General features: G+C 40.0%; 2 protein-coding genes across 3 annotated transcripts; one reads left to right on the forward strand and one right to left on the reverse strand.

Annotated features, from left to right (window-relative positions):
* The first annotated feature begins 876 nt into the window (after positions 1–876).
* PTER (phosphotriesterase related) lies at positions 877–58,706 on the forward strand. 2 transcript variants are annotated; one of them, XM_070726581.1, is made up of 5 exons: positions 877–1,156; positions 29,391–29,852; positions 32,090–32,355; positions 38,518–38,658; positions 58,005–58,706. In XM_070726581.1, exons 2-5 carry the CDS (start codon positions 29,421–29,423, stop codon positions 58,213–58,215), a joined length of 1,050 nt encoding a protein of 349 aa, XP_070582682.1. In that variant the 5' UTR covers positions 877–1,156; positions 29,391–29,420; the 3' UTR covers positions 58,216–58,706. The 2 variants fall into 2 exon arrangements, with proteins under 2 accessions (XP_070582682.1, XP_070582681.1); XM_070726580.1 differs by having other exon boundaries at positions 988–1,156; positions 29,406–29,852.
* Positions 58,707–62,226: 3,520 nt separating this feature from the next.
* C1QL3 (complement C1q like 3) lies at positions 62,227–70,009 on the reverse strand. The gene is made up of 2 exons (XM_070767036.1): positions 69,422–70,009; positions 62,227–62,501 (listed from the first exon to the last, which is right to left on the reverse strand). Exons 1-2 carry the CDS (start codon positions 70,007–70,009, stop codon positions 62,322–62,324), a joined length of 768 nt encoding a protein of 255 aa, XP_070623137.1. The 3' UTR covers positions 62,227–62,321.
* Positions 70,010–72,089: the final 2,080 nt, after the last annotated feature.

Below are 72,089 nucleotides of genomic sequence, written 5' to 3' on the forward strand. Positions count from 1 at the left end.
GGATTGAAAAGCAATTGTTTGTACTTTCCAAATTTAAAAGTCCTGGGATTTTCCACCACCTTCTCATCCGCCATAACAAAATTCAGCCCTATCAAATTGCCATATCAAAATTACCCTTATCAAACAACCAGAGCAATTAGGCAGCAAGTATTACAGGCCACTAAAACTTCAACAGTGACATTTCTTCAGAGAGCAGGCTTTGTTAGACAATTGTGTTTCTCAACCTCAGAAACATTAACCTGTAAATGGCAACTCATAGAATTCCCGTTAATAGAAACATAGAACACAGAAGATTGACGGCAGAAAAAGACCTCATGATCCATCTATTCTGCCCTTATACTATTTCCTGTATTTTATCTTAGGATGGATATCTGTTTATCCCAGGCATGCTTAAATTCAAACCTCTTCTGCTGGAAGTCTGTTCCAAGTATCTACTGTACTACTCTTCCAGTAAAATAATATTTTCTCAGGTTGCTTCTGATCTTTCTCCCAACTAACCTGATTGCGCCTCCTTGTTCTTGTGTTCACTTTCCTATTAAAAACACTTCCCTCCTGAACCTTATTTTAACCCTTTAACATATTTAAATGTTTCACTCGTTTCCCTTCTGTCCTACAGACTATACAGATTGGTGAGGAAATTCTAGACGTTCAAATCCACACATCTTAATGTTTCTAAGGCTGGCAACATGGATTTAGAAAAAAATGATGTTGAGCCTGAAAATACACTGTAAATAGGTTAAAGTCTTTTTCATTTACTGGCCATACCCAGAGGGCAGTCCGACACACGCCGGCCTTGCTTTTCTGTCAGGCCGCTTATACTGCATTTCTGCCCCATTTTTCATCCAGCGAAACGCTAACCAAGGGCAAGCTCGACGCCGCTCCACCTGGGCCAGGCCAAGGCGGGAGGCGGAGTTGCATTGGCGCTCAGAGGCCCCCTTCCGCGGGCGCGATACTAAATCTGCGGTGGGAGGCGGAGGAGCTGTCAATCCTCTGCTCTGACGCCTTAATAAGAGTGAAACTAAGCAGGCGGCTGACTAGCGGGAGACGCGGCCTTTCCCCGAACCGAGGCAGCGAGGCCTTGGGACCGTCCCGAAAAAGAAAGAGCCCACGATTTAGGCCGCCGAGCTGCAGACCGGCCTTTCTTCTTCGCCGTTTGGTAAGGCAGTGACACCCCCGAAGTTCCCGAAAAGAAGCTTTGTGCTATTGGCGTCATGAAATGGTCGGGTCCGGGCAGGCGAGCGCTTTCGCTGCCGCGCAAGCAAGTTGTGTTTCGAAGTAATCGCTGGGTTGTGCTACAGCCGACAGACTTCCCTTTTCTGTACTTTTTCACTAGAGAATGCTTAGTCTGAATTAATGAAATTACGGAATCTGAATTTGCAAATTGTCACCGTATATTAAGCAAAGTTGTAATTTATAAATTGGATAGTCAAAACGTCTTGTGTGTATTTGAGATATCCATCAAATGTACAGTATCTTTGGAATTCCTGCTGTCACTCAAAAAGGGCAGAGAGTTAATATTCATAACTTTGTTCACTGTTTTCCAAATGAATAAGGAAAAGTAGGCTCATAGTAATAACTCACACTGAATACTTTTTGTGTGTGCTTTCCAATCAGTTTCAGCTCCTAGCAAATGCCTGAACTAGTCCCAGCAATGTTTTTGGGAAGATTTTAGACATGACTTGACATTGCTTACTGCCTTGGGCTGAAAGACAGTGACTGGCTCAAGTTCACTCAACTGGCTCTGTGCTGAAGGCAATATTGGAATATCCTGTGGTTTCCCAGGTGCTAGTCTTAGCCACTACATCATACTAGGTCTCTTTTGATTTACAAGTGGTGACATACAGATCAACTTTTGGGGGGGGGGAAAGTTGACAGACAATGTTGAGTTGCAAGACTAAGTGGCAGCAAAAAGACACAGGAAAATTAAATGTCTTGCTATTCTTGTCCATGAAAAGAACAAAAAAAAAAAAGCAGAACACTCAATTAAATATACATCCTTCCCTATATGTTCATTTTAAGAGCATAGGATATTTTGGGCTAACTATAAGGTGAAAATTATAGATGCCTTTGTGGAGTCTTTGATGTTCTCTGAGATGTTTTCTTGAAAATGTTTCATTGTCCAAACTGCACTGGGTAATATCATCAGTGATCACTATTTACTCACAAGTTCACAAAGTGCTTTTCTGAATATATTATCCTCACCAATTTTAAGGTCTTAATTACCGTAATTTTCAGAGTATAATACACACCTTAGTTTTTGGGGAGGAAAATAGGAGAAATAATCTGCTTATTCATCTGGCTAGCATCCTTGGTCTGGTCAGCTTCAGCACATTGTTTTATTCTCTGGTTAGGGTTTTAAAAACCTTATTCAGAGAGAGTAACAATGAAAGAGCTTGTAAGCTAAGAAAATCATTAGCACCTGGTTAGGGCTGGAAAGAAACATTTGGAGCAAGTTAGAGCAATGAAAAAAAACCTGCAAAGATTTAGGGCTTGGAAAACAATATTTTCAAAGAGTAACAATGAAAGAGCTTGCAAGTTGGTAAGAGCTGGAAACATTGTTAGCACCTGGTTAGGGCTGGAAAGAAACATTCGGAGCAAAAAACTACAAAGAGGGCTTGGAAAACATTCTTGACAGAGAGCAACAGTGAAAGAGCTTGCAGGCAGGTAAGAGCTGGGAACATCGTTTGTACCTGGTTCGGGCTGCAGAGAAACTTTTGGGGCAAGTTAGAGCGTAGGGCTTTGAAAATATTCTTTGCAAAGAGTAACAATGAAAGAATCTTCAAGGTAAGAGATGGGAAGATCATTAGCACCTAGTTAGGGATGGGGGGGAAAGCTTTTTTTTAAAAAGCTACATACAAAGATACACCTGAATTTTCAGCCTCTTTTAGGGAGGGAAAAAGTGTGTCTTACACTCAAAAAATACAGTAAATGTTATACTGGAAAATTTACTCCAAAAGAATATTTATTTTATACTTGAATTAATCTATTCTACGCTTAATAACAATGTTTAATGTGAACCTGGTCAGGCAGTGATGTCTGCAAGGTTGGGATCAAAAAAAGCAAGATGGCAGATACAGTATCTGCTGTCTTGCCTTTTTAACTCTCCTTTCATGTCAACATTGCTATGGACAAGAATACACTTCAGTTTCCAGTGGTTATGGGGCTAGGGACAAATGGTCCAACAAAACCCTTTTTGAATATTTATCCTTGTCGTTCCTATTTGAACTTTAAAAAAATTAATTCTGCAAAATCACTGTTTCAGTTATTATATCTTACATGTATTTATAATTGGTAACCACACTAATGTCAGTTTTCTGAATTAATACTTGTGTTGGTGTTTGGTTTATTTACTTGAATGTTTCAGTCATTGACCCGTTCTTGCAAACCACCTGTGTCTATCAGTTACTTCTTACTGTGTGGGAGATTTGTACTGAATAATATTTTTTTACAAGTGTCCAAAGGATAGGGTTAAAATAGCAAGATGGTATTTGCTGCCTCGGCCATAGTGCTCTTTTTGAAAGCTTTGGGGGAGGATGCTAAGATAACAGATAGATTTTTTATCAACTCACTGTTGGCTTGTGAGAATGAGACAGTAAGTGGCTCTCCCCACCTAATTAGATTGATACTAAGTACAGTGTTCCCTCGAACTTCGCGAATAGCCTATACCACGGTTTTTTAAAAAAAATATTAATTAAAAAATACTTCACGGGCTTTTTTCTATACCACAGTTTTTCCCGCCCGATGATGTCATACGTCATTGCCAAACTTTCGTCTGCCATTGCTGATTGGCCGAAAGCTCAGCCAATCAGCGTTATTATTGCAAAAAATAATTATTGTTAATAAATAATTATGTTTATAAATATCAGGATCACAAAGTGTCTTATTCAATGGTGAATATCAGTAATAAAGGTGAGTAAATGGTTGTTAAGGGAATGGGAAATGGTAATTTAGGGGTTTAAAGTGTTAAGGGATGGCTTGTGAGACTGTTCATAGCCAAAAATAGTGTATTTACTTCCGCATCTCTACTTCGCGGAAATTCAACTTTCACGGGTGGTCTCGGAACGTATCTCCCGCGAAAATCGAGGGAACACTGTAATTTGAAACTGTTAGATGGCTCACACTTTATGAGAATAACTGTTCTACCCCTTGGCTGCCATCTAATGGTTATCCAGATTTTGGCAGGTCAGATGTAATGGACTACAGTACAGTATTGGGTAAAAGGGCAGGCTGTTTAATATATCAATGAGAAATGAAGAATATATTAGGTTTTACAAACCCATTAAAATCTAGAGGGAATGATAAATGGTTTACACATAATTCAATAGAGTAATACATACGATATAAGCACATTGGTAAATTGCCATTTTGGCAAATTATGTTGTATTGATCTTCTGCTTCTTACATATTTTTTATGCTGCAGTGCTTCTTTTATAATTCATTCACAGCATTTTCTTTCTGCTACTACTATGTAATACGGCTGTCTTGGTTTGTGATAGAATTTGATGAGAGAGAGAGAGAAAGAAAGAAAAAGAGAGAGAAGGAGAGAGAGAGAGACACACACACAGAGAGAGGCCTAGTAGGGCTATCAGATGTAAGCTGAAATAATTGGTATTTATTAATTGATTGATTTATTAATCTAATTTATATGCCGCCCAACTCCTCAACGACTCTGTATGTATTACCACAATGCATATTATTTGCTATACAGGTTTTTTTCAGTCCAAATCTAGTACTGTTACTGAAGCCTTCACAGTTCTAATATATGAAAATGAATGCTCTTGTAAGCAAAGAGGAATTTGGGCAGGCAGCTTTCATTACAAGAGGACTTAATATTCATCATAGGAAATGTTTAGATAGGTACGGTATATTGGCAGTAGGGACTGAGCCAAGATTGTAACAGAGCAGTTGCTCCCTGCTGAGCTCCTTATGGTATTTTATTTTATTTATTTTTATAAATAGCTTATATTAGTAGTGGCACCCGCTAGAAAGAAAGCAAGGGAGGGAAGAAAACTGCTTAAATAGGCTGGTGGATCAATGTATTTGTCAGCTGGCAGAAGGAGATGGGTGCATGGTCCATCCATCTTGTCTTACTTCCTGTATAAAATCATTCATTTGAGATTTTCTATTTTATTTTTACAAAAATCCATGCAGTCAAAATGTTGAAAGTTTTATTTCTCCTCTGATCTTATATGCTTCTGGCAGAATGTTTGGAAAAGATAGCTTATGTTACACATAAAAATATATACACTGCTCAAAAAAAATAAAGGGAACACTTAAACAACAGAATATAACTTCAAGTAAATCAAACTTCTGTGAAATCAAACTGTTCAGTTAGGAAGCAACATTGATTGGCAGCCAATTTCACATGCTGTTGTGCAAATGGAATAGTTGTGCAAATGAAATATTCAATGAAAATATTCATTCAGATCTAGGATGTGTTATTTGAGTGTTCCCTTTATTTTTTTGAGCAGTATATATTTTATTTCATAAATAATCCTTGGGAATGCTATCATAAGGGACTCGTAATGGGAAAAAGAGTTTCAGATAGATGGGAGTTCCTAAGAAAAGAAATATTATAAGCACCATTTCAAACAATTTCCATGAAAAAAAAGGGGGGGGGGGAGATAACAGCATAAATAGCTACTGAGCTTTGAGAAGAATATGTCTAGGAAATTATACCAGAAGAACCCAGAAGGAATATACACAGATAGTCTAGATTTGTATAAATTAATATTGACAAGATAAATCTCAAAATGGTTAATAAATTGTGTCAATAATTACAATAAATTACAATTATTTATGTTATAAATAAGAGGAAAAGTGAGGATTACAAAATATTAACAGATAGCAAAGGAAGTACTGCTTTATATCCTTGGAACAAACTTCCAGCAGACGTGGTCGGTAAATCCACAGTAACCGAATTTAAACATGCCTGGGATAAACATATATCCATTGTAAGATAAAATACAGGAAATAGTATAAGGACAGACTAGATGGACCATGAGGTCTTTTTCTGCCGTCAGTCTTCTATGTTTCTATGTTTGTATATAGTTTCGCTATTTCTGTATTTTTTAATCTAAGCAACTTTAAGATGTATGGACTTTAAAAATAAGTCTAAAATTCTTCCGTCATACTGGGTGGACAATTCTGGGAACTGAAGTCCATACATCTTCAAGTTGTTGAGACGTTGACAGGTAATGGGGTCATGTTTCTATCTTTAGTTTTAATTGGTTTTGATTTAGATTCCTTAAGTTGGATCTACTGTGGATAAACTCTTGAGCTGTTCAACTATTGCTCTGAGCTGCACTGCCTCTACAAAAGCTTGTGTGCAGTTTGGTTGTTTTCTTGGACTTTGATTTCTTGCTGGAAAAAGTAAAAGCTGTTTCATCCAGAAGAACCTTTGGCCAATTTCATCAGTTAAGTCAATTACTGAAATAAAAATTGCTGAAACTGTAACTCGGGTTAAGTTACACTACTACAGTACATTCTTTACGGTAACTTAAAAATTGTAGCTGACCCAAAATGCAACTGCTTGCACATTAACCAACTTGAGCTGATTTATCAGAATAACACTGCAAAAGTAGGCTTTTGGGCCAATGTCAAGGTACTGGTTGTAACCTATGAGATCCTGTATGATTTGGGTCTTTATTACTTTGAAAGTTGCCTTCTCCAGGTAGAATCTTCTTACTCCCCTAAACAATATAGCTTGGAGAAAATGCTATGGATATCTTACAATACAGGCATTTAGATGAAAACTACAAAAAAAGTATAGCGTCAACTTAATATTATTAATGCTTTTAATACTGTGTGTGCTATCCTGATATGCCTAGAATTTGCTTAAGAAGGCAAAATAGAGTCAGAGACAGACAGGGTAGGTCTGCTTGTATTTTTGTTCAACTTCTTTTTTTTTTAAAAAAAGGTAGCTGTTTCAATGGAAATTTCCAAACACTACAAAGTGGCAGAATTGAAGCTTGAAATATTGTCAAGACATGTTTACTTTAAATGAAATTAAGTCTCCAGATCAGATAAACTGCTTCATATGGTACTCAAGAAACTAGCTGACAGCTGAAATCATGGATTACTATGAAGTACCAGATGACTGATGGAGCACAAAGATCCTTATCTTTTAAAAAAGGAAAAGTAGAATCCAGACAACTGCAGATCAGTCAGTGTGACATTGATCCTTGGCAGGATTCTAGAGTGGATCGCGAAGAAATTGTTTCAATGTGCTTATCAATCAGTATGGCAGCTACCAGAGCACAATATGGATTTGTTAAGAATACTTATCGTCTAGGGTTGGCAACTTTAAACATTCAAAGAGCCATTTGAACCAGTTTCCTAGAGAAAACAAAACACCAAGAGCCACAAAACCTGGCGGGTCTGGTCAACTCAACGTCACTCACTCCCACTGAGTCACATGACCTACCCAAGTTTTGTGGCTCTCTGTTTTCTTTTCTATGGGAATCAGGCAGTGAAGGGCTACCAAAATTTTTACTACCACACTGTGGGCGTGGCTAATGCTGGACGCCCTGCATTTTCTTTCAACATCTTTCAGTGCAAATTGGATGCTCTAGGGTGGCGCTCCATTTTTGCTAACCCACTGTGTTCTGCCCCATCCGGACAGTAGCCCACTCCTGCCCCTGGGTTAGGGGTTAGGAGTGCAAGCCGTGAAGGGCTTCCAGAAATTTTATTACCACACTATGAGGGTGGCTTATGCAGGGCGCCATGCATTTTCTTTCAACATCTTTCAGTGTAAATTGGGTGCTTTTGCTACTCCACTGCATTCCCCCCTCCCCGGTCCAGGCAGTAGCCCTCCCCTGGAAGCAGGTATCTCTCTCTCTCTCTCTTCCCTCTCTCTTATTCTCCCTCTCTCTTTCTCTCCCATCTCTCTCTTTCCCTCCCTCTCATCTCTCTCTCTCTTTCTTCCCCTCCCTCTCATTTCTCTTTCTCTCTCCCTTTCCCATTTCTCTTCCTCCCTCCCTCTCCCAGTGTTCTTTCTCTCTCCTGCCCTCATCTCTCTCTTTCTTCCATCTCTCTCCTTCCATCTCTCTCCCCTTTTCTCTCTCTCTGCTGAGAAATAATCACCACCACCCCGTGGGGGCTTCCTTTTGAGGGATCTTCTTCCCCCTTTCGTGTCTCCTTGGCTGGCTGTGGTTGGGCCAGAAGAGTTCCCTACTCAAGTGAGCTCCAAAGTGCAGCAAAAGCACGTGCAGGGTGGGCAGCCACTCGCTTAAGGAGGGTCTTAATAGGACACAAAAGAATGTGGCTTCTCTCCTGTGCAAATGAAGGCAGGTACAGAGCTGCCTCTCTCCTGACATAAAGATTTTGCCATTGTCTTCTTGTGACCCCTCCCTTCTTGCATGAAAGGAGTGGGAGGGGAAATTTATAGGCCGTCCAACTCTTGACAGATTCTGACCCATGTACACAATAAAACCATATACAACAATTAAAACCCCAGGCCTCTCTTGTCAGTCGACACTATTTGGCCGATGGGATCTGGAGAAGGTCAACCATATGGGCTCTCATTGGCCGCTGGGAAGTGTAAGGCAGAAGATGGTCCCATAAATAATCTGGTCATAAGCCATGTGTGACTTTATAGATGATCATCAACACCTTAAATTGCTTCCAGAGACCGATAGGAAGCCAGTGCAGCTCGCGGAGTGATGGTGTTATGTGGGTATACCTAGGCATATCCACAACAGCTGGCATGGCTGCATTCTGAACTAATTGTAGTCTCCAAATGCTTTTTAAGGGTAGCCCCATGTAGAGCACATTGCAGTAATCGAGCCGTGAGATGACAAAGGCATGAGTGACTGTTTGAATCCCTATCCAAATAGGGCTGCAAGTGGTGCTCTAGATGGACATGTGTGAAGTTCCCCCTTGCCACAGCTGAAAGATGTGGTTCAAATTTCAGCTGCAGATCTAGGACAACTCCCAAGTTGCAGACCTGCTCTGTGGGGGTTAAAATCCCCTCTCCCCCAGTTATGGATGGACAGATGGAACAAGTCCTTGGGAAGCAAACCCCACAGCCACTCAGTCTTGCCAGGGTTGAGCTTGAGTCTATTGACACTCATCCAGACCCTCACTGGCATATTACGTCCACTGCTTCGCTGAATTGACATGGGGCGAAAATGTACAGTTGAGTGTCATCAGTGTACTATTAGTAACTCACCCCATGCCGTTGGATGATCTCACCCAGCAGTTTCATATAGATGTTAAACAGGAAGGGGAGAGAACTGACCCCTGACCCACAAAGGTGAGGTCTAGGAGTTGACCTCTATCCCCCTACAAACACTGACTGCGACCGACCAGAGAGGTAAAAGGAGAAAATATGGTGCCTCTCATTCCCAACCCCTCCAGTTGACACAGAAGGATACCATGGTCGATGGTATCGAAAGCCACCGAGAAGTCAAGAAACACCAAGATAGAGGAATGTCCCCTATGTCTGGTCTACCAGAGATCATCCATCCGCGTGACCAAAGCAGTTTCAGTGCTGTAGCTGGTCCTGAAACCCGACTGATAAAGGTCGGGTTCATCCACCGCTGGAGCTGGAGCGCCACCGCCTTCTCAACAATCATTCATATGAAAGAAGGAGACAGGATGATAGTTTTTTCAAATTAGCTGGATCCAGGGACGGCTTCTTGAGAAGAGGTCGCACAATCGCCTCCTTTAGCAGTTGTGGAAAGGACCCCTCCTTCAGGGAGGCATTAATCTCCTCCTGGATCCAGCCTTGTGTCACTTCCCTGCTGGCCGAGACCAGCTAAGAGGGGCACAGGTCCAATAAACCAGGTGGAGGAGCTCACAGCTCCCATGGCGTTATCCACTTCATCAGGTGTCACAGATCAAACACGTCCCACACAATCCGAATAAGAATTACATTAAATAGATGTTAAAAATTATAGAATAATCACCCATGGTTAAAAGCCTATTTAGTGTAATGGTTAAGGCTAGAAACCAGGAGACTGTGAGTTCTAGTCTTGCCTTGGGCACAAAAGGCAATCATAGAACAAATATTCTTTCTCAACTCTAGGGAGGAAATCTTATCAAGAAAACTTGTTTAAGCAGTCTCAATGAATCAACGCTAACTCAAATAAATTAAGTAAATTATTCATCATGCAAAAGCGAGTGGTCCCTGAGTACCACAAAATTCATCCTGAGTTTCTGCAGTTCAGTAATTTTTATTAATGACTTAGATGGAGGGAACCTCAGACACTTAATATGGTAGAAATGACCCAAAATTGGATGAGATAGCTGTTATTGCACAAAAAAGAAATACAATTGAAAATGATATCACAAGGTTAAGATATAACAGATTGAAATGTAATAGACATATGCCGTATTCTTCACTTAAGAATGATAGCACTTTTTAAGTATTTGAAAGGATGTCATAAAATTATTCTGTTTTGTTGAAGAGGGCAAGACATGGAATATTGAATTTAAGTTATAGGAAGGCAGATTCTTATTAAATGTAAGAATGATTTTTGCCAACACTAACTGCAATTTGACAGGGGAATTGATTCTCAGTGAAGCTATATTCTCTCTTTCAAAGGATATCTTCAAGCAGAGACTAGATCACCATCTGTTGGAGATGCTTCATTTAGAATCATGCAGTGAAATTGAACTTTAAGCTCTGAAATTCCAGATGTGAATTTAAACAATAATTTGAGATGGATTACTTAAACATCACATTGATATGTTGCTTTTTTTCTTTTGTTAGTAAAGTGGAAAAATAATATTTTTTTTTTTAAAAAAGGACCCCAGCAAGTAGAACATGTGATTCTCGGTGTGACTCAGTTTGTCAGTTGTGGACAGCCATTAATAATCATCACTATAAGGCATGGGTGTCAAACTTGCCGCATCACATTGCCATCACGTGACATGTTGTGATGTATTTTCTCTTTGCAGAACTAGAATGGGCATGGCTTGCATATGACGTATTTGGCCCATGGGCCGCCAGTTTCACACCCCCTGCTTTAATAATAATATACATTAGCAGTATACATTTTTGGGGAACAAGAGAATATTGGTTGTACTTAATGGGTTTACAGCCTAACAAAACAGTAGGGACTAGCTTAAAAAAGCTGCAAAAGCTGCCAAGCATAGCATCTTAATTGATTTAAAATAGATGACTATCCCTCGGTCCTAGAAAAAGTGACATTTGGGGTTTGACAGCTTTGTTGTAGAATGTAAGTTTAGTTGGTGAATTATGAACAAATTCTGAGTCACTGAAAGATGAATAGTAGCATGATGAATAAAGTTGTTTACCATTATTAATGATTTGGTAAGTATATAGCCATATGTCAAAAGCAGGCTATGTTTTGAGACCAGTGCTTCCATTTAAGCCAGCATTCAGTGTCAGGTACCATGAGAGTTGGTGATGCAGATAAATTGAAAAGTTACAGCCCTGACTTCTTGATTGAACACTGTCCTTGTGGATAACATTGGAAAATAAGTGTCATGACTAGACTAGATATATACCATTCTAATTTAAATGTGTATAGAGAACCAGGCATTTAAAATCAATACCCCATGACATCAGATTAAGAATTGTTCTGATGTAACTTTATTCTGCATATCTTACCTTGGCAAAAAAAAAAATAACTTAGAAAAAGATGATATGGAATTGGAAATTGTTGTTGATGATAAGATATTTTACATAAGGGCAGACAAAAACATTTCATTTACAAAAGTAGGAATTCCAGAGCTTCTAGTGTCGATGCAATAGACTAGAAATGACCAAAATATGCTTATAAATAAATGTTGGATGCTTTGACATTTTGTAATTAAAGCATGATACTTGAAAAAAACCAACAATTTTACATTATTACTATTGAATGTGTCAGATTAAATGTCTGGTTGTCACCTTCCATTGATTTGTATGGCAGTATTAAAAATACAGAAGAAGGTGAATTGTTTGGATAAAAATGTAAATAGAAAATTTTTAAATCCTAGGAATAAATAACATACGATTTAATTTACGGTACATGCAGGATTTTGAAAAGAACAAAAAACCTCCTTGATACCTCATGCTTTACTGAATAATAATAATAATAATAATAATAATAATAATAATAATAATAATGTATTGGATTTGTATGCCGCCCCTCTCTGTAGACGAAAGAGTAGCTCCCGTCTTTAAACTTAAAGTTTAATAAAGGAAGTATTCATTTTTCTTTTTTGAAGAAATAAATACATTAGCATTAAAATGTGGGTAGTTTACTTATTTAATCAATTACTTGATTTCTATCTCCCCTTTGGCTGTTGCACATTTAGTCTGGTTGTAGTTTAAAATTCAAAAAAATTACAATAGAATATAAACATTTAAAAATCAGATTCAATTAAGGAAGCTGGTAAAATAATTTAAAATTTCAATATCTGGCAAAAGAGGTTTATCTGTCCATATTTTCTGATCTAGCAGAGAGCAGGGGATTGAACACACTACCGAGGAAGTGCTGCCCATAATTTGACAGCAACATAGGACCTCTCCTACATGCAAGAAAAATGGAACTCAAACAGTGTTGAAACCTTTAAAATAGTTTCTCCAGAAGATCTTAGTAGCTGAGCAGGGTGGTCTCTAAGAATTGATGTTCATACCTTGTGTCCTACTGTGACTAGTAAAGATTGTTCAATATAAACATCATGATCCTTATTCCTTGAACTAATTAGCAACCTGACACATTTTGCACTAATTGCAATTTTCTGGACCACCACTGAAAAATCTAACATACATTGCATTGTAGTAGTCAGGATGGGATGTAATTAAGAAATGCTCGATCTGATTCTTTTCAGAAGAGCTGCAGGTGAAGCTGTAGATGAAATTACAATGCAATAAAGCATGATGCATCTAGGACTATTTCTTTTCTTCAAAATTCTGCATGTAACTTACATCCTGTGTTGTTTATTGCTAGGATTTTCTTGATCATAGCCTCCATCTGTGAATACATGGACAACTGTAATTTCAACAATATGAATGAGTCCCTACAAAGAGAAATGAACTTATTTGCTCAGTTTAATTTTATGTTTACCAGCATATGTATGCTTCTTTCGTCATACAGTGGTACCTCTACTTATGAACTTAATTCGTTCTGTGACCAGGTTCTTAAGTAGAAAAGTTTGTAAGAAGAAGCAATTTTTCCCATAGGAATCAATGTAAAAGCAAATAATGTGTGCGATTGGGGAAACCACAAGGAGGGTGGAGGCCCTGTTTCCTCCCAGGAGATTCCTAGAAAGCCCCAAAGAGGCTTCTCCCCACCTTTTCCGGCCCTGTTTCTTCCCAGGAGATTCCTAGAGAGGCCCCATGGAGGCTTCTCCCTGCCTTTTCCGGTTACAGTTTCACCGGCTCGGGTTTGTAAGTGGAAAATGGTTTTTGAGAAGAGGCAAATAAAATCTTGAACACCTGGTACTTATCTAGAAAAGTTTGTAAGTAGAGGCGTTCGTAAGTAGAGGTACCACTGTATTTAACTTCAGTTTCATTCAGCCCATTAACAAATTGAGGTAATTTTCAGAGGTACTGATTGCTTTATGGGAGTTGATGAAAATATTATAATTGTACTGTAAAGCAGTATTGTCCATCAACAAATTATTTTTGGCTAAGTGGTAAAATATTTTCCAACTTTAGATTATAGATGACTTACTGCACTTTTGTAAAGGAATCTATGACAGATTTAACTAAAATTTTGCAGTCGAGTTTGATTTCATTCTTTTGAAAGATGCGTTCTTCCCTCTTTTTGAAATAAGAAATAAATAATTTAATAAAAATAAAATAAATTTTATTAAATAATAAAAATTGTGACTGAAGTTGTTATCTCATTAAATAACTGCTTATTGGAATAGCACCTTATTTTTTTAATTATGGTTCTTTGGAAACTTAATTACTAGCCAAGACAGCCAGTAATTACCATCATTCAATCAAAAGATTATACTATAAGTGGATCATTCTTAACTATTAAAGGACTATAGTAAATGTGTTATATTAACATTCTGTTCAGCCAGGATTGTTTAATTTTTGTCATGGCTAAGTATATAAGTATAAGGTTTGCCTATTTGCTGATGACTCTAAAGTGTGCAATAGGGTTGATATTCCTGGAGGGGTCTGTAATATGGTAAATGATTTAGCTTTACTAGGTAAATGGTCAAAGCAATGGAAACTGCAGTTTAATGTTTCCAAATGTAAAATAATGCACTTGGGGAAATGGAATCCTCAATCTGAGTATTGTATTGGCAGTTCTCTGTTAGCAAATACTTCAGAAGAAAAGGATTTAGGGGTAGTGATTTCTGACAGTCTCAAAATGGGTGAACAGTACAGTCAGGCAGTAGGGAAAGCAAGTAGGATGCTTGGCTGCATAGCTAGAGGTATAACAAGCAGGGAGAGGGAGATTATGATCCCGCTATATAGAATGCTGGTGAGACCACATTTGGAATACTGTGTTCAGTTCTGGAGACCTCACCTACAAAAAGATATTGACAAAATTGAACAGGTCCAAAGACGGGCTACAAGAATGGTGGAAGGTCTTAAGCATAAAGCCTATCAGGAAAGACTTAATGAACTCAATCTGTATAGTCTGGAAGACAGAAGGAAAAGGGGGGGACATGATCGAAACATTTAAATATGTTAAAGGGTTAAATAAGGTCCAGGAGGGAAGTGTTTTTAATAGGAAAGTGAACACAAGAACAAAGGGACACAATCTGAAGTCAGTTGGGGGAAAGATCAAAAGCAACATGAGAAAATATTATTTTACTGAAAGAGTAGTAGATCCTTGGAACAAACTTCCAGCAGACGTGGTTGGTAAATCCACAGTAACTGATTTTAAACATGCCTGGGATAAACATATATCCATCCTAAGATAAAATACAGAAAATAGTATAAGGGCAGACTAGATCAGTGTTTTTCAACCAGTGTGCCGTGGCACACTAGTGTGCCGCGAGACATGGTCAGGTGTGCCGTGAAGCTCAGAGAGAGAAAGAAAGAAAGAAAGAGAGAGAGAGAGAGAAAGCAAGCAAGAGAGAGAAAGAAAACAAGAGAGAGAGAAAGACAGAGAAAGAACGCAAGAGAGAGAGAAAGAAAACAAGAGAGAAAGAAAGACAGAGAAAGAACGCAAGAGATAGAGAAATAAAACAAGAGAGAAAGACAGAGAAAGAAAGCAAGAGAGAGAGAAAGCAAGAGAGAGAGAAAGAGAATAAGAGAGAAAGAAAGAGAGAGAGAGAGCAAGAGAGAGCAAGAAAGAAAGCAAGAAAGAGAGAGAGAGAAAGAGAGGAAGGGAATGTGGGAGAAAGAAAGACATAGAGGGAGGGTGAGAGAAATAGAGCAAAAAAGAGGAAAGAAGGAAGAGAGAAAGAAACAGGGATGGAGAGAGAGAGAAAAAAAAGAGGAAGGGAGAGAAAGAGGGAGGGAGAAATAGAGCGAAAGGAAGAGATAATTTTTTGTCCAAACTTTTTTAGGCCCCCCCCCTCAATGTGCCCCATGGTTTTGTAAATGTAAAAAATGTGTCGCGGCTCAAAAAAGGTTGAAAATCACTGAACTAGATGGACCATGAGGTCTTTTTCTGCCGTCAGACTTCTATGTTTCTATATTGTCTGGAATGATGAATTTACATGATTTTGGGCTGCCACAGAAAGCATCAGTATGCTTTTCAGTAGGTTAATGTAAAATAAACCATAGCAGCCTATTGGAACTAATGCCACCCTGCGTCCACTTTTAATTTTTGCGAAAGTACGACTTCTCTTATGCTATTGATAAGAGTACTGATACTGATAACGCATGAAGCCAAATTCCAAATGCACAGAGCAGCAGAACCATTTGGCTTCTTAATATACCTGAAAAATAGCCAAGCTATGTTTAATAAATTCATTAAAAAAAATTAATATCAAAAGAATAACAAGATATAGTAGAGCACTACATATACCTTGGCCAACAGATTTCAGTGGAAGGTGATACAATAAAGGAAATTGAATTTAAATGTGTTTGACAGACATTTGGCAAGCTTAGCAAAATTTTCAAGAAAACCTCCTGCTATGCCTGAAGATAAAAGTTTTAGATTAGTATGTGCTGCCAGCTCTTAACAGTGAAATATGGATACTCACAAAAGCTACAAGTGGCACAAAGAGCCATGGAAAAATGCGTGCTCAGTATTACAAGACAAGATAGAAAGACTACATTAGTTCTTGGGGATTAGGGAACAAACGAAAGTATACAATATCATCAAGAGAATTTATTTATTTATTATTTAGATTTGTATGCCGCCCCTCTCCGCAGACTCAGGGCGGCTCACAGCAAGATACAGCAAATCATGACAAATCCAAATAAATGTAAAATATTTAAAAAGATTTAAAAAGAACCCCATTTACTAACAAACACACACACAAACATACCATGCATAAATTGAACATGCCCGGGGGAGGTGTTTCAGTTCCCCCATGCCTGACGGCAAAGGTCGGTTTTAAGGAGTTTACGGAAGGCGGGGAGAGTAAGGGCAGTTCTAATCTCTGGGGGGAGTTGGTTCCAGAGAGTCGGTGCCGCCACAGAGAAGGCTCTTCCCCTGGGGCCCGCCAACCGACATTGTTTAGTTGACGGGACCCGGAGAAGGCCCACTCTGTGGGACCTAATCGGTCGCTGGGATTCGTGCGGCAGAAGGCAGAATAAAAGAATTGAAATGGAAATGGTCCAGTCACATAGCAAGAACTGATGGCAGGTGAACTAAGGCAGTCATAGAATGGATCCCACTTATTTATTTTATTTATTTATTTATTTATTAGATTTGTATGCCGCCCCTCTCCGTAGACTCGGGGCGGATTTGATAAAAAGCGTACACAAAAGAGACCTAAAACAAGATGGAACTATAACATTAGCAAGTATTGCAGGCCCAATTGATTATGACTACTTCACCTTCAACCACAACAACACATGAGCATGTAATCGATTCAAACTAAATGTAAACTGCTCTAAACTTGACTGCAGAAAATACGACTTCAGCAATAGAGTGATCAAAGCCTGGAATGCGCTACCTGACTCTTCCCCAAACCCCAAAATCTTTAATCTTAGATTGTCTACAGTTGACCTCTTCCCATTTCTAAGATGTCTTTAAACGGCATACATAAAACTATTGTGCCTATCTTCCCTGTCCTACTGCCCTATTGTCCTCTTTTATCATTTATTTTTACTTATGTTTTCTTTTTACAAACTATTATTCTGTACATGTTTGGCGAATGAATGAATGAATGAATGAATGAATGAATCAATCAATCAATCAATCAATCAAAGAAAATAAAAGAAATCTCAGAACTGTATTTGTTGGAAATATGCAGAAAAGGCCTTCCTCCTGCCGTGGATAGTCAGTGACTAAAATGATGATGAAGATGATGGTGGTAGTGGTGATGATGATGATGATACTCATTGAAGAAATAAGCAAACAGTCACCACTTAATAATTTTATGGCCTGAAATAATGTGTAAATATTAAATTAATTATAGCAAACAATAATTTAAGGACTATGGAGACTCTACTCAAAAAGAGGATAAATCAGCACCTAAAAAACAATAACTTATTGGACCCAAATCAGCATGGCTTTACTGAAATCATGTCAGACTAATCTCATTGATTTCTTTGACTATGTCACAAAGGTGTTGGATGAAGGTGGTGCCGTGGATATTGCCTATCTGGACTTCAGCAAAGCCTTTGATACAGTTCCACATAAAGAGCTGATAGATAAATTAGTGAAGATTGGACTTAATCCCTGGATAGTTCAGTGGATTTCAAGCTGGCTGAAGCGTAGACATCAGAGAGTTATTGTTAATGGCAAGTATTCTGAGCAGAGACAGGTTACAAGTGGTGTGCCACAAGGATCTGTTCTGGGTCCTATTCTTTTTAATATGTTTGTGAGTAACATAGGGGAAGGTTTTGTAAGGAAGGTTTGCCTATTTGCTGACGACTCTAAAGTGTGCAATAGGGTTGATATTCCTGGAGGGGTCTGTAATATGGTAAATGATTTAGCTTTACTAGATAAGTGGTCAAAGCAATGGAAACTGCAGTTTAATGTTTCCAAATGTAAAATAATGCACTTGGGGAAAAGGAATCCTCAATCTGAGTATTGCATTGGCAGTTCTGTGTTAGCAAAAACTTCAGAAGAGAAGGATTTAGGGGTAGTGATTTCTGACAGTCTCAAAATGGGTGAGCAGTGTGGTCGGGCGGTAGGAAAAGCAAGTAGGATGCTTGGCTGCATAGCTAGAGGTATAACAAGCAGGAAGAGGGAGGTTGTGATCCCACTATATAGAGTGCTTGTGAGACCACATTTGGAATACTGTGTTCAGTTCTGGAGACCTCACCTACAAAAAGATATTGACAAAATTGAATGGGTCCAAAGACGGGCTACAAGAATGGTGGAAGGTCTTAAGCATAAAACGTATCAGGAAAGACTTAATGAACTCAATCTGTATAGTCTGGAGGACAGAAGGAAAAGGGGGGACATGATCGAAACATTTAAATATGTTAAAGGGTTAAATAAGGTTCAGGAGGGAAGTGTCAGCAAAATGTCAGCAACTTCCAGAAGGCAGCTATATAATCCAGGAATAATTGAAGTCTGGAGGTCTTAAAAATGTAAGTGTGCAATGAGTAACTATATATACCTAATAAGCCCCAGGCCAGAGGGGTCCCAGAGGGGATTAGGATAAGGGGAGAGAGGTAGGGGCGCTGCAGCACCCCTGCAGTCAGTAAGGGCGAATGACCATCGGGAGTACTGTAACTTTGAAATAGGATTGTAAATTATTTTAGGGGTCTATCTTAACTTGGAATGACTTATGACTAATTATATATCGAATATTATCATTAATTCTAGCTAACCCAATCTGTAAATTATTATTCTGATACATACATGTTCAGAATAAATATGTGTATATTGTTGTATTTTGAGAAACAATTCTGATGACATTCTTCTGTATTTTTATAAAAATACAGAGTCTACGGAGAGGGGCGGCATACAAATCTAATAAATAATAATAATAATAATAATAATAATAATAATAATTATTATTATTATTATTATTATTATTATTATTAAAAAAAGATGCCTGTTTGAAAATAAAAAAACACATTCCTTAAACTTCACTATTCTAATGTTTTATAGATTGAGATTAAATTAATTAGTGATTATGAAAACTGTACTGTATGCGCCATTAACTTTCCACAGGTCACATTCAGAGCTTTTTGGCTTAAGTGATAAATTAAAATTATTTTGTTTGATTCAGTAGCAATCTGATCTTTCTTTGTCTCTCCCTCAACTTCCTTTGTTTTTCTTATAGTCTGTGGCCCCCTTTATTACTCCTCCCCATAGCAAGATGGCAGGGAATTTTGCACATCAGCCTAAGAAAATGAGTGATTTCTGATGCCCCGTGCTAGTTTCCCATAAGCAACATCAATGGGTAATCTAGCAGGAACTTGGAAGTTGATTTCACTTCCATTGCTCATCTGTGGTCATTACTTTTCTATGTTTAGGTAAGCAATATCTCTGAAAGAATGTCACAGCGGATCCCAGGTTGTCTAGGGTTAAAATAAAACTGGTATCTTAAGTTTCGTGGCACTCAGGCTCTGTTGAAAATGGATGTTCCTAAAAATATATTTGGACATGGCACATACATTTTTGCATTGCTTAGCTGGCTAACATATGTAGTGTGATAAGAAAAGAAGTATGGTTGCGTAATTCCTCTGAAATTATATTACACTCTATGAATCTCTGTAACCAAGAACAGGAAAAGGAAACTGATTTATACTGTCAAGATTTTTCTACTAAAAGAAGTGTCAGACGTTTGAGAAGTTGATGGAAGTCTTAAAGAAATTGGATTTATTGAATTTATGCTGATATAATAATAAGACCTATGTTGTAAGAAATATCCTTCAGGGTTTTGTTTCACGTGGGGAAAAAGACACTAGAAGCCTGGAGTCTGTTTCGAAAGATGGTTCAATGTTGGACAGCAGGACATAGAAGTCTGACGGCAGAAAAAGACCTCATGGTCCATCTAGTCTGCCCTTATACTATTTTCTGTATTTTATCTTAGGATGGATATATGTTTATCCCAGGCATGTTTAAATTCAGTTACTGTGGATTTATCTACCACGTCTGCTGGAAGTTTGTTCCAAGGATCTACTACTCTTTCAGTAAAATAATATTTTCTCATGTTGCTTTTGATCTTTCCCCCAACTAACTTCAGTTTGTGTCCCCTTGTTCTTGTGTTCACTTTCCTATTAAAAACACTTCCCTCCTGGACCTTATTTAACCCCTTAATATATTTAAATGTTTCGATCATGTCCCCCCTTTTCCTTCTGTCCTCCAGACTATACAGATTGAGTTCATTAAGTCTTTCCTGATACGTTTTATGCTTAAGACCTTCCACCATTCTTGTAGCCCGCCTTTGGACCTGTTCAATTTTGTCAATATCTTTTTGTAGGTGAGGTCTCCAGAACTGAACACAGTACAGTACTCCAAATGTGGTCTCACCAGCGCTCTATATAGCGGGATCATAATCTCCCTCTTCCTGCTTGTTATACCTCATGGTTTGAGGTCCTGGGGAAAAGGGGGTCACATGCTCAAAGATGTTGAAGAAAAAGAGAAGGGCCGAGATGCTTAGAGTGCCTGTGTTGGGCCCCACCTTAATAGTTTTCTGTTCCTGTGTAAGAAATGTATCCCATTGGCTGTCAGACACCCAGGGGGCAGAGAACTTAGGTAACTGTAGGATTTGTCTGTGTCCCAGGTTTGATGCAATCTTCCCAAGTGACGCCTGGTAAGTTTCTGTTTGCTAGATGGGTCTGCCTGAAGGGAAGGGATCTTTGTTATTTAATTTATTTATTTATTTTAATTTATTTATGTAGAATAGATTGGCCCAGGCTAACAAAGGTGGGGAGTAATGAGTGAGTTGGGCCCATTCCTTGATGGCCCATTGTGGGGGTTACTAGGAGTGAATCTGTTTCCTGCCTAAATATTTCTATCCATTTATTATCCAGGGAAATATAATATTCTGCCTTTCTAATATTCTAATATTTACTAAAATATTTTATTCCTCTAGGATAGGGTAGATGCTAACTTCCTCCACCTGCTCTTTCAACTATTTGCAACTATTATTTTGAATATTAGATTTGTTATATGTTGTTTTATTATTGTTGTTATCCGCCCCGAGTCTACGGAGAGGGGCGGCATACAAATCTAATAAATAAATAAACAAACAAACAAACAAACAAACAAACTAAGATAGCATACATCATTTCAGATTGAAATAATCTGGGACATGTTGATTTACGAGGGTTGCCCAAAAAGTAATGCACTACATTTTTTCTTCAACACTTATTTATTGTACACAATGAAACTTACACACAAGAAAGAATGATGTTTCTTCTACATTCCCCATTTTTCCATGTAATCTCCTTCCAATTTTATGGCCTTCCTCCAGCGAGACACAAGGGTGTATGTGCCCTGTTGGTACCAGTCCTTGTTCTGGTCACGAAGCTATTTCTGCACAGTGCAAATCACCTCTTCCTCATTCTCAAGATGTCTACCGCGAATGACATCTATTCCGATTCATGCAGATTCTCCATAAACTGTACAGAAATGTTTGTATGTTCCCAACAGTTTTCTACCGTGGTGAGAAATTTAATGACGACACGCAGCTTTTAACGTACATCACTTACAGACCCCATTTTGAAACACTGCTGCAGCTATGCTATCTGTCTGAAGAAACACAAAATTTACACACACGCTCCTGAAAATTCAAATAATCTATATCTAAAGTTTCGCATTCGTACCATTACTGTAGCCTGAGGAAAAGAAATCGGTGCGACCCTCATAGTTATTACTATGGGCGACCCTCATAGTTATTATAAAGAAATAGTACAAAAATGTAAATCTATCCTACCATTTTTTACAATTAATTTATACCGTTGTACATTATATTTATTTATAGTGTAGCAGTCCCATGCTTTTGAGGAAAACTTCGGCCTGACAAATAATAATGTATAAATTTAAAATAACTTTTAGATATTTCCAGCTTTTAAAATTACATTTATTTTGTTCTGTCTTATATTGTTCACCATTAGAATACAATGGAATGGAATGGAGGCACCTGTAAATAAATGGGGGGTGGGGGTGTAGCAAATTCCCTAGGGTAATTTGCCGTTAACAGTCCGTTGCTGGGGGGCAGGGACCACGGTGGTCGGGAGATTGCTTTTGGGGTAGCAGGGGCCTGCTGACACCAAGTGCTACAAGTTCACTTGACCCATGACCCTGGAAAACGATTTGCAAAAGTCGTCCTAGCTGTGGTGGCCACAAATGGTCTGATTGATTGAAGATTGGACTTCATCTGGCCTTAAGATGTTGACGTTAGATGATTTTAGAATGCCAATTTATATTTTATTTGCCAATAACAATTGCACATGTGAATTGTGTGGGATTCGGAAGTATAATTGCAGGGCAAGTCAAAGGGTTAAAAGCATCTCATCCTCTTTACTAATACCTAATCTCAATCAGGTATTAATATCTGCTTACTTAGGAGCATAAAGATATACTTTTCATCTGTATAAATTCATAAGACGTTTTTACATTTAGAATTAGATAAAGAATCAATGGAAGGATTTGTGTTGATGTAGAATTTAGATTGATATTTAAAATATAATTTAGATTGATATTAAAATGCCATTTTAATGAAAAGTGGCAAAATATATTTTAAGGGGAAAAAGAGTTATTATTAGCCTCTTCTCCCGTTTTATTTTGACTATAAATATACATCAGGTCATTGAACCTTTGTCAGACTTTTAGGCTGCTAGAGGCTGGATCTTACTAAGAGTACTTGATTAATCTCTGAGTTGGGCAACTTGAGTTTAATTAAAATGAACAGAGGTTACCCCAAAGAAGCATTTTGCTTTTAATCATTCACACTTTAGAAATCTCCTTGGAAATCTCCTTGGAGGCATTATTTTGTTAACTAGAAATAGTTCTAGTGAAAAGAGTAGGGCAGTGGTCCCCAAACTACGGCCCATGGGACGGATGCGGCCCACTGAGGCCATTTATCCGGCCCGCGGGTGACTTACAGCGCCGTTAACAGTCCGTTGCTGGGGGGCGGGGACCACGGTGGTCAGGAGATTGCTGTTGGTGTAGCAGGGTCCTGCTGACATCAAGCCCTGTGCCTGCCAGCAAAGCCGGCCACCCAGGGAAACAGCGTGCTTTTCAAATGCGCTGCTTCCCCGGGCAGTCAGGTTTGCTCGGCGCCGCTGGGTTTGACATCAGCAGGCCCCTGCTGCCATGACAGCAACCCTCTGACCGCCGTGCTTGGCTTGTGCGACGGGGCGGGGGGGCGGCTGTTTGCAAGCCTGAGGAGGGTGATGGGGCGTTGTGGCCACTTCTAGGCTGGTCCCTCCGGTTAAATAAAACAAAACAAACCAGCGGGGGGAGGGGACGGACGCCAGGGAAGCCTTTCCTCCCCTCCCCCTTCATGCCTTTTCAGCTGCGGAGCGAGAGAAGCAGAGACGGACAAAAGGTGGACGCACATGATCAGTTTACTTTGGAAGCTAACGAGCTGCCAGGGCAGCGCTGCCTGCCGAGGGAGCCCCCTGGTGGTCAGCCATGGCCACAGCAGCCCCCCTTGGAAAGTGAACAGCTCTGCTGTGTCGAGAAAGGGAGGGAGGGAGGAAGAGAGAGAGAATGAGCGGGGGGGAAGAAAGAGGGAGAGAGAAAGGGAGGGGGAGGGAAGGAAGGGAAAGAGAGAGAGAGAAGTGACTCTTGATTTAAGCATATGGTAAAAAGCACCCAAGTAACACACACACACAGAGAGAGAGAGAGAGACGGGGGGTAGGAGACAGGGATGGAAAAATAGAGGAGAAGTGAGAGAGGAAAGGAATGAGAGAAAAAGGGAGGAAGAGGGAGAAATGAGAAACAAATGAGAGAGAAAAGGGGGAGAGACAGGACAGGTACCCAGAAATGAGAACAATGGTAGACCTTTGAGGAGGGATTGATTGATTATTAAATATGGATTAACTATGCAATATTGGTAAAAGATATATTTAAGTGTTGTTTAATATTAGGATGTATTAATTTGTAAAATTGGATTAGAATTTTAGAACTACAGTATAGCATTACATAGGCAAAATTAATGGAAGATACATATGATAAACAAGTGATTTATGATATGTATTGTATGATTTTATGAGTTTGCATTATGCATTTCAAATATACTTGGAAATGTAGAAGATTGATGAAAGTTAATAATAGTAAATGTTAAGTGCTTGAAAATTAATTGAGCTTGGAAATATTGAAAGAAATTATAGAAAAGTATAATTTATGGAAATTGATAAACTGATGCATTATTTTTCTATTGGTATTTTACTTTTTCATAGGCTTTTTTTTATAATCCGGCCCTCCAACAGTCTGAGGGACAGTGAACTAGCCCCCTGTGTAAAAGGTTTGGGGACCCCTGGAGTAGGGTTTTATCTTCAATCAGTAAGATAGCATTTTGGCCCATATTGTATAATCTTATTTTGATGCTATTAGATTAGATTAGATTTATTGGATTTATATGCCGCCCCTCTCCGCAAACTCGGGGCGGCTATTCTTTACAGATATTTGTCTTTAAAATAGATGCACTTCATCACCTTCATTTTTTTTACAAATCAATTTTTTTTCTAACTTTGTATAAAGTAAAGGTAATAGGCAACATATATACATCATGACAAATTGAAAACCATATATCCATAATGTTATTTTTGCAAAGCTGTCCAGTCAATAAATATTTGCTTTGTGACATGGATTCTACATGCTTTGTTGTGTGTTTTATTTTTGTAACAGTGAGTTTTGCATAAAATGCAAGTTAGATGGTTTGGTTAATTTCCCATGGAAGTAATGGACTTCTTGGAAATTCTACTCTCTTATCTGTTGCGTTTATATGCAAAACGAGGATGCTGAAGATCTGCTCTGAGAGCTTTTTTACAAGTAACAAAGAAATGTTTATGCTATTATGAACTAAAAGGCAGTCAGAAATGGCTTCTGTTTGATCAATAATGTATGCTCCAGTTAGTCCTATCCTCTGGACATCATTAAATAGTAGTTTGTTTCATAACTGATCATTTTGGCTGACTAGAATTTATAACTATCTCCTCAAGCTTTTGCATTGTCCAGCAGGCAAATATGAATCGAAATAATCAGTTATGCTTAGTGGTAATATGAAATATAAATAAATAAAGGTTGGAATTAGTTATTAACTGTTGGAAGGCTGGGGTTGCAAAAACTAATTTCTTGCCTTTGTTCATAGTGGAATGATAACCTTTGTTTTTACTTATTTTGGACTTCTCCTAACAAGCTTAAAACTTTTATATGACATATCAAATTAAACTCTATATTTAAAAAAATAACAAGCCTGTTACATTAACTAAATAATTTTAATAGTTAAGCAAGACTAATTTTATGTACAAAATATGAAATCATCAAACCATGCAAGGATTCACATAATTAAACATCATTGGCATTGGAAGATCTTCATTTGTTTTTTGTTTATTTCTAGGTTCTAGTCTACAAAATGCAGGATAAAATTAATGTTAAAGACTCAGAGAATTTGCTTACCTATTTATATCCGGTTATTTTCATCATGAGCAAAATGTTGGTATCTTTGGAAATAAGGGATTTTCAAGTAGGGCAATGGGGATACATTTTTTATATAATTATCCCATTTTTATAAGTAGTACAAGATTACGCTATCTGGCCAGAAGTTAAGAGCCATTGAATAAGGGACTCTGTAAAACTAAATTTTCAAATACACTATAAAAATTAATTCATCTATGTTGTGCTTTTGATCAATATTATTGTTTCAGTAATCTTGTTCATTTGCTATATTATTGAATATTGTTTGGTTCTTCAATGTTATTCATTTTACAAATTGTTTGCTCTCAAACATTCTCAGTTCTATTCCAAAGAAGTACTGTAAAGCCATTTTAAAAAAACACAATGTATGAGTGACTAAGATATATAGGGAAATAAGCAATTTGGTGGATGTTAGGTATTTAATTTACTAACTTCCTTTCACCAGACTCTGAAGTATATAAGTGGATAAACTGAACAAACTAAGTAGGCATATTACTATAATTGACTACATAGACTTTGTGATTAGTCCTTTTTTATTTTTGCCTAAGAGAAAATAAAAATGTTTTTTATAATAGAAAACATTGTTTTAGACTCATATTGCACTACAGGTAGTCCTCGATTTATAAACACAATAGACCCCAAAATTCTGTTGGTCAAACGAGACTTTGTTAAATGAGTTTTGTCCCACTATACAGCCTTATTTGCCACAATTGTTAATCACTGCAGTTTCTAAGTTAGTAACAAGGTTCATAAGTGAATTGGGCTTCTTTATTTGTTTGTTTGTTTGTTTGTTTGTTTGTTTGTTTGTTTGTTTGTTTGATTGATTTTTATGCCGCCCTTCTCCTTAGACTCAGGGCGGCTTACAACATGTTAGCAATAGCACTTTTTAACAGAGACAGCGTATTGCCTCCTCAATCCGGGTCCTCATTTTACCCACCTCGGAAGGATGGAAGGCTGAGTCAACCTTGAGCCGGTGATGAGATTTGAACCACTGACCTACAGATCTACAGTCAGCTTCAGTGGCCTGCAGTACAGCACTCTACCTGCTGCGCCACCCCAGCTCATTAACTTTGTTTGTCAGAAGGTTGCAAACGGTGATCACGTGATCCTGGGGTACTGCAATCATAATAAATACGAGCTAGTTTCCAAACATTGATCAATTGACTGCAAACAGTCACTTAATTAACTGCTGTAAGTCTACCTGTATGTCCAAACTTTCATATTTAAGAAAGGTTTTAGAGAATAATAGAGAATGCTGGATAAAACTGATTTTTTTTAACTGTTTATGGTCTGGCTTCAGAGTCATTATTAAAGTGAATTATGCATGACCACTGTTAGGAACTGTCCTAATTTGTTGGAAATGTCAGCAACTTTTGATACTATCAATTATGATATCTTCTGGATTGCTTACAACAAAAGGGTGGGAGGAAGAATTAATGTTTTCAGTATCCTTATTTAGTATCTTCAGGCTCCAGTATCTTCAATTATGGACTGGCTCAAATTATACCAAATTATTTTCATCCACAATTCGTTGGCTCTGAATCTCAGATAACTTTAAACATAGTCACACTGAGCTGACCCGTAATCTGTTTGTTGGTTCATGACTTCTGCTTGTTTCTAATTCTGTTTTAATATATATTTTGACAATATTTTTATGTCCTTAGCTGCTTAGTGCTGTTGTGGTAAAAAAAGAAAAGAGTTCCCCAGCAACAATAATTCATGACTTTCTTAGCTCTAGAGTTCAACAACACCTTCTGTTTTTTGAGAATGTTCAGCAGAATGTGAAAGCATAGAAGCTGATAAATGAAGCCATTTAGCAGTCCTGCAAAGCTATGATCATAATATTAGCTGCCTGTTTGTTTTGGTTCCAATTTAATATGTTGATAATTACCTATAAAGATCTTCATGGCTTTGTAAAAATTAGAGAATCTACCCAATCAGTGCACTAAACCAGGAAGGCATGAACCTTCCTTGCTCTACAGTCCATCCCTCACCCATGTTTTGGGGAAATAAGAGAGGAAACAGGACTTTTCTGTGACTTCCTAGCTAGTCAAGATTTAGATGACTCTTATTCCTTGTGTCGGTTTATAGTTACTGTTCTTCAGTTCCATTTTAACTAATGGCATTTTTACAGTATTTAATTTGCTTTAATAAAACAAATTTTTTAAAATTTAAAATAAAATTTGTTTAATAATACTATAAGCAGGGGTAGGCAGCAGGCAGGACAGGGTGGAACGCAGTTGCACTGGCAGAAATGAAGATGCATGTGCAGATCCAGCTGATCAGCGGCTGTCATTTCTGGGATTACTTGTGTTGGCTCGGCTCTCCTTTTTCCCCCTGCTGCTGCATCTGCACTCCTTGCTTTTTTCCTCTTTCCTCCTTCCTGGCCTCGGACGCACTTTCCTCTCTCCTGCCCGGCTCCCCTCCAGGCTCCCGTGGCCGCCTCCTGCCTGAGGTGCAAGCAGAAGGCGTGGGTGGAAGCGGCGCTGGCAGAATTTATGCTTTTGGCAGCACCCGTTCGCCTAGCTACCCCGCCTGAGGTGGGGGGCAACCCAGGAAGGAGAGCGCGGGAAACGCAAAGTAAATTGTCACCCCAGTGAGCTACACTGATAAAGTTGTAGCGGACTTAACAGTTCACTTGAACTATGATGATCATTCAAGCCACTCCTACCCAGTCACATGACCATTAAGCCACACCCACAAAATAAGCCACACCCAGAATGTGGCAGTAAAAATTTTGGCTTCCCATTACTGACTATAAGCCCCCTAGGGAATTTTTATTTAGCAGAATGGAATGGAATGAAATAAAATAAAAAAAGTTCTAGATTTTTCAGAAAGGAAGCCACTTTTTGCTATAATTTATGCTGCTTATAAGATTCACCCTTCATCCACATCTGGATTATTGCTGTATCTATCTTGAAAATATCTCCTGCATAGAAGAAAGTATATATATTTTTTTCTTGCTGAATATTTTCTCTGCCTGTTCAGTTCCCCTTGATTATTGCAGCAATTTTGTCTTCTTGAACTATGCAGATCCTCTATGTCCCTTTATTTTTTTGTTATTGCATAATTCACTTGCTGCAACAAAAATAGTTGGTAAGTTCATATAGCATATAACATACTTTGCTTAAAAAGTATTTAATCTGCGTTTATATATTCTATTTCTTTAGCAATGCATTATTTCGATGATTTATACTACTACTATTCTCTGTCAGTTGTGGTACTTTTCCTAGTTAGACAATTGTACAATTGCAGTTATAAGTTAACTACTTAGGCCTTTTGGCGTGCTTGGCGTGTTTGATCAGTGTAAGCTGGGAATTTTGAATTCAAGAAGCAATGACTAGGGAAAAGCCAGTATCACTTTCACTATTTATGTCTTTTTATGAACTGTAAACCTTTGCTGTTTTATGCTTCAGAGATGCTTTTGAAACAACTAGTAAGTATTTCAAATAATAGAGACGCATAGGCAATAAGGATGAAGAAAAATTCAACCAATTTATTAGCAGAAGCTATATTTTCTGACTGTAATTTATCTTTCAGTCTTCAAAAGATTCCGGAAATCTTATCAAATATTTTAAAAACAAATTTGGGATTGCATATAACAAAATAGTTTTAATGTCCTTAGTATCCACATTGAAATAAATAAAATTAATCATTCCTTTCTGAAAAGTCCACTTAATAGCAAAATAGAAGAAAAATATTTAAAATAAGTTCTTGCATGTTTCTACAGTCTTTGTTAATATGCATAACAAACATAGCATATAATTGTTTTTAATTATTTTCCCTTAGAAAACACATTTTCAGACAATAAAGGAAGAAATGTCTTCGCTGAAGGGTAAAGTTCAGACTGTACTGGGCCTGATAGAGCCCAGCCAACTGGGCTACACGATGACCCATGAACACTTAACAATGGGCTTCAGCTGCTGTTACTACCCACCACCTCCAGGTCAAGAAGCTCTTTCTGAAAAACCCATTGAGATGAAGCACTTGTTTTGGCTTAAACAGAATCCTTACAGCCACAAAGGGAATCTTCTGCTGTACGAAGAGACTGATGCTGTGAAAGAAGAACTCCTTCATTACAAGTCTGTAGGAGGTGGAAGCTTAGTGGAAAATACAACCACTGGGATCATGCGAAATGTGAAGATACTAAAACAGCTTTCAGAAGAAACTGGTGTCCATGTTATTGCTGGGGCAGGTTTTTACGTAGATGCCACTCATTCCTCTGAGACTCAAGCTATGTCGGTGGAACAGGTAGGTATCAAACTGATGCCATAAACTGAACCATCACTTTGAACATTCCTGAATAAACCCAATAGATGATAGAGACTACACTCATATGTAAAGAAGGGTTTAACCTCTGGATGGATAAATATTTCTAGATGAGAGAAGGAATGCAAAATCATTCTGTTTAAACTTATAAGCACAAAGGGTTGAACACGTTTTTAACAAATAACAGAGGACCCTGGTTTCCAGTAAGTTTTGTTTGTGCAAAATTTAGTCTTTCTTTCACATGTATCTCAGAAACTGAGATGCTGTTCCAATAATTTAGGCAAAAACTAAATGTAAAGTATAAACTGATTTAAATGTGATCCACAGCCAATGCAGGAACAGACTCAGCTGTCAGGGGAAGCAGCAAAAGACCGCCTCAGATGGGGCCAAGTCCAAAAGTGGATCCTAAACTCCCAAATTGTTTGCAGCAGCCTCCAAGTGATCTAAGCGTCCCAGTAAAGATGAGAAGTGCAGACATAATGCTCTGGACAAGATCTGTGCCAAGGCTGCTAGTCGAGACAACATTCTTCTACCTTTCTTCTTTTACCTTTCTTCTACCTATGCCCCAAAATTAGAGACCCTCAATAGCATTTCTGAAGATATCAGTACATTGAAAACAAAATTAGAGGTCCTCAATAGCATTTCTAAAGATATCAATACATTGAAAACAACCTCCAAAATGCATCAAACATTCATTGAAAACATAGAACCACACCTACTATGCACGGAAAAAGATATTCAGACACTGTTTAACACTAAACTTCCAAACCAGTCATAAGTCATTTGTCTCCAGATGTCCAAGAACCTCAACACCTAGCATGTCTTTGTTGACTTGGGTGACGACCAACTTTGGATGGTCAACAAACTGCTGTAAGTCAAGGACTACATTTATCACCCAAGAATCTGCTACTAAGATCAAAGAGATGCTAAAATGTCTAGAAGTTCGGCCGTCCAGGAAGGATGTCTTTGTGATGTCAAAGCTCCGCCCATGGAATTCCCTATTGGGATTCCCCACCTCTTTTCCAGCCTCCCGACCTGCCCGACAGCTCCGCAGCTCTTTTAAAAAGCTAACAGCTGGGCGGCGGGGCTTCTCGCCGTCCTCCTGAACCCAAATGCCGCCCCCGAACTTTTGTCGAACTTCTGGGTTCGGCGTTCGGGAGAACGCCGAGAAGCCCCCCGGCTGTTTCAAAAGGTGACAGCCGGGCGGCGAGGCTTCTTGGCGGCCTCCCGAACCCGAACATTTGCCGAACTTCCGGGTTCGGCATTGGGAGAATGCTGAGAAGCGCCCGGCTGTTTCAAAAGGTGACAGCCGGGCGGTGGCGTTTTTTTCCCCTTGCACTCATTAATTTGTTTTACATTGTTTCCTATGGGAAACAGTGTTTCGTCTTACGAACTTTTCGCCTTACGAACCACCTTCCGGCACCAATTAATTTCGTAAGACGAGGTATTACTGTATAGTCCACATTTGCAAAAAAAGAAAGTTTCAGGTTGGCTGATTTATCATAATTTTCCTTTCAGACATATAAAAATAATGTAAAATAATTCAATTTTGTGGGAAATTGTGCGTTTTTCCATAAGAAATGAAAAATCTTTCTCTCAAAAAGCACATTTTGATTTTGGGCTGGTAGTGAATTGGGCCAGAACAAAAAAATAGCCCTTAATTTTAACACTCTTGTTTTTTTTTATCTTTCATTTTTGTCAGAAAAAAGACATCATTTGCTTGCCTGACTAATTATTATAAGCAGAACAATTTAATATGGATCTATTCAAAGCCACATACATCATGTATCATTATTTATTTAAAGTTATTCATTTTGAAGAAGAATACTGCATTTATAACCAAATATCTTTGGGACATGGCTTTATGTAAAGGTGATTTTGCTAATTACAAGAAACTTAGCAAAAATGTAAGAAGTTTTAAAGTTAGATTCCAATGCCTTTTTGGTTTTGGATTGCTAACAATTATATACTTCATCCTATTTTAATAAATAACAGTAATTGTTTCTTGCAATTTTTATGACATCCTTCCGCTGACAACATAACAGAAATGACATCTTTATTTGGAATTGCAGTGGGTTCTGTATTGTAGCTTTTTTGTTTGGAAAGCAGAATGTTCATTTGACTGGTAGAAAAGGTTGGAATGTCCTTTTTGTTTCTTTTCACCATAAATTATACCCACCAAAGACAACACTTATCAAAATAACATTTGTTTTCTTTAGTTGACAGAAGTTATTGTTAATGAAGTTCTCAATGGAGCTGATGGAACCAATATCAGGTGTGGTGTAATAGGGGAAATTGGCTGTTCTTGGCCTTTGACTGACAGTGAAAACAGAGTTCTTAAAGCAACAGCACATGCCCAAGCCCAACTTGGCTGTCCAGTCATCATCCATCCAGGCCGAAATGAGGATTCACCTTTCCAGATCATTAGAATTTTGCAGGAAGCTGGAGCTGACATCTCAAAAATTGTGATGTCTCACTTGGACAGGTAAATTGGCTTTCGGGAGACTGAGTTCATATTTATATGTTGTACAGTGTTCCCTCAATTTTCGCGGGTTCGAACTTCGCGAATAGCCCATACCACGGTTTTTTTAAAAAAATTAATTTAAAAATACTTTGCGGGTTTTTTTCTATACCATGGTTTTTCCCGCCTGATGACATCATACGTCATCGCTAAACTAATAATTTTTCCAAATAAATAAAAAATAATACTTATTGTTAATAAATAATTATGTTTATAAATATCAGGATCACTAAGTGTCTTATTCAATAGTGAGTACCAGTAATAATGGTGAGTAAATTATTGTTAAGGGAATGGGAAATGGTAATTTAGGGGTTTAATGTGTTAAGGGAAGGCTTGTGATGCTGTCCATAGCCACAAATGGTGTATTTACTTCTGCATCTCTACTTCACGGAAATTCGACTTTCGCGGGCAGTCTGGGAATGGTCTTGGAAAACCGAGGGAACACTGTATATTTATTTTTGCATCCGAAGAGTGGAATTTTAAGGAACTAATTAATTCTGGATAGCACCATGTTTTTATGTATCATTAAGACAAAATGGTTTAATTTTTTACTGGCAGTTTTAATTATAATGCTTAGATGAATTATCCAAAAGTTAGTGACAGATTTTTTGAAAACACTCAGCCTATAATTCTTATTATATTTTTTAAAAAAGAAAAGCATATCTGCTTTGTATTCATTTATATATAAGTGTCTCTTTAGTCCCTGGTTGGGAATCTTAAATAGATTATATTTTTCAAATGAAGTAGACTCAAAATCTACTTTATATTATCAAGTTTTATTTATGTCATAGAACTTTTCAGACTCATAATTCAAAATATTTTATTGATGTATAATTCTTAAAGCATAGTTTAAATTTTATGAAACCATGCATACCTCTTCTAGGTGCTTGTGCTATTCTTGCAATACTGAAACACTGAAAAAAATTCAGGTTTTTGTATCCTTTTTATTAAACTTTCCAGCTTATGTACTGTAAATCTTCCTTCATTTGGATCTACTATCTACATAGTATGCCCCCGAAACTAATTTCCACACTTCACAGATTACTTTTATCATAGTTTACCAATTATGATTCCATTTATTAAAAATGAAATGTTTCACACTAGGTCCATTGATGTCTGGCTTAAATTAGTTAGAACATGTTACATGTATATTATAGAAAATAAATGATTCCTATACATAACATCGTTCCTAGTGTCTCATAGTTCAGGGCTTCCCCAAGTATTAATCTATCTAGATCAGTGGTTCTCAGCCTTTCTAAGGTCGCGACCCCTTAATACAGTTCCTCGTGTTGTGGTGACCCCCAACCATAAGTCTAGCACCAATTCTCCCAACAGAGCTTTGGGCTGATTGGCAGGAAGGTCAGAGAGATGCCTCCACTGTAAACACCTGATTAGTCGGATTTTAAAAATATGTTCCAACATGCCAAAATGGAAGCTTTAGTTCCTAATACCAGGAGAAATTTGTCTTTTCCCAGGGTCTCAGGCGACCCCCATGAAATGGTCATTCGACCACCAAAGGGGTCCCAACTCCCAGGTTGAGAACAACTGATCTAGATGTTTTAAATTAAAGCGGAATTTTGTAATAACGTTACAGCAAATTGGATGTGAACCTGGATGCCCTATCAATTTTTCCAAGGAGGTATAGTAATGCAGTTTTGCAGTCGTCAATCAAGATAGACTAACAACAAAGCATGTTAGCTCAAGTAGACTTGGCCATGGATAAGTCAATTGATGTTGATGTTGCTGACTTTCTGTAGGATTGATAGGGACCATGTATTGCAGTACATGGTCCTTCTTGGAATATTAGAATAGTTAGGAATATAATAGTTAGTTATTAGACTATTAGAATAGTTAGGAATATAATATAAAAGTCATAGAGTGTACATTTTGCAAGCAGAAAAGTTCTAATATCTCTGAGTAATATTCAGAAAAAAATGCGACATGAATTTAGCTAATTATCACCAGCCAGTTTCACAAGTCCCTCTGTGAATCGACCCATCTTCCTGTTGGCCTGCACTGAAACAATTGAGCTTTTTTATAATATGTGTACCGATATTAGAAATATATCTTTAAAGCAAGCAACCTTCAATAGCTCAAGAGCTAGGTGTTGGAGGACAATATTGAATCTTTACCTTTTTCCATAGTTTTTAACATTTGTAACAATAATATCGAACAATTCAATGTAATGTTGAATAGTGGGCTGTATTAGATGACTCACTTTGGATTATAACAGCAAGGTATGGCTTCTGAAAACAAAAACAATATTGCACTTTGTTCTGTCTGGGTTCCCCCAGACCTCAACACCAACTGGAAAAAACAGCCAGACACTCTGGTAAAAGCCAAAAGTATTTTATAACTGGAAAAAATAAGCACAGAGGAAAACCTGTTCTTCCCAACAGACAGGATATAATACGGTACAGCAGGGTCCTGATGTCCAGACAATATAGCAAGCTTCTTGCTGGCACCCCCCCCCCAAGGTTTCAATAGTCAAAGGCACAAACCAGGATTCCAAGACGCCAAAGTTCACAGTCAGGTCCCACGACTCTCAAAGATAAAACTCCACAAGCCAGGAAGGGTGGGTCTGCATTTTAGCCTTTCCCAAGAGCACCACACCCAAACCCAGCTGTTGCCACTTTAATGCTGAAAGTATTTAGCCAATTGATTCCGTCTCTGAGTAGCTCTTCGTTGTCGCAGATCAATTATGGCTTGTGCACTTTCCTCTAAGGAATCCAGGCTGCTTGCTGGGGAGAGCTCCCCTTGGTGGGCCTCTGGCTGTCCTCCCTCTTCTTCAGCCTGGGATTCCTCCTCCTCGTCTGTCTGCACCTCCTGTTCCTCAGCCTCTCCCTCTGAGCTGGAAACCGACAGAAGGTCAGCCGTTCCCGGAGGGGCCTCAGACGGAACCACAACACACTTAATCAAGAGTACAGCAATGAATGTCCCCTTTCTTCAACTGAGAAAAATTATCTGTATATCCGAGTCTCTGTGACCTTGTGTGGCCAGATGTTGGCAGCTTGACAATTATTGATTAGCATTACTGACAGATGGAAGCTATTTTGAACATACAGCTATCGTGAAAATATGGGACACGCTATTCTTTCTCTGCCACTTCCGTAATAGCACTTCCCCCCATAAAAAGAAGGATTGGCAAACTTGGTATTTTTTTCAGATTTGATTCACATTCTGGAGAAAAGAGTCTAAAGAAGCCCAGTTAGAAGAGTCCCGCGAATTGCAAGTGAAAGGGAGACATGTGCTGCAAAGGAGAAAATAATGGCAATGTTCTGGAGTAGTGCTTCTTAAATGTTGTGCTTTCAAGATCCACTTTTAAAAATTATGGAGATCTTTAATTTGTAGATTTTGTGGATCTCTGAGAGTATTTATTTATTTATTATTTATTTATTGGATTTGTATGCTGCCCCTCTCCGGAAACTCGGGGCGGCTAACAACAGTAATAAAACAATGTACAATAATAATCCAATAAATACTAAAAATGATTAAAAAACCCATTAATATAAAAAACCAAACATACATACAGACATACCACACATGGAATTGTAAAGACCCAGGGGGAAAGAGCATCTCAGTTCCCCCATGCTTGGCGGCAGAGGTGGGTTTTAAGGAGCTTACGAAAGGCAAGGAGGGAGGGGGCAATTCTAATCTCTGGGGGGAGTTGGTTCCAGAAGGCCGGGGCCGCCACAGAGAAGGCTCTTCCCCTGGGTCCCGCCAAGCAGCATTGTTTAGTTGACGGGACCTGGAGAAGACCCACTCTGTGGGACCTAACCGATCGCTGGGATTCGTGCAGCAGAAGGCGGTCCCTGAGAGTGTCTTGATGGGTCCCCAGGAATCCTTGGATCGCACTTTTAAAAATAAATACTGTTCTAGAGGCATTGCCGACTGAAAAATAAGCTTGAGTAGAGGTCACGATGCTGCAATTTTTTATTATAGATCCTTAAAGGGAAGTAAATATGCTGCCAACCTATTTTTTCCATTATGTTCATCTGTGAGGCATTAGAAGAAAAAATAAACTTTTTCCAGATTGCAAATACTTCTTTGTCTGATTGCCTAGAGGTGAACCTTGATTGCTTCAGGTAATCAGGCTGGTGGTTATTAACAGGCCTCATTTAAATGAATTCCCTTTTCTTTTATATGTTAACTAAAAGATTGCTGGCACAATCCTTTGATTTGTGATATAAAAGAAAGACAAAATGGTTCTTCAATGTAGACGTTCACCTTTATAAAATTTCCCTCACTTCAGTATCTAGAGGTGTCTCTTTTTTTAAAAAAAAAGCATGGCAATTTGAAAAACTTATTAGTTACCATTTCTGATTTATGTAAACTCTGAAAATTACTGATTTCAGTTAGCATTGTCAAAATGAGGAGCAGTATGGTGGCCTGGAGGTTAAGATGTTCACCTCCCACTGGGAAGATTGAAAATTCAATGCTAGACAGCGGCAGATGTTTCTCTCGAGAAAAGATCTATCTATCTATCTATCTATCTATCTATCTATCTATCTATCTATCTATCTATCTATCTATCTATCTATCATCTATCTATCTATCATCTATCTATCTATCATCTATCTATCTATCTATCTATCTATCTATCTATTTATCTATCATCTATCTATCTATCTATCTATTATCTATCTGTCTGTCTGTCTGTCTGTCTGTCCGTCCGTCCGTCCGTCCGTCCGTCCGTCCGTCCATCCATCCATCCATCCATCCATCTATCTATATTTATAGGCTGCCTTTCTCCTTGCGGACTCAGAGCAGCTCACAATGGACTGCATTGGTTGCCGATTGGTTTCTGGACACAATTCAATGCGCCAGCATATTTATTGTCCCTGTCCTAAAGTCCCCATAAAATATCATGTACTCAAAACCCTGCTTATACTTCTTATATATTCATATTAAAGTTTATACTTTTAATCTTATACACGCTTGACAAAATAATTAAATAAAATAAATGTTAAAATCCCATAAGACAATTGTGAAAAGTGATAGTAGCAGTGAATATTTCTCTTTAAAAAAAAAATGCAGTAAATAAATATAACGCATGCAAACATTTTTGAAACTCGGAATGGACTCTGGGTGGGAAGAAGTTTAAGAAATATTAGCCTAGAACAGGACTGTCAAACTTGTAGCCCACGGGCCAGTTATTTCATGTGATGGCCACAACCACACCAAATTTAGTAAAGGGGGAAAAAGTCACGATACATCACGTGATGATGCTGGGAAAATGTGAATGTGACACCCTGGCCCAGAGGAACTGTTAGTAAATAAAACTCTGTTTATAAGCAGCTTGGTGCTTAAAAACTGGCTTATATTTATGACAATTGCAGTGTTCCTGGGTCATGTGACCATCTTTAAATCTTCAGATGAGCAAAGTCAATGGGGAAGCCGGATTCAATTATCAATTATATTTTAACTTAACAACTGCAGTTATTCACTTAACAACTGTAGCAAGAACAGTCATAAAATAGGGAAAAATTCACTGAACAACAATTACTTAGCAACAGAAATTTTAAGGTCAATTGTGGTCATAATTGGAGGACTACCTGTAATTGTTATTGTACATCTTTATTAAGCATCCCTACTCTCTTTCATAATATAAAATACTACAATGTGGTAGGATTTGTGTGTGTGTGGGGGGGGAGACTCAGTGAATCTAACCAGATTTTTAAATATTCCAAATGCTTATGAATTGATTATTTAAGATAATGTCTCAACCCATTCTACCCAAGGCAACTAGTTTTGACTCAGGAATTTCAAGTCTTAACAGTGATAAAAGTAAAAACATTCTGAATAAGTATAAAGTAATGATATAAGAGAGCAGTATATGAAGATTTATTTATTGTTTGCAGTACTTTGTTTTTCCTTTATGGCATATATTACCAAAGAATTGAAAAGATAAATACATGTTAGTCTTCTGATAAACAGAATGTGTATAAAATAGCAATATTTATAAATGCGACTAGGTCAGAATCTCTGCAGGTCTTCTAATTTATTTTGGATTGATTCGAGAGGGACTTGTTAATTATAAAGCAATGTGTGCTATATTTGTAGACTTATTAAATGACATAAAACATTTCAGCTGATTGTGAAACAAATTTATTGGTTTTTGTGCAGGACTATATTTGATGAAACGAAACTATTAGAATTTGCCAAACTTGGATGCTACTTAGAATACGACCTTTTTGGAACCGAATTTATTTCATATCATATGAATCCTGATATTGACATGCCAAGTGATAACGAAAGAATTTTACGGTATGTATTCCAATGCCATAACACATTTAGATTGGAACTTTTGTTGATGATAGAAAGGCCATAAGATTAGCCCACCTGCCATTTAAATCATAATGACATGTGCGTTTTCTGTTCATAAACTGTATCATAATTAATTGAGGTATCTTTTATAGTTAGTTCATTGTTAGCTCTTTCTCAACTAGGGCATCCAAAGAAATTCTTGGGAGCCTAATGGGACCTCTAAATAAGCATGTAGCTTGGGAGGCCATTTCAAATTTTGCTAAATTTATGATTCCGTTATCTACTTTAAAACACATAAAATGTGTACTTTGTTATAAATATGGTTTTCAGTGGAATACATGCATAAAGCCCTTCATGGCATCGGACTAGAATATCTCCGAGATCGCCTTCTGCTGCACGAATCCCAGCGACCAATTAGATCCCACAGAGTTGGCCTTTTCCGGGTCCCGTTGATGAAACAATGTCGCCTAGCGGGAGCCAGGGGAAGAGCCTTCTCTGTGGCGGCCCCAACCCTCTGGAATCAACTCCTCCCGGAGATTAGGATTGCCTCTACCCTCCTTGCCTTTCACAAACTCCTTAAAACCCACCTCTGTTGTCAGGTATGGGAAAATTGATTCCCCAGGACCGTCTTCGTTTTATGTATGGTTTGTATGAGATATAGGATTGTTTTTTATATTGAGGGTTTTAAATTGTTTTAGTTAATGGATTTGTACTGTTTCTGTTGTTATGAGCTGCTCTGAGTCTCCGGAGAGGGGCGGCATGCAAATCTAATAAATAATAATAATAATAATAACAACAACAACAACAACAACAACAACAACAACAACAACAACAACTCTTAAGTTTTTAAGATCATATAACAGAACCTATGGAAAATTAATGTAAACACAAGACAGGATAGATGAATGACCACATGAAAAAGTGATTTAAATAAGAAGTAATCTCATCAGTCCAGTTCTTTTCTAGTCATGGTTCAGAGAGAAGTTGGATAGCTTTCTCCATATGAAAATTTCTTTTCTCCTTTGGTAGACATTGTCAATCAAGGAAAACAGCCATTATGAGAAATGGCAATATATGCCATAAACCCTTCCTTCTCACACATGCTGCCCTTTATATCATTTGTTTAGAAAATTGGCATCATTGACATTGGAACATCTAATTCCACTTCTTGTTTAATAATACTAGGCAGTTTCCTTCTTAGCTATAATTCACAAACCATCCTTGTTTATTCATAACAGGAATTTTAGTTAATTTCAGTCATAGTTAAGTCATAAATCTTGGAGGAAAAGGAAACATGAGTGCCTAAGTAAATGGAATACGTAGTGTTGTCCTCAAATGAGTGCAGATTGTACAAGAGTTTCATATTTTCATTAGGTGCTATAATAGAAAACTGCATCTCCCTATCCAAAATATGGAAAACATTTTTATGCACTGTTCTGTTCTGTTCAAGTAAAATTATCCAGGTTTTACAATGTGCAAGAAATAAAGATAAATAATCATTAAAAAAAGAAAGAAAACATAGGGTATAAAAGAGAAGAAAGTAAATTTACAGTGTACATAAAAAGTCTACAATGTCTGTTAAATGCCAGGTTTTTGAGATGTAAAAAAATTAGACCAAGATAAAACATTTCAGAATTTTTTCCATCTTTAATATAACATATAAGCTGTACAATTCAATTGAAACAAACTAAATTTTTTTTTGGGGGGGTGGGGGGGTAACAATAAAAACATACAATAATATGGTGGCATAAGTGTGCCCACCATCTTGTAAGTAGAGCTGTGATTATTTTGAATTTACCAATAACATTCAAATTGATGTTAAATAATACTCAGTACACACCTACCATAAATTAAAGTGTCTCTGATAAAGCCCATATAAAGTTTGAGTGTTCTAGTTGGCTTTTTCTGACCGTTACTCAGTTGCAGCAAAAGCCATGGTTGTCAAAGAGCTTACAAATCATCAAAGTGATCTCATTGGAAAGTATCAGTGAAGACAGTCATCAACAAGTGGAGAAAATAAGGCACAGCAATGACATTACCAAGAACTGGATGGGCCTCCAATATTAATGGAAAAACAAAAAGAAAATTGGTCCAAAATGCTGCCAAGTAGCCTTCAGCAACCGTAAAGTAGCTGCAAGAATTTTTAGTAAGTACTGGTTATGCACAACTTTAGTGTAGTATTGGTTATGTACAACAAGCCCAGGTATATGAAGCATTCTTCATGTATCTGGGCTGTGGGGTAAGGCAAGATGAAAGCCTTTTCTTATAAAAAAAAAATATTTCTTTGGAGCCAGGCTACATTTTGCAAAAACGTCTGACAAATTCATGTGGGAAAATATATTACGATGATATCACTTCTGAGTCATAACTGAATAAAGTATGATTGGCTCAAAAACAGCACTGCGAATCACCAAAAGTACACCACATCCACAATGAAACACATGGTTTGCGGCTGCTTTTCACCAGCTGCAACTAGGATTTTCCCTGTTATTGTAGAAAGAGTCCAGGATGGGTTCCTCTAACTGTATCAACTGGAGCAGATTGGGTTCCACAGCAAAACAGGTGGTCATTGAGAGCTTACAGGTGAATCCCATTGTAATCCAGGAACATGTTGGGAATTCGGACCGAATCAGGGGCTACCTCCAGGGGCCAGAAAAAAGAAAATTCTCCTGCTGCCCAGAGCCTTGGTGTTGTTGGTCATTAGAAACAGAGCCTAGGAGGGCAGTAGCCCAAGCCTTGGCTAGGAGCTGTTTAAACAGGGCAGGATCAAACAAGCCCTTAAAAGATGGTTTGGTAGATGGTACCAGATCTAGGTCTGAATAATCCTCCTCTCCCTGCAGCTCTGAGCCCCCGAGAGAGGAGCGGATGGGAATCAGCCAAAGCAGGTCGGGCACAATTCTCTTGCAGCACCCTTAGGAGCTGTTCTGTCCCCAGTTATAAATGTATCACAAATACATGGTTGGAACTAAATTTATATAATAAAATAACTGGCTTAGCAGTGGCAAACACACAAATCAAAAGAAACAATCCTTTCATTCAGTTGTTAATTAGTCCTCATTAGTAGTTGCATAAGTCCAGTCAGTTTTAGCTCATATAATGTCTGAAGGTTTGGCCAAATGCCCAGGAGTTCCTCTTGATAAGAGGACATAGGATGCAACTCAGGAAAAAAGGAACGTTAAAATACAATGCACAACAGAGATCAATTGATTCCTGCAGCTTTCCAGGTGCCTCTATTGTTTTTAAATAGACTAGGGGTATGACCAATCAACTCCCAGTCTTACTCCTGAGGAGACCTCCTCTAGAGTAAGACTTCCTGCCTCTTGGCAGCCCTGCATGCTCTTGCATTCAGGAAAGGAGTAGCGCCTCCATTCTCTGCACTGCCAAGAGGTGCTGGAGATTGCAAAGCCTCTGGTTGTCTAGGCCAGTGATTTTCAACCTTTTTTGAGCCGCGGCACATTTTTTACATTTACGAAACCCTGGGGCACATTGAGGGAGGGGGGGGGCTAAAAAAAGTTTGGACAAAAAAAATTATCTCTCTCTCTCTTCCTCCCCTTCACTCTATTTCTTTGTCCCTCCCTCTTTCTCTCCCTTCCTTCCTCTTTCTTTCTCTCTCTCTCTCCATCCCTCTTTCTCTTCCTTCCTTCCTCTCTTTTTTGCTCTCTTTCTCCCTCCCTCCCTCTATGTCTTTCTCTCTGTTGCTCTCTCTCTGTTGCTCTCTCTCTTGTTTTCTCTCTCTCTCTTGCTTTCTTTCTCTCTCTCTTGTTCTCTTTCTCTCGCTCTTTCTCTCTCTTGCTTTCTTTCTCTCTCTTGCTTTCTTTCTCTCTCTTGCTTTCTTTCTATCTTTCTTTCTCTCTCTCTTGCTTTCGCTCTCTCTTGCTTTCTCTCTCTCTTGCTTTCTTTCTCTCTGAGCTTCGCGGCACACCTGACCATGTCTCGCGGCACACTAGTGTGCCACAGCACACTGGTTGAAAAACGCTGGTCTAGGCTGCTAGCGGGCCACAACAGGAGCCTTGCTGATGAGAGCCTCTCTGAAGACTCTTCTGCCCTTGCAAACTCTTTCTCCCATGCCTCTGGAAGGAGAGTCCAGCATGGGTTTAGCTCAAGTCTTATTGGTAGGAACTGAGTTTTAAATTAATATAATTAACATATTAATTAGGTACCACCCCCTTGCTGCCCCAAGAAGTCAATTTTAAAAAACTCAGTCTAGGAAAGGGACTTGAGTTTCTTCTCTGGATAAGTATTGTAATGAAATTTAATACATTTAATAAAATGAACTTTCTAATGTTTTTTTCTTTATTTCCCTACAGGCTCGGGATCGTTCTGGGGTTTCTGCCCTCCGCGGGCACCACCCCCATCATTCTCCTTATGGGGCCTCTTCTCTCCGTGGGTGCTGCCCTGAGGAGGAGCAACAGGGCTTTAAGTCACTGACCTCCACGGCCATACCAAGCCCTAACACCCCAGATGGGGGGGGTCTGCCCTCCCCCATTGATGGGGGCGGCAGGAGATTGACGCCTGCTGCGACGGCTGCTAATTAAGAGCCGCTCAACAGCTGATCGCTCCAGAAAGGAAGGGAGCAAATCGTGGCGGCGTTTATAGCCGATCAGGGACACCCTGAAGGGAGGAAGCCACCGATGCCTGGCAGTAGAGTCTCCCCGGTGATCCCATTGTGTGTGTCCTCACCTTCTGAGGCGAAAAATTTATCGCGCCCGCCATTTTTGAATGCCCGAAGGCGCGAACATTAATAAATCGGCTGTTTGAATTGGCGCGAACCTGGCAAGCTGCCAGGCAGTCGCAGGGCTCCTATTCTGCCTCGATACAACAATACTGACGCTGGAGGCTGACGTGGAGGCTTGGCTGCCAATTGAAATTTAGGGCTAGCTGTCAGACTGCACGCACGCTTTCACTTGCGAGTGAGTTCCTCCGTGCAAGCCCGTTACTTATTACTGCTGGTGGATAGTTATTGTGAGTACGCTGCCCCTATATTTGTGATGGCTGACCAACTTGACATGGGGGAGGAGCAGGCCCAACCGACCAAGGTGGTTGCAAAAGGGAAGGAGAAGTCTTCAGGCAAACCCAAGATTAAATCTTCCCAGTCAGCCGCATCACTCCGCGAAGCTGAGAGGAAGATTAAAGCCCTAGAACAGCGTTTAGAAGCAGCCTTGTCCCCCCCCCACTCAAGGGGGACTGACTATAAGCCCTTTTCAACCACTTCCTCCATCAATTCTCTCACCAAGCTTGTCAATGGGAGTTCAAGGTACAGCAACTGAGAGAGACTGGTCACCTGACAGGCAGGCCTTGCAATTTCCACCCCTGCCCTTGCCTTCACCTATTGCCAGACCTGAGAGGCCTTCATCCTTAAATAGTCAGGCTGCACCTCAGATTGGGATGCAAACATCATATGCTCCCTTGTCTACATTTACGCCAACGGCAGCGAGTCTTAGAGATCACACAGACGCTTGGCAAGCCTTCTCACCAGCGTTACAGGACATTATAGCTAATGCTTATACGCAAGGCATAGCAGCGGCAGCCCAACGCTCTAATACCTTCCCATCTCATGCTACCCAACCCAGAGATCTCTAGTCAGTTCCACCGCCCCCTACTGGGTTGGGTTCAATGACGGGAGACCATTCCACCCTAGAGGAGGACAGCGACCATGGGAATGACTTGTCGGACGACGAGTATAGTTTTCCCGAACAACCAGCATTGGCCGGTCTATTCAAACCCTCTTTGTTCAGGGTTCTGTTACATAAGGCGAAACAAGCCTTAGACGTACCGGGATCAGCGACTCCTGTGGAACCAGGAGATGGCCTACGCACATCGGCGACATTATGCAAGGAACCCGCCAAGGAATCGGACAAGGTTCCTGCGTTGGAAATATTCCTTGAAAACATAAAGCGCCCATGGCAACATCCGGCGGCGGCACAGGGTCCTTCAAACTTAGAGCGCAGATTTTACACGTTCGATGATGACATGGAAAAGCTGTTGCAGTTTCCACCTGTGGACAAATCGGTGGCCACATTGGTGTCCAATGCGGTCGTACCCTCTGAGATGGCTGATAGCCTTAAACCTGATGAGAGAAGGGCAGAGACTCTGTTAAAGAAAACCCATCAGATGGCCGCTTGGGCTCTTCGGGCTGCATCTACTGCCTCCCTTTTCAATCGTGCATCCATCATGTGGATACAGGAGGTCCAAGCTAGACTGGGCTCCGACGAGACCCGACTGCGGCAGGATTTAAATAAGTTACTGGCGGCGGCTGAATTTTCGACAGATGCTATGTTACATGCAGCTAAATTTGCCTCAAGGGCCATGGCTTCAACCATCTCGTCACATCGTCTTCTTTGGTTGCGAAACTGGCAGGTAGATGCCAAATCGAAGTGGACATTGTCTTCGGCTCCCTTTGAGGGCACAAAACTGTTCGGGGAGGCTCTTGAGTCCGTCCTGGTGGAGGATAAGGACAAGAGGAAGGTCCTTCCGAGATCTTATCGCCGCCAAGACCGTAGAACTGGCCCATACTCTCGTCGTCAGTCCTTTCGGTGGGACCCGGCCTCAACCACAACACAGCCGGCCAGAGCTTATTCCCAAGGTAACTTCTCGGCACCATACAGAAGTGACAGAACTTACTTCCAGGATCAGAGTAGAGGTTTCCACCAGACGAGACGCCCCTTTAGGGGATCTCAGCAAAGGAACTTCCGACGTTCCAAGTGACTACCCAGACGACATTCCCTTGGGGAGCAAGTTACAGCGGTTCAGCGGGGCCTGGCAGACTACATCCACCGATTCCTGGGTGTTGGCAACTGTGTCTCGGGGATTGAGGATCGAATTTCTCTACAGTCCACCACATCAGTTCGTAACTTGCCCTGTGCCCAAGGATCCCGCAAAAAGGATTCTCTTGGAGCAAGAGATTTTGCACCTATTGGAGATCCAAGCAATCGAGCCAGTATCGTGCAATCTGTAGGGTACGGGGTTTTATTCAAGAGTGTTCCTCGTACCCAAAGCTTCCGGGGGTTGCAGGCTCATCTTGAACCTCAAACGCTTGAACCAGTACGTCCTCTACCGAAGGTTCAAGATGAGTTCTCTTCGTTCCATCCTGGCCTCCATTTGGACAGGGGACCTCCTTACCTCAGTCGACTTGAAGGAGGCATATTTGCACGTACCCATACATCCGGCTCATCGACGGTTCCTACGATTTTGCCTAAACAACACTCACTATCAATACAGGGCAATGCCCTTTGGCCTTTTTTCGACCCCGCACACCTTCACAAAACTCTTGGATGCGTTGACGGCCAATTTACGATCCCAGTCAATTCGAATCCTAGCTTATTTGGACGATATCTTCCTCCTTTCTGGAGACCGCAGAGCGGCACATCGGGATCTACAGACCACGTTGGCTTTACTACAACGTCACGGCTTCACGATCAATGTGTCACTTGGCACCTACACCCAGGCTCATCCATATGGGTGCAGTAATAGACACGATTACCAGGAGAGTGTATCTCTCCCCGGAGAGGCAGCTCAACGTTTGCTCACTGGTGACCAGACTCCAACAGCAACGGAAGGTCCCATTATCCTTCCTGTCCAAGATACTGGGGACTCTGGTGTCGTGTGTGGACATTGTTCCTTGGGCTCGCTACCACTTTCGAATGCTTCAGTGGACATTACTTCCCTACCAGCGGCGGCGCCTAAGTCATACACATCAGCTGATCTCCTTGGGACAAGAACTACGACTCTCCCTGAGATGGTGGAGATCCCCAGCACTACGTCAGGGCTCCCCCTTTGGTCATTTTCATTACATCATCCTTACTACAGATGCCGGCCTCCTGGGGTGGGGCGCCCATGTCAACTCCCACGTGACTCAGGGATTTTGGAGGCCCCAGGATTTACACCCGATCAACATCAACTTCCTGGAGTTGCGGGCTGTCCGTTTGCCGTTACAAGCCTTTTCAACAATGCTCGAAGGGCGACATGTTCTCGTCCGCACGGACAACGTGGCGACCAGGGCGCATTTAAATCATCAGGGAGGGACGCGGTCACTCAGACTGATGGAAGAAACTGTTCTTCTTTTCGATTGGGCAGAGGCGCACCTTGCCTCCTTGCATGCCGAGCACATAGCGGGGGAGGACAACAAACAGGCGGATTGGCTCAGTCGGCAACAGCTGGACCCGGCGGAGTGGAGGCTCGATTCCCTTCTCTTCCAAGAGGTCGTCCGTCGGTTTGGGGAGCCAACGGTGGATCTGTTTGCCACGCACCAAAATACCCAACTCCCAAGGTTCTACTCCCGGTTCCCATCTCCGGGAGCCGAGGGAGTCAATGCACTTCACCTCCCGTGGCCAGGGACCTTATTGTATGCCTTTCCACCAATTCCACTTATTCCGAAAGTGATAGGAAAGATCCTGATGGAAAAGGCAGAGGTGATCCTGTTAGCACCGCATTGGCCTCGAAGGCCCTGGTTTGCGGACCTCATGGGACTATCCGTCTCCCCACCGTGGAGGATCCCGGACAACCGGATCTCCCTCAGCCAAGGGTTTGTGTGTCATCCAGAACCCCAATGGTTCCACCTAACCGCTTGGCACTTGAGGGGGACAGGTTGAGGAGCTGTCAACTCCCGGAAAATGTCATTGCCACAATTCAAGCTGCTAGGCGTCCTTCCACGACACGAATTTATCAGGCGACATGGGCTGCCTTTACATCCTTCTGTACCAACAGGCATTTGCAGCCCCAGGACTCTTCGGTACTTCCTGTCCTGGAGTTTTTACAAGCGGGTTTGGAGAAGGGACTAGCACCGAACACGTTGAGACGGCAGGTGGCTGCTTTGACTACCATTATAAAGAGAGAGGATGGGGGCTCCTTGACCCATCACCCTTGGATTAAAGACTTCCTCAGGGGGGCTACTAATACACACCCTCCTCCGGTACGAAGATTTCCCACATGGGATTTAACTTTGGTTCTTCAGGCTCTCACGGGCCCACCCTTTGAGTCCTTAAGAACAGTTTCATTACGTTTCCTTTCTTTTAAGATGGCATTTTTAGTAGCAGTTACCTCGGCCCGGCGGGTGTACGAATTATCCGCTCTGTTGGTTAGATCTGATTTGTGTAAGTTTTACCCAGACAGGGTTATTTTGCGTCTGGATCCCACATTTATTCCAAAAGTAAACACATACTTTCACAGATCACAGGAATTGGTGTTGCCAGATTTCTGTGCCCATGGTAACCATCGTTTGGAACTTAAGTGGCATAAGGTGGATGTTCGCAGAGCTTTAAAGCTTTACATCAGGCGTACCAGTGCTGTACGAAAGACTGAGGCCTTGTTTGTGTCCTTTGGCTCCTATAGACTGAGTCTCAAGGTGTCTTCCAGTACCATTAGCCAATGGGTGAAACTATGCATAATTGAGGCGTAAAAGGCAAGTTCAACCATTCCACCTAGTGGGATCCAGGCCCATTCCACAAGGAGTGCGGCTTCGTCAGCAGCTTTGGCGACGCAGGCGTCCATTGAAGACATCTGCAGAGCGGCGGCGTGGACTACACCCACAACCTTTATTCGCCACTACAAATTAGATACCTTTGCCTCGGCCGAGGCTGCTTTTGGCAGATGGGTACTTCAGAAGGTGTGCGAGGAAGCGCAGCCCATGGTTCAACAAGCTCCCTCCCTTGAACATTAAACTTGGGTATATCCCATGCTGGACTCTCCTTCCAGAGGCATGGGAGAAGAACCGTTGAACTTACCTGAACGGTCTTCTCGATGCCCTGGAAGGAGAGTCCAAACCCTCCCTACTTGAACCATGGGAGTTCCAGTTCAGTTACTTGTTATAATTCATGTTGTTCAATAAAATTTTTGATTATTCTTATCTTCGTTTTTTAAAACTGACTTCTTGGGGCAGCAAGGGGGCGGTACCTAATTAATATGTTAATTATATTAATTTAAAACTCAGTTCCTACCAATAAGACTTGAGCTAAACCCATGCTGGACTCTCCTTCCAGGGCACCGAGAAGACCGTTAAGGTAAGTTCAACGGTTCTTCTCCAATACTCTTTGGTGCTTAAGAGCCATCTTCTGATCAGTCTTAGAATCCTTATGAGGGTGATGGGCCGTCTTAAGCTTCTCCGTAGCCTCCAGACTGGTGGACCTGGTCTGATCCATAATTCCGGTCGCCCTATAGGATGTTGGGGAAGACCAGGACCCCTTATGATGGGCAGAAGAAGAAGAAGACGCATCTCTATCCACCCTAAATGGTAAAAAACAAATGTACATTAATAACTGCACGAATCCCAGCGACCAGTTAGGTCCCACAGAGTGGGCCTTCTCCGGGTCCCGTCAACTAAACAATGTCGTTTGACGAGACCCAGGGGAAGAGCCTTCTGTGTGGCGGCCCCGGCCCTCTGGAACCAACTCCCCCCAGAGATTAGAATTGCCCTCACCATCTTTGCCTTTCGTAAGCTTCTTAAAACCCACCTCTGCCGTCAGGCATGGGGGAATTGAGATTCTTTCCCCCTTAGGCCTTTACAATTTATGCATGGTATGTTTTGTATGTATGTTTGGTTTTATAATAAGGGTTTTTAATTGTTTTACTATTGGATTGTCACATGTTATTTTATCACTGTTGTTAGCCGCCCCGAGTCCACGGAGAGGGGCGGCATACAAATCCAATAAATAAATAAATAAAAATAAACTGACAAGCAATAAGCGTGGCTGATGCTGAGGCCACACCAATAGAGTCCTTGCAGTCAGCCTATTGGTTCAGTAAGCATAAAGATTAGAAACCTTGGCCACAAAACGGCAGTTGTGCCAAAAAAACCAGCAAACAAAATGGCGGCTACATCAAAGTTAAGGAGCTCAACAATCGTTGAACACAAAATGGAGCTCATGCCAACACTGGAAGCAGCTAAGCCACCAGGAAAAGCAACACCGGCAACACAGAGCAACCCTCAGGCTTAAATTAGAATTAGTGATCCAAAAATAGAGCAGGGCGATAGATGTTCAAATCCCTGCTCTAGAACAAACCTCTCAGCCAGCCAAACAATTAAAGGAATAGCCCGCTCGGTCTCCCAAATGCAGCGGGAGGCAGGCACCCACAGTTAAAGAAATCCTCCAAGAAGTCAAAAAAATAAACAAACCATTGTTCACAGTGGAAGGAAACAAAAATTCAAGGAAATTCAGAAAAAGTCCAGGGTGCATATCTAAACAAATTGAACAACCCAAAGCTCACAGGAGCTGAAAAGAAAACGTCCAATGAGCTGTTGAATAACTGGGGAAACGTCATCAGGCAGGTGGTTCCTCAGAAAATTCCACCCAGTCCATAGAGCGATGGGGCTAAAGCAGTGTTTGTCAAATAGTGGGACGGACCCCTCTGGGGGCGGGGGCGCGGAGCAATGCCGTTGGGGGCCACGACCCTTGAGAATGTGCTTTTCTGGCTGCAGGGGTTTTTTGTATCGAACAATAGCACACAGCACAGAGTAGGAGATATGAAGTGCATATAACAAACGTTAAGAGACCCCACGGAAAAATATTTAACAGGGATGAAAAGGAAGGAGAGAGACAGAGATAATGAGACAAATATAAGTCTCACAAAAGCTAAGATGAGGAAATATGATAAAGTGTATTGGCTCGGCTCCTCTGTAACTACGGTGGGAGGCGAGGAAAGACTGCTATGTTTACTGTGCCTAAAAATGTTGGCAATGGACAGCATGAAGCCAAATAAATTAAGGTGTCACTTAAACACATTACCCTTCAATCACGCTGATAAGCTGCTTGAATTTTTTCAGTGAAAATGTGCTGAATATTGCAAGCAATCATCCCAGCGGAGAGTTGGGGGGTTGCGAAATGTTTACTTCTTCCTATGGGGGGCATAACAGAAAATAATTGAGAAATACTGGGCTAGAGTAGCCCATTCTGGACTCTTCCTTTAATTATCAGAAAAATGGCATATCTGGTCAGAACCAATGCCCCCTTTAGTCAGATTGAATGAAATTATGAACAATTCTAAATATCAGTCAATTTAGAAACAAAATTTTTAGGTCTCGGCAATACTGAATACAATTAGGAATTTCAACATGGCAGTGACCCAAGGCATGCCTCCAAATCAACAAAAGAATTGATTCACCAGAAGAAGAAATATGTTTTGGGGTATCCTAGCCACAGCCCAGACCTGAATCCAAATGAAAATCTGCAGAGTAACCCCAGGAGATGTCCTCACAATCTGACAGTTTTGGACTTATTTTTGCAAGTAAGAATGGGCAAAGATTCCCAAGGGAGGATGTGCTATGCTGATTTATCCCACCCTGAAAGACTGGATGCTGTTTTAAAATCAAAAGGTACTTTGCAAAAATATTAGTTGAAGGGTGTGCACACTTATGCAACTATGTTATTGAATGTTTTATGTACTTAACAAATGCTAAAATGTACATTGTTGAATAATGTCTTAGTTCTAGTTTTTAACTAGGTAGCTGGGTAATATAAAATGTACAGTATATCAAATTAATAATATTTTTTTCTTTTTCAAGGGAATTAAAGTGTATTGGTGGTTATTGAAATGGATGTCCATGTGCTGCCTCTATGTTGGTTGAGGCAGGCAGGAATCTCTTGAATACCATTTGTTGGGGGTCAAGGGAAAGGGAGGGTTTTGCCTTTTCTTTCTGCTCAAGATCCCCATGAACAATTGGTGGGCCACTGTGTGACACAGAGCACTGGACTTGATGGGCTTTGACCTGATTCAGCATGGGTCTTCTTATGTAAAATAGGTGCAGAGAGCATAGTTTCCGTTTTTTGTCAACCTACCCTATGATTGATGAACATGAAATCATTCTTACATCATCTGCTACTTACTCTCAATTTATTTGAAAGAAAAGTCATGAAAGTCGGTGTTGCAATTTCACCTTCAGCAACCAAAGCTTAGAATTACGTTTGAGCCAATGATTATCAGCCTATCCTATCCCATAGGACTGTTCAACCAAAAAACCAGAACAAACAAATAAATAAGAACAAAATCCTGGAGGCAGGGATACTATATTTTATGCTCCTGAAAGAAAAGTGGGGTGTAAATTTAACAAATGAACAAATGTATGATGCACCTAGATATTCTAATATGGGTCATCCTCCTACAGTCAGTTCATTCCCTGAAGGTGGAAAAAGACAATATAAGGAGATAAAATGGCTTTTATGCACTTATTTATGCTATATCTATTTTTGAGTGGCTTTCTGGGACTTCAATTATTTGTTGAAGTAGATATTATTTATTTATTATTTATTTATTTATTAGATTTGTATGCCGCCCCTCTCCGTAGACTCGGGGCGGCTCACAATACAATAAAACAGTTCATGAAAAATCTAATAATTTACAATTTAAAATATTTAAAAACCCCATTATTAAAAAGACATACATATGAACATACCATACATAAATTATATAGGCCCAGGGGAAATATCTCAGTTCCCCCATGCCTGACGACAAAGGTGGGTTTTGAGAAGTTTACGAAAGGCAAGGAGGGTAGGGGCAGTCCTAATCTCTGGGGGGAGCTGGTTCCAGAGAGTCGGGGCCACCACAGAGAAGGCTCTTCCCCTGGGGCCCGCCAACCGACATTGTTTAGTTGACGGGACCCTGAGAAGGCCCACTCTGTGGGACCTAATCGGTCGCTGGGATTCGTGCAGCAGAAGGCGGTCTCGGAGATATTCTGATCCGATGCCATGAAGGGCTTTATAGGTCATAACCAACACTTTGAATTGTGACCGGAAACTGATTGGCAACCAATGCAGACTGCGGAGTGTTGGTGTAACATGGGCATACCTGGGGAAGCTCATGACTGCTCTCGCAGCTGCATTTTGCACGATCTGAAGTTTCCGAACACTTTTCAAAGGTAGCCCCATGTAGAGAGCGTTACAGTAGTCGAACCTCGAGGTGATGAGGGCATGAGTGACTGTGAGCAGTGAGTCCCGGTCCAAATAGGCTGCAACTGGTGCACCAGGCGAACCTGGGCAAACGCCCCCCTCGCCACAGCTGAAAGATGGTTCTCTAATGTGAGCTGTGGATCGAGGAGGACGCCCAAGTTACAACAAATATTGTTTCAGTTGCCCTTTTCTCTCTCTCTTTTTTTAAAAAAATATTTTTTATTTACATGTAAATGACACAAACACACAAAATATATACAGAAAAAAAACATACAATATACATCCCCTCCCCCCTTCGGCTATCTCATCGACAGCCTCCTTTGATACTCTTTTACGGTAATGTTACCAGTGGTTGGTCAGTAGTATATAATCAATATTAATAGATTATAAATTCTTAATCTGTAGTTTATAAAAACATATCAAACAGAGAAAAAGTTACATTTAAACCGTTAAGCAATTTTAACTTAATTTGTTTTCTTATCACGCAGCACTGCTAGTATTTGTTCTTTGGTTCAGCCATATATAAAAATATTTCCATATCTGGTAATATTTTGTGTTTTCCTGCTCTTTTAGCTTCAATGTTAATTTGTCTGCTTCTTCAGTTGCCATTCTCATAGTTGTATAAATTGACCTATGTCTATAAAATTGGAGAGGGACTTTCAGTTTATTCGCAATCAGCTTTGCCAATCTGAGAATAAGGTTGGGGAAGAACCGTTGAACCTATCTGAACGGTTTTCTCAATGCACTGGAAGGAGAGTCCACGTGGGTTATAGTCAACTATCATTGGTAGAGACTGAGTTTAGATTTACATATTAATTACATGTTAATGATGTACCACTGTTGAAACTTCAACGCCCCTGGGCCAAAAGGCCGGGTGGGTTTGGACTCTCCTTCGCTACCCTCATCCAGCAGCAGTGATTCCTCCATCATGGAGCCCAACCCCGGTGGTGGTGGTGGTGCAGACCAGAGGTCCTGAGGTTGGGCTGGGCGTGGCAGATGAAGTGTGGATTGTTGAACTCCAGCCGCCATACCCTGGGAGTAGGCACTAATGATAATGTTCTGCCATGATGGTGAGATGTTCTGCCAGTATCAGGCTAGGCTCGAAATCCTGCAGCTGTGGGTGTGAAGATAGCCAATGGATTCTGGACGCCCTGTGCCAGGCCAGGAGGCAGGTGCATAGGCTGACCAGAAGAACCAGGCCTCTCTGCTGTCATCGGTTGTGGTGAAAGGACCGATGTTTGGCGTTCAGGTGACCAGTCCCTCTCAGAGACCGATACAGTCAGGACTGACATAACCCGTGTGGAGGGCGATTCTGAAGGTTGTGCCAACTGTTGGAAGGGTGGCACAATTGGGACCGGGGGCCCCGGGTTAGCATTAGTTGGGTGTAAAGCCGCTTCCAACTTTTGTTCCAGGGCTTTGATCTTCCTCTCAGCCTCTTTTAGGGATGAGCCAGACTGAGACTTATCCTTGGCCTTGCTGTCTAATGGTCTTTCCTTGTGCTTGGAAACCACCGGGGGGGAGCGGTAGATTGTTCCCCCACTGAGGCATTAGGGTGATTTGCCATAATCGGGGCAGCTGTAGCCAAATCTCCAAACTTTGGTAGCCTTCGAGCGGAAGCGTTTAGCTGTCAAAGGCAAGCCACCGTTAAAGGAACAATTTTTCCTTTGAGATTGCAGACTGCGATTGCACAGTAGCTGGCAGCCTGCCAAATTCTCATCAAACCTCCAGAGCGATGTTGCTGCTTCCCTCAGCTAGCAACTGACAGGGAAAGGCGGCTTGGCTGTTTGGCATTGTGCCAGCTTTGCACCAAACAGTTGACGCCGCCCTGAAGCGATTTGCATTAAAATGGCGGGCGCGCTGAGCCGCTGGTTGAAAGGAGCAGGTCTGAGGTGCTGCAGCTGCGTTTTTTTCAGTTTTGAAAGTCCCGCTGTTGTAAATTAGCTGGGAAGCGGCCAAACTAAGTGCCGGGGAAGCGTTCAGGCTGCCGTTGCCATTTGTTTGCTGAGGACTTTACAGTTAATTTCTTCTACAGCCCTTCGGTGGGGAGGGCGGATCTCCCCACTGTTAGCTGAAATGAACCAGGTATGGCCACAGAGGCCAGTGACCATGGGCTCAAATCTCCCCCTCGGGGCAGTACTTGCTAAGAGAAGAGGCCCCATAAGGAGAGTGTGTATGGGGGGGTGCCCACGGAGGGCAGAAACCCCTGCTGCAATTAAGTTTAATCTGAAAAGGAAAAAACATGTTAATAAAAACTCAAGACATAATTTTGAACAACCTATACCTCTTTAATCTAGGTACATTCATCAGATAGAAAACTCAGAGTCCCTATTCCTGACTGAGTTTTTTAAAACGGAGCCTCTGGAGCAGCTAGGGGGCGGTACATCATTAATATGTAATTTATATGTAAATCTAAACTCAATCCCTACCAATGAGACTCTAGTATAACCCACGTGGACTCTCCTTCCAGAGATGCATTGGAGAATGGCCATTTAATTTGCATGGGAATCACGTCAAGCTGTGCCTTGACATAATATAAATTTGTTCCTCTCTAATTTTACAAATGTTATTGAGGAGTGAAATAATAATTCTGCTATGGTGAGAAATTATAGGGAGAGAAATTTATTTCTCCTTCATCATAGTCATTAGAACCAGATTGCTTTAATTGCTCGAGTTATCCAAGAAAGTTTGACATAGGTTAAACTATTACCTTGTATAATAACACATTAATATTTGTAGTATTTCATAGCTCACTTCTAGTTTTAATGGCTGCATGGAACTCAGTCGTATCCATCAGTAAGCAAGATGGACAACTCCCATTGCTTGAAGTCAAATAGTCTGACTTCATTTATCTCACTGTGATCATGAGATTTCTTCTAATGAGAAGCTGGCTATTACAAATCCATCCAATTATCTGAAGTTCAATGATTTCAGTGCAGAAAATTGGTCATGTTCCAATTATTGAACCATGTAAACATTCCAGTATGTATTTGTTTAAATTACTTTCATATTGTGTGTATTGGGGAAAAATATTCCCAAGTGTAGTGGTTTAAAAAAGAAAAAAACAAATCATTTTTGAACTTTTTTTGTTATTCACACTCTTCAACTGACCTTGACCTCTTATTCAGAAGTTAAGGATACAATATTTCTCATAATGGCTGTTCATGAATCTGTGGCCTTCATTGTTGTATTGCTGCGTGGAATATCTGGGATACACTGCTTTTAGATAAATTGGTCATGTACCATCGTCATGCACTAGAAAGTTCAAATGGGTATGTTAATGTACAATAAAAGTTGTATGGCTGAAGGCTAAGCACTTAATATTATAGAATTGAGATAGTAGCTGTATATGTGGTAGATATGATTGTTTTGTTAAATTCAATTATTTGTCTTGCACATTAAGACCAAATCTCTCTTCCCATTCAACTATTGGGCTTCATTAATAGGCCATCTAGTTTAGTCTAGATCCCTGGTTCCCAACATGCGGCTCACGCTCCACAGGGGGGCAATTTGATTTTTAATGGGGGCAAATGGAACCTTGGTTTAAACCAAATTAATTACCTTTTAGGCTTTCTCCATGTGAGTAGTTCACTTTTGAATTGTAAGAACTATATGTCATGGGGATGGGAGCGGGGGACATCAGGATTTGAGCAATGCTTAGGTGGGGCATGGTCAAAAAAATGTTAGGAATCACTGGTCTAGATATTCAGTCCAACTAAATTTAATTTCCTTCAAAGTAAGTTGTCTTATTTGGAAAAATACAGGTACAGTGGTACCTCTACTTAGGAATGCCTCTACTTAAGAACTTTTGTAGATAAGATTTTTTTGCCTCTTCTTAAGAACCATTTTCTACTTAAGAACTTGAGCCCAGAAAAATTTCCCAGGAAATTTGAGTGCAGTACAAAGGCCTGGCCAGTTTCTCTTTAATCTCAGTCAACTCGGGCTTTTCTGGGCTGCCAGAGGAGCCTTTCGATGGCACTTAAGGAGGCTTTGGCAGTCCAGAGTGAACAAAGCATTTTCCTTTCTCTGAGCGCTTGGAGAGGGAATAAACCTCTGCCAGCGCCCAGAGAAAAGAAACGCTCCCTTCGCTCTGGGCAGCCGAGGAGTCACCACAGCGAAGGAAAGGCGCCGGCTACAAAGCGAGTGAGCAAGAGGAGAGGGGAGCCCTTCAGCATGGGAAGGAAGAGGCAGCAGGTAGCAGCAGCCAGTGTATGGGAAGCAGCCTCGTGCCGGGTCTATGGGAGGCGCGTACTTATCCTCGCTGCCTCAGAGTCCCTTTTTTTTTTAAGCCTTACAGTTTTGGATTTTTTTGATTCCCCTCACCTCACCTCCTTCCTTCTGCAGCAACTCTTCTCCTCCTCTTCTTCCTTCTCCTCCTCCCACCCAAATTCCAAGCTTTTATTTGTTTCCTAATGGGTTTGCACACATTATTTGCTTTTACATTGATTCCTCTGGGAAAAATTGCTTCTACTTAAGAATGCTTCTACTTAAGAACCTGGTCATAGAACAAATTAAGTAGAGATACCATTGTAGTTTTCAATTTATGACTCAGCCCCAAATTTTGGTTTCTAAATGAGATGTTGTTAAGCGAACTTTTTCCATTATTCTACCTTTCTTGCCATAATTGTCAAGTAAATCACTGCAACAGTTAGTAACACAGTTGTTAAGAATATCTGGCTTCTCCATTGATTTTGTTTGTTAGAAAGTCACAAAAGTGAATCATATAGCCCTAGGATGCTGAAACCATCATAAATTATGCAAATTTTTAATCACGTGACCATGGGGATGCTACAATATTATGTGAAAAGTTGTAAGTGATTTTTTTAGTGCCATAACTTGAAACAATCACTAAATGAATAGTTTAAGGACTACCTGTACTTTGTACTTCATCTGCAAGTAGAATACTTTTAAATATTGTTCAGCAACTTAATATTTAGTAAATATTAGATTTGGAGATTTTTCCACTCTATAGTCATTAACACGACAACCCAGAATTCCTGGAAATCTGACTTAATCATAAATAAACAGATGCTGGTGTTTTGGTTCATCTTGCTACCAGAATGCATGATTTGCTCATCTTTCTGCCTGAAGCAGTAAATCTGCTTGCTTTTCTAAGATAGAAGACCCTTAAGCCAAGAATGTATTTATTTCAGCTTAATAGTAGAGAAATAATTCAGTATTCTCTACTACTCAACTCATGTATATAGCATTAATTGAACCTCAGAACTGTCCAGTTTTTTCTACTATGGTATCAATTAAGTGAGAAGAGTAATGTTTATTATCAGAACAATAGTAATTCATGTCTGTCCCACAATTCACAAATTTTCTATTTGTATAATTGCTTTTGAGCATAGGAGAATAGGTGATATTAGTAAAAAAAAAAATTCGAAATCTATTTCCATAGATTTTTTCTTTAGTATCAGAAATCAATTTGAAGCATTTATTCAGAAATATCTACCTCTCTTTTTTTTGCAGAGTTCGAACATTGATTGAAGAAGGTCATGATGACAAAATTGTGATTGCTCATGATATTCACACAAAACATAGACTAAAGAAATATGGTGGCCATGGCTATTCTCATATTCTTGAAAATATTGTCCCAAAAATGCTCACGAGAGGAATATCTCAAAATAAAATTGATAAGTTATTGCTAGAAAATCCCAAACAATGGCTGACTTTTAAATAAGAAAACTGTGATCCTGTTTATTTCAATGAAAGTAAAAAATATATAGAATTGAAATTCTTCAATTGAGGAAAATAGAATTGTATTTCAGTACAGTAAGAGTACATAATAAGAAAATAAGATTTGGAATGACCGAACCCCAATTCTTTGATAGTATGACTGCAACTTAAAACAATTGCAAAATAGATGTATTTCTGGAAAAAATTATGTTTAATGAAACATTTGTAATATGAAATTAGAGCATATCATGTGAAAGAATCAAAATTATTTTTAAATGGCTTGTATGGAATTAGTTGGATGGAAAACATCCATTTGAATTAATCAGAATGAGAAACCTCTATCATGATCTAGGTCACAACTGAATATAGGTGCCATTGTATTGTGTGTAAGTCCTTGCTAGAACTATTACAAAGTTTTGTTTTAAAAAAATGACATCCTAACATGAAATGCTTTGTGCTTTAAGTATATCCAGCAATAAACCCTTCCTTGCCTCACCTCATTCTCTAAATCTCTAAATTTATAGTTTCATTTGACCAAAAAACTTCATATGTAAATTGGCCCTTTTGATTTCCAAAATGCAACATATCACATTGCATTTCAATGTGCAGTTGAAACTTTTGCTTTTCTGAAAAGCAGCCACTCTACATAGATACACCTTTTTCTTTGAAACATGAGTCTTTTGTTGCTTGAAATATGCATTTTAACAATTGGGGGGGGGGGGGGGGGAGAGGAATCTCCCTGTTTTGCTTTCAATAAGTTTAAATTGCATATCTTTTCCAACAAGTAGAGAGAGTTATAAGATTCAGAGCTGAAAGCCAGAAATATTTTAATGAATTTTTAAAAAACCAGTTCAAGGTTATGTTTTTGTAAACTTAAAAGTAAATGTCTCCATCAACTTAGAAACTGGTGGCATTATCAAGAAAATTTCAATAGGAATATTTTAAGATCTATTGATATGTTGTGAAATTCTTTTAATGCAATCCAGAGTGGATAATGATAGAATTCACTTGGCCCTTTTAAAATGGATTTTGCCAAGTAAATAGGAATTTGCCAGGTAATCACCAAGGATCAGGGAGGGAAGGAGGGAAAAGGAACGGAGATTGTTTTGGGAGTCAAAATCTAATGTTCAAGCTTAAGGGAAGCTAGGGTTGTACAAAAAATATGATTGCAGTTTAAATGCATGGTTGCAAAGAAAAAGAATAAATTCAAACTAACTTATGAAAATATGTATGGAATTTATAGGATTGTACATAAATAAATTCCATTTCACTGGAGATGTTCTTGATGTGGTGATCCTAAATATATTAATAGGATAGACTTTTAATTTGGCAAAAATTACTTTCTTGAAAGTGCATTGAAAAATAGATATAACAAGCATATCAGGAATCTACTTTTAACGTGCTTGAGAGCCAGTTCGGTATAACAAATAAATGTGCAAGACTAGAAACCAGGAGACTGAGTTCTTTTCTTGTCTTAGATACAAAACCAAATGGGTGACCTTGGGCCAGGCCCTCTCTCAGACCTAGTGAGCAGGAAATGAAAAGCCACTTCCAAAACATGCTGCCAAGAAAAAAAAAGCAATGACTTGTCTGTCTAGTTACCTGGAATCAAGATTGATTTAAAGTATCTTCATAAGCAGATTTATAGTGCCTATTTATTTAGTTTCAGCAACACCTGAACAAGTGTTTGTCTGGGTTTCAAAACTAAGATGAATTATTTAGCACTTCAATAGATTAGGAATTCCAAAGCTTCTAAAAACAGAATAACGGAAGTGTTGGAAAGGACCTTTGAGGTCTTCTAATCCAACCACCTGCTCAGTAGGAATCCCTATAACATTCCAGATAAATGTTTTCCTAATTTCTTTAAAAAAATCTGCAGTGTTGGAGCAGCCATGCTTTCTGCGTGCAACTCGTTCTAGTGATTAATTGTTCTAATTGTCATGACATTTCTTAGTTCTGAAGTGCTTTTCTGCTTGATTAGTTTCCATCCATTGCTTCTTGTCCTGCCATCAGCTGATTTGGAGAATAAATTTACACCCTCATCCTTATGGCAGCCTCTCAAATATTGAAATGCTGCTATCATATCATTCCTAGTCCTTCTTTTCATTTCCTCTCAAATATATGAGAAGGCATGACTTGCTTAAGAAGATTGCATGGATGAAGGACTCAATCTCCGAGTATATTTTTTTCTTTTTCAGTTATTTCAAAGAATATTATATATAAAATAATTAAATATATGTAAATTTGTTTATGGAATATAACTGAAATAATTCATTGAGTCTTCATTCCACAAAAATAGGTTTAAATGTACCGTATTTGAAAATCTCTTTATACATATTTTACACAATCTTATTTCATATTCTCTGAGTACCTCTTTGCATTGGACTGATCACATTTACAAATTTGGCATCTTAAAATATGCACTCCTGTACATAAATATTCAGAAGTAAGTCCTATTTGAATAACAGGTTAAGTTATAGACAATAAGTGTCTATATAAAATCTTGACATTCAAGTTAAAAGAGAATAATTAGAAACATACTGGATTTACTAATTATTCATTTTTAGATGACCTTACTTTATGAAATGTAGTGTGTATATAGTATTAACACAGATTGTGAGCAAGATTATTATATACTTGACAAATCTTCATGTCAATCCCAAAGATACTTGTTAGTATTATGGAATTTATGTAGCATTTCTTTTGCTATAACAGAACAACAAAATACCACATATAGACTACCATTAGCAGTTTACTTCTGAGCAGATATGCATAGGAGTGTGCTGCAAGGCTCCTCCCCCCACCTATAATTAATAGTTAACTACAGGTGGGATACTTCCTGAAGTGCTAAGCTGGGCAAAATTAGCCTGTGCAAATTAGATTTAAAAGGCATATCTAATCAGTTCTATCTATAACTACCTATATTACATCACTGCTCCACCACGTTTACACATGGCTGTAATTGTAAATTGAATTGTAAATGGTACGCAGGGTGAGATTTGTAGGAAAGAGCAAACTTAAAAAGTGTTGAAAAAAGCTACTCAATTCTTTAGCAATTGACACAAGATGCGGCAAGAAAAACTGAAATCTTTTTCTAGACTGTTGTAACTATGATGCCCAACATGATTCAACATTTAACTCGTACCAAACTGCTGCTCCTGAGTATCTACATCATGAATTCTATTCCTTATAATTTCTTAAAAAGTAATCGAATTATATTCTTAATAAATATTAGAAATAATACCGCCAACACTCCTAGTCCCTTAATATAGGGTTGTTGTTTTTTTTAATTTCATATTTTGTTTTCACGGAATGCAATTGTTTTTTATTGTTTCTTACTCTTGCTTTGCATACATAAATCTGGCCACTGACTTCATATTCATATTCTTGAATATGTTCTTACTCTATGAAGCTAAATGGGACAATCCTCCTAGTTCTAGAAGGGGGGGGGGTATGCCTGCAAGGAATTACATATTAACAATTGCATAATACTGAAGCAGTAACAGAAAATGAGACAATTGTGCTGTATTTTCATCTAAGTACTACAACAATAGAGCTAAGCTTTGAAGGAGCCCTGTTTTCTATTTCTAGATAGCCAAAGAACAGAAATGTTAGGCAAATATATCCCTTGGGGGGAACAGCAGAATTTCTCTTACATCTTTCTTTTATTGAAAACCCCCCTCCCCCCATTCTTCACCTTATACTCAGAATTGGCTCATAATTAGCAGATAAGTCATAAGCACCAAAGCTGATGGATGAAGAAAAGTAGCATGAAATCATAGCACACCAAGGATATTACATATGCTGAAGAAGTAATTTGGTGCTTTTCCTCCCCTTTCGCTCTATAAAAAATTGTGATTTATATAGAACTTCATTCACATGAACATTAACAACAAGGACTATTTTGCTTTGGTGATGGTAGATCACACACCTCTTACACTTGTTCTATTTTTTTTAAAACATCTTTCTCTGGGTTGTACAGATATGGGTTAGGTAGCATTTGGCTTCACTCCTGAAGAGTCTCTGACCAATATCCCTTGGGCTTCCTTCATCCTTTTATTTTTGCCAAGAGAATCGATCACTAGAAGGTCCTTTAGTTTGTGTTTAATATCAGTCAGCATAAATTATAAATCCAGAAAATGTGCTGTATTTGTTGTTGTTTCCTCCATGTGCTTTTCCACCATCTAATTTTATATAGACTTCATCTCCTGGCTCCAAATGTAGGACCACGCTGTTGCTGGCATAATCATAGTTTTGATCTGCATCTTGTGCAATGGCACTAGCTCGCACCTAAATAAAATACAGAAAAAAAGACTGTTCATAATTTTAGTACTTGTCAACACTCAGGAATGAAACTGTATGTTCACTTGAAAGTTCCAACTTATATTTTGGGGTTTTTTTTCCCCTTTACCACTGCAATTAACATTTCACAAAAGAGCCAGTTTTAGCTGTAGTAAAGCTTAGAACTAAGCAAAAATAATCTGTTGTCTGACTATTGCAGCTTTCATCCCTAAGCAAAAATAATTAATGTTTGAAATCCTTTTAAAAACTAACTTAGCATGTCGCTTGTTTATGTTTCACATGCATACACTATCTTCTTCCAAGTTTGCTAGCTTGAGCTGGATTCAAAATAATTATTCCAAATCTGTAATCCACTATTTTTTGTGAACTGTCAACTTTAACCTCCTTTCCCAATCTCACATTCTTTAAACATATTTGGGTTTGCAAACTCAACACTTTTACAAGTTTCATTGGATTTTCCATGGAAGTTCAAAATAATGTTTAATATACAGTATGTCTTTTGAAATAATGATATGATATGGAAAATTATAATGCAAAAGCTATTTCATTATATTACATTATTTCACTACTGGTTATTTTCACCAGCTGAAACTAGAGGTGCATCAGTATGATATTGTGTATGATTCTTATCAGTTCTATATCTGAATCAGGACTTGTGGGTAAAATAAAGGATGCAAGATTATAGAAATGTGAAGGGCAGTCAGCATGTAATCTATTGATGCTGTTAGATCTGAGTTTAAAAAATGTTTAATGCTCTTCAATAAAAACGATCAAATTGAAATGTGAATCATCTGAAAGAGCAACATGAGTGTGAAATCAGCAGGTAACTATCACTATTATTTTTAATATTAAAATATTTTTATAAAATCAATACTGAAATAAATATTGCATAGTTTTGAGATTCTAGTCATATACAATTATTTAAACCTTCAAGTCAAGAATTGCTTTAAAATATAAGTCATATTGGATTAACTATATTTAACGAATAGGTTATTTGAAGCTGCTAGCACATCTGATATCAGTTCAGTATATAACTAAACAAGACTTGAGTCAGATCTTTCTATGTACTTTAGATGCATAAAGTTAACCTTTGATAACCATTTTTTTGCAATGTTCTAAAGAATAGTTTATTCTGAACTAAAGAATAGTTCTATTCTTTAATAGATCTACGATTGAATGGTTTTGGATGTCTGAACTAAAAAAAATAATTCAAGACTTCATATAAACTCTTCTGGATATTTTTGAAATTGGAAGAAGTAAAATATGTAAAAAATGCCTATATATAATACCTTTCAAAAGTATAAATGATATATATTAAAATTAAATGTTTATATGGAGCCCCACGTTAATACAGAAATATTAACAATATATAAGACTTCCTACAATGCAAGATCAGACAGTGGATAGAAAGCTTAGAAATCATAGAAGCAGAAAAAAACCCTCTTCTGTACTATATAGAAAGCTTCAAGAAGGCTTATAGGATTTGTAATTACCTTGAACATGTTCAAATTTAGACTGTCATAATGTAGAGTAATATCCCAAACAGTCCAATTTTGATTCATTGCTTCAGAAATAATTTACTATTTATTGAGGTAATCTGTCTTGACCACTCTTTAATATCACAAGGGATATTTCCTAAAAATGAAAAAAACTGAATGGCTGAGGACGTTAGAATACCAATGTCTGAAATGTACATCAATGTTGCTACTGGTACTGTTCTACTACCCAATAGCGGTGATAGTTGGAGACTCCGCCCACTTGTCCCAGACACTTCAGCACATGCGTAAAAGCCTCACCGTGTAAACTGGTAGCAACGGGATTTAGAACATATCACTGAACCCATCTATGCTCTTTCTGAGGTAATAATTCTAAATAACAGGAAAATGATACTTTTTGGTGTATGCGAATGATTATTGCAACATGAAGTGAAATAGTGCTTCCATTTCATTAGGTTTAAGTATTGAAATTATATTCAAATTCCATGTGCTTCATCTAAATATTTGTTGGAATTGCATGATGCTTGATATTATAGCTGATAATATTGGTGCTTTTAGCATATGACATAAACTCTACCTTTAGCATTAAATGCATTACCTTTATAGCATATTAGGCAATTCTTACATTATCATAGAATAGAAACCATAGCAAGATAACTCAAAAAACAGTATAAACAATGCAATAGTTTTCTATTTAGCTACTGGGCCTTGCATCTGCATTAACCTGAATCCCATACTCTGTATACTACCTTTATAGCTTTTTCTCTCTTGCTTTGTGATTGTGGGTAGATAGGACAATCTCTTTTTAAAACCTATAAGGACAACCTCAGAAGAATATTCCAATCTGTATTGCTGTACATGCTAAAGGCATCTCCAAATTAAAACAATGTGTACATTACATAAGTTTCATGACTGCTCACCTCATTGGGCTATAAAGGTATACAGGGACAGTCAAATTGCAAACAAACTAATTATGTGGTAGTCTCAGCAGTTCTATATTTATGCTAACTATTAAGGAAAGCAATAAGCTATGTGGGAATCCTTTAAATATTCAGTATGTTTCTCTTAAATATTTTCTCTCTTACAAATTGCATGTATTTCAGGAATGATATTTTTCTCATTGCTATGCAATCTATAACACTTTTCATTCTTTTTAAAACATAATTTGTCTACCCTACCAATAATTTGTATAGAAAATTCAATTCTCACAGTTCATTAGCTATCAATGCTATAACATCAAATCATTGCCCTTAGAATATCAATGGATTACAGCTAGTCACCAATATAAAAAAAATGGTTTAAGGATTGCTTATGCCTGCATAAATAGGAACTGAATTCACTACTAGCAAGATCAATATTTGCTGTTTATTTGGTGATTGAATTAATTTTTAAATGTCTGCAGCTATAGACTTAGTCTATCTTGAAGATAATATGAACATTTGTTTTCATACAACATGCCATGCACTAGATTTTATTTTGTTTTTGTCAGATTTTAAAATAGTCTTCCTTGCAATCTGATGTAAATGTGAGAACTGTACATTAACTGTTATAATTAATGTAAACCAATATATAGTATTTCTGAATGAGACTTGTTTATTCGATTATTGTTTATGCTTCCATGGTTTTATTGTTCATGTACTAGTCATAAGATATAAACACAAGGTTAAAAGCCATGTATTATTAATTTATCATCCTCTGATGACCCCATCTGTAATATGCAGTCAATCCAAAATTGAGGTGATTAAAAAGTGCTCCTCTGGGTACAGCACATTGGTATTCTGCAAAAAAAGAACACACAAACCCTTCAGTAATTTCCAATTTAATTATTCTTCTTTTCAGGAAAAGGATACTTTCCAATTTCCATATTTGAGTTTTTGCAAGATATTGGTTAAATGCAGGAAAACCATGCTCTGTTCTAGCTATAATTTTAACACAAACGCATAAACAAAAAGCAAATATGAATTATTTCTGGTATCTCTTAATCTAGAAGTAGTGATAAGAGAGAAAATGGCCACAATTAACACATGGTTTGCACAAACAATGCTTACCTGTACTCTAAGTATAAAAAGTCTCTAGTATTTCCTGATAAGGATTATGAACTTGGCATTATGTCATCAAATTATAATTTTACTTTGACTTTCATGAAATAATTTGGACATTCGCTTTGCAAAGTTCATTTTCATCCATAAATCACTGAATTTTTGAGGGAACAAATCCATCTGGATATGAGTACTATTTTTTCTTAGCCATATCAATCACGCTTACACAGACACTAATGAATACAAACAATTAGCATATAGATGACATCTATAAAGTTATATGCATTCATTATTGTCCATGTAAGTAAGATATATAGAAGTAACACTACTTTAGAATGATTAAAATTTATAAACCATTTTATAAACTTTCATGATCTTTAGTATCAGGAGGGGAGTTCTGCTTTGGCTTTTTGCCAAAACAGGTGGGTAAAATAGAACAATTGTGCCTTCTCTAGAAAGTCTCAAAAACATGGCAACAAAACCTGATTTCTGATGAAACTTTTAAGATTAAAAGACTAAGAAACTTTTAAGGTTAAAAAAAAATAAAGTGTAGATTGTTTAAAATAACTAGGCCTTAGTTTAATTATATTTTAGGACTGGTATCACTTGTCTATTCCAAGTCTTGTACCACTAGTGAGCTAGAATTAAACTCATAGATGCCAATTCTCAGTGCACTTATTTGCAATCCCAAAGGGGGCTATGGCTCAATAATTATGTACAGGTACTGCCTTATGAGATGCTAAAGTGCTTAATTTTGTGTTTAATAAAACTGGGAATAATTATTCCACCTTCCCAAGTTTCTCCAGAATTTCATATTTTATTTTTGTCTTTCGGGCTTACTCTCCTTTAGCCTAAAACTCTGCCGAAGCTGTAACGCCGGCAGAACATTCCCCCCTATACACAAACTGGTCACTTCCCTTCTTCACCCATTTTCTTCGTGCCAGGTATCCTAAGAAGGCATAGCGAAGGTTTGCCGGAGACCCCATCGAAACGCTCAGGTGGGAGTAGAGTGGATCCTGTGCGCAGGGAAGAGGGAGAGTGTCCTAACAGAAACCGGGCTGAAGGAGAGAGGTTTGCAGGGCTTCCGCCCGGTTCGACATTCATCTGAAAAACTCTACCCAGACCCCCACCCTATATGTGATAAAAGCCCCCGGGACCATTTGGAGCTAATAAAGAGCTTTGTTTCCAGTCTGGGCCGCCGTGCCTGGAGGCCCTTGGGAAAAGCCCGCGCTTTCCTCATTGCTACCGTAGCAAGGCGCGGTTGAAAGAAGCCGCTCAACCCGCCAATGGCCCAGCCTTGTCTCTACTCCTAAACCTCACTGTAACGAACCGGGTCTTCTAGCCAAGTTCCGCCCACGCCTCGTGCAGACTTGGAGAAGAGACGGCTTCTCGGATAGCGAAACCGGCTTTCATTTCGGATGCAAACGTCTTAAGGAAGAGGAGGGCGCTTCCTAACAGGCCCAACTGAAACAGGCGCTCCTGGTTTCCTTCTCCCTCCACAACTGTCTCTAGTACTGTAGCAGTACTACAGTAGTTCTCCGTTGTCGGGCAGGAGTCATATAAGCGGCGTTTTCCTCATGCAGCGACACTTCTGAAGTTACAGCCCCGCACCTAGATCTTTCGCCTACGAGCAGGTGGATCGCCCGCTGAGCCCATATGCTCGCGGGCACTGGAAGGACGATTCCCTTTCCACTGGCTCGGCCCTTCTCGTGTCCATGTGGGCAATGCAGATTGTCCCTTTTCCTCACGCAGCAGCAAATGCTCCCGTCAGGGCCCAAAGCCACGTCCTCCTTACTTCCATCTACTTAAACTCTTGCTAGACTACCTTTCTTATGTCCGTCCCACCTCGTTATAAGTCTCCCGAGACCTTCCCTTCCCGCCTGCTCGTTTCAGAAAACAATTTAAAATGCGCGCAGTTTAAATCATTGCCCCCAACGCTATTGCATCCTTCCTCTACTCCAAGCATCCAAGAGCCTGCGTCTTCCATCAGAAAAAGGCGGGTACTGAAATAATGAAGAACCATTTCTTGGCTGTGGGCCTAATGCCAGTTGCTGTGGGCCAAATGCCAGTTGATTCACAGAAGAACAAGGCGGAGCCCTTCAACCGATGCCCTCCGGACGCTATACCCCCGGATTGCCTGACACCGGCAACGGGCACTCTGTTTTGGGAATGGGGCGTAATGCATTTGCCTTCCATTTTCGCTCTTGGAGATCTCGAAGGCAGCCGTAAGGTATTAGATTGTGGGGAGCTCAAGTCGTCGCAAGTAGGCAGCAAACTTCGCTATTCACACATGCAGTGAAGTCCGATTAAAGTCCCGTATCTATTCCCTTCTACACATTCTCACGTATACCAATCCCCGTGTACATAGCCATTACCACAGCTGTGCAGTACTCTCCTAAATCGTTAAAAGCCGGCTTTCCAAATAAGGATTTGTCAAACTCACCATTTCTCATGTTAAAAATTGTGTGTGTGTGTGTGTGTGTGTGTGTGTGTTTGCAATTTCCCCAAAGAAAATATACCCCTGCCTCCAAGAGAAATAAAATCAAGAAACCTCAAATAGTCGCTGCCTTGTTGATAAAATGCTGCTCTTCTGAACCCAGCAATCAAAAGAAGTAGACTACAATCGAGGTAGGAGAGGGTCTTTTTTCCTATCCTGGGGCCACAACCGAATTAATATTTATTAATATTTTAATCAAAGCACCGAGTTGCTGTCTAGGCCTGTTTCAGTCTTACTCAGTAGGTAAACTCGGTTTGGGTCTAGCGCACCATCTTCCCAAGTCTCCTTTGTCATCCTAAACCCTTACCAAGATACAGTACAGTATTGCCTTTTGGGGTGCCCACGGAGCCTGGATGGCGCTCCTCTCCCGGATTACCTTCAGCTTCCTCGGGTCCCAGAGCTCTGTTAACGATGCGAGCATTTCCCCTAGGGCTTTCTCTTTATGGGTGCAAAGTGCAAACTCACCTCTTCATAAGTGTGCAAAAATCCCATTGCAGCCTTCCTGTGCCTGCAGAGAGGAACCTATTTTTGCTCCCACTGGGTCTTCAACTTCCTAAGCTACTTTAATTTTCTTGCAGGATTTCCTAACACCGGTCGAACTCTGAGTCCATTGGGAAGTTTATCCCCCTTGATTTTTAAAAATTTATTTTCCGCTTTCTCTAGCCAAACTTGGCCAGAAAAAGCGGCTGCAGGGGAGGCGGAAATGCCACCTGCAAAAGACCAACCAATGCAACTATCTACCCCGCGCAAGCAAGCGACAGTAGGTGAATTTTTGCCTCTCCAGGATAAGCCTTGGCCGAAATATTTTTTTTAGAATCTCCCCTCCCCGCTCCGCAGGGGCTCATTTCTGCGCCCTGGAGCTTTCCCCGGTCCCACCTGGTTATTCTTGCAGAGGTCAGCCCACATGCTGGTGCCGTCGCCGCCCCGCATGAGCACGTGGTAGGTGAAGAAGTAGATGCCCGGGATGGAGCAGGTGAATTTGCCGGTCGTCGGATCGTAATGGTTCCCCAGGTTGGTGACGACGTCGTCGAACTTCAGGACCTCGTAACCCTCGTGCTGGCGCTTCAGGCCCGCGTAGAAGGCGATCTTGGGCACCGTGCTGTAAGTGGCGGCGCTGATCGCCCCGGCCGCATTCAAGCCCGGAGCTCCCGGCGGGCCAGGTAGACCTTGGCGCCCGGGTTCGCCTTTCTCTCCCGGCGGGCCTATCGGCCCCGGCGGACCTGGTTCCCCTGGGGGCCCCCGAGGCCCGGCTTTACCCGGCCGGCCAGCCTCACCCTTGGGGCCTTGGATGAAAGTGGGCAGCGATTGCATGAGGCCGCGATCGGGCGTGGCCGCCGTGCTGGGCGCCTTGGTTCCGCCATAGGGGTCGCAGACCATGCGACAGGTGCCCAGCATTTCGTAGTGCGCCGATGTTCCCGCCGAACTCACCAACACCGGGATGAGGATGACCAGGAGGAGCACCATGACCACCCCTAGCGCACCGGCCGCGATCAGCCGGCGCCTGCTGCCCACCAGGCGGCTCAGCGCAGGGCGATCCTCTTGTCTGCTTTTGGACAAAATCTTGATGGTGGGTCGGCAACCTCTTCCAGCCGAAATCACCGCGGGGTAGCCTCCCCGCGTCCGTGGGGCCTTGTCGCCCTCTTCCTCCCGTCGACCGGGAGGGGCACGCGGGCAGATCTCCTTCGCCAGATCCTGAAGCTCAGGGAGCCTTGCTCCGCGCTGCTGTCTTGGACGGCTTGGCTTCCCGTCTGGGGCACCTGTGGCTGCCGCTGCTGTTAGGCTGAGTGGAGTCGCTCACACTTTTATGCTGCGACTGGCGATCGACTTTTTTTCTCCCCCCCGTCTATGCCAGCTCGAATCAACTTCTCTTCCGCTCCTCCCGGTCTCCTCTTTTGCGATCTTCTCGCGGGTCGCTCCCCTCCCTCTTTTTCCCCCTGCCTTCTTTTATTTCTTTTTTTTCCCCTCCCTCCCTTTCTTTCATTCATTCATTCTTACTCCTCTGCAGCGACACCAAATCTCCGAGGGCAGCGGGGGACAGCGCGTGGCAGCCTGGGAGATTCCTGCTCGCCACTCGCGCCGGGGAGAACGGAGGAGACGGAGTTGCCTCTTCAGTCCTGGTTCGCTCCTTTCGCCGATGCCGCTGGAGGATCCCCAGCCGCGAAGCCCCGCGCGCTGGAACACGGAGCACAGCGATGAGCGCACGCAGCCCGATACCACGACAAGAGGAGGCTGCTGAAGGCGCGGGGGTAATTTATAAGCGCCCAAAGGCGCAAAGGAAAGGGGAGCTGGTTTGGCGTCTCCACCCAGCATCTGCTCCGCTCAGCCCACTCACCGAGAGTTTGGCATCTCTCTGACAAGTGTGGGGAAATGTTTTCCTTCCCTCTCCTCTTTCCCTGCCTCCCCTCCCTGTATATCCCTTCTCATTGAGCAAGGAAACTGGGGATTCTCCTCTTGCCCATTTTTAAACGGTATGGCCGTTTTCTCGCTGGAGTAGCTTATGAGAAGGTTTTGAGATCTACTTAGGACTTTCCTCCAGTCTTTGATCCTGAATATAAAGGTCAACGCTTCTCCTTATTTAATGGTTTCCCCCAGTGGCCTCTGTCTGTCATGTGAAATATCACTTTGAATACAAGGGTAGTGTATTACAATTCACCTGACAACCCAGTGTGCCTGCACGCGCACACACACACACATTCACAAACACATCCATTGCTGCTTCTTGATTTAACCCGTGGTTTAAAGCAGTGATTTTCAACCTTTTTTGAGCCGCGGCACATTTTTTACATTTACAAAATCCTGGGGCACACCACCAACCAAAATGACACCCTAAGACACTCTCCTCTCTTTTTTCATCCCTGTCTCCTCCCCACCCTTGTGTGTGTGTGTGTGTGTGTGTATACACACTCTTGAACCATTTCCAAAAACAGGTGAGGGCTGGGTTTTTTTCTCTCTTATTCTTTGGGTGCTTTTTATCATATGCTTTAAATCAAGAGTCACTTCTCTCTTTTGTTTCTCTCTCTTTCATCTCATTCTCTGTCTCAATCATTTTCTCATTTCTCCTTTTTTCTCCCCCTTTTTTCTCATTTTTTTTCTCTCTCTCCCTTCCTCTTTTTCTCTCTCTCTCTCTTGCTTTCTTTCTCTCTCTCTTGCCTTCTTTCTCTCTCACTCTTTCTTTCTCTCTCTCTCTTTTCTTTCTTGCTTTCTCTCTCTCACACACTCTCTTTCTCTCTCTCTCTCTCTCTCTTGCTTTCTTTCTTTCTCTCTTTCTTTCTCTCTCTCTTTCTCACTCTCACTCTCTCAACAAAAAGTTGCGAGACCGGAACCTGAGCTTCCTTCTTCGCGGCACACCTGACTGTGTCTCGCGGCACACTGGTGTGCCACGGCACACTGGTTGAAAAACACTGGTTTAAAGCACACAGAAAACCTCATTTGTTGCTTTCTTGTTCTTTTTCTGGAAACCACAGCCAGAGAAAGGGATGGCCACCCCCCTTCCCATATTCAATACATTTTTAAAGCCACGGTACATGTTGCTTCCTGGATTCCT

Source organism: Erythrolamprus reginae, chromosome Z (genome assembly GCF_031021105.1).
Source record: "Erythrolamprus reginae isolate rEryReg1 chromosome Z, rEryReg1.hap1, whole genome shotgun sequence".
Classification (NCBI taxonomy): Eukaryota; Metazoa; Chordata; class Lepidosauria; order Squamata; family Dipsadidae; genus Erythrolamprus; species Erythrolamprus reginae.

Excerpts from the sequence above, each read along its gene's own strand:
- PTER (XM_070726581.1), top strand. The coding sequence starts at position 29,421 with ATGTCTTCGCTGAAGGGTAAAGTTCAGACTGTACTGGGCCTGATAGAG. Across the intron at positions 29,853-32,089 it reads AAGCTATGTCGGTGGAACAG|TTGACAGAAGTTATTGTTAA; the intron begins GTAGGTATCAAA and ends TGTTTTCTTTAG. Across the intron at positions 32,356-38,517 it reads GTGATGTCTCACTTGGACAG|GACTATATTTGATGAAACGA; the intron begins GTAAATTGGCTT and ends GTTTTTGTGCAG.
- C1QL3 (XM_070767036.1), bottom strand. The coding sequence starts at position 70,009 with ATGGTGCTCCTCCTGGTCATCCTCATCCCGGTGTTGGTGAGTTCGGCG. Across the intron at positions 62,502-69,421 it reads ACCTCTGCAAGAATAACCAG|GTGCGAGCTAGTGCCATTGC; the intron begins GTGGGACCGGGG and ends TATTTTATTTAG.